Below are 69700 nucleotides of genomic sequence, written 5' to 3'. Positions count from 1 at the left end.
CATGTATGAGGACGAGTACTATGGTGTCTTCCCAATTCTTACCAATTGTCCATCCCCAATGATGTATGTGTAAGCAGTAAATGTTGAATTTTTAGCGGGATTTATCGAAGTCAAATCCTTAACAATTTATAGTGGTTTTAGCTCATTATATATAAATTAAATGCACACACACACCACAAATGTGCACAAATATAGGTGTATACATAGATGCACATACCCATGTGCACACACGACCATATGACCTCAAGTCATAGTAATTGAAATGAAACGTTCCCGCCACATCATAAACACTATTATTTTGGCATTATATTAATATATAACTGATACATCTCACCATCTTGTAGATTGTGACTTTACACACCAAAAAAGGTTCATCACAACAAACACATCATAACTAAATGTTGTGACTAGCTAGTAGTTTGCTAAATCTTACAATATAATATATCATTTTGCCTATAAAAAAATCAATAAAGGATGCCGAAGAAGTTCATCAAATACAACTAAAGTGACTTTTGCCTACTATCCAAACCTAGGGCCCATTCAATGTAAAGTGGCCATATGGTTATGTAGCCAAAAAGTTTATCTAAGCCAACATGAATTCCATACACAGCCAAAAAGCCTAAAATTTTAGTCAAGCCCCACAAAACATTATATTCGAACATTGCATCTCCCAAAATTGAAAAGTAAATGAGTAAAGATAGTGCCAACATTGGCATTGCAGGCACACAATAATGCAATGATCAGACAAGCATTGTAGTAAAAATGAAGTTCAATTGAAACATTGCAGTGCATGCTAGAAACACATGCCCAAATCTTAGTAACGATTCAACATTCTTTGTGGAACCAGATGTCTTTGAGTGTTGCTAGGTGCACCCAGCATTATTGCTGGTGCACCCAACAATTAATGGGAAAAGTCATTTATGCCCTTTAGTAATTTTTTTTAAAAAAATAGCAGTTTCTCGCCTCTCTCTCTCTCCCGCGTCGCGTTTCAACTTCTTCTTCTTCCTCGGAGTTCTGCTTCTTCTTCTTCAATCTTCTTCATTCATCTGCTTCTTCAATCTTCTTCATTCTCTGCTTCTTCAATCTTCTTCTTGTGCGCCGCCGCGATTCCATCTTCTTCACTGCTCTTGGCGTTTCTGCTTCTTGGCATCTTCTTCGCGTTTCTTCTTCGCGTTTCTGCGTAGGACGGTGGTGTGGTTCTTCTTCGCGTTTCTGCTTCATCTTGGACACTTAGCTTCTTCCTCGAGGTACGTTTCTCCTTCGCGTTGCTTCTTCTTCCTCCATTGTTGCCGTCGATGGCGGAAACCGCCATTGGGAAGTTGCTGGGCTGTTTACGGATCACCTGATCCATAAACTGTTTTTTTAGTATTTACAGATCACCTGATCCGTAAGCCTCTTCCGGATCAACTTGATTCGGAAAAGGCTTACGAATCTGGTGATCCGTAAATACTAAAAAATAATTTACGGATCACTTGATCCGTAAAAGTACCAGTTTCATTTTAATTACTTTTAAATGAACTTGAATTATTTTGTTTTTGGTTGTTTCAATATTGTTGAACTTTTTGGTAGACATACATATTAGTTAGGATGCTCCCCCTTATATGATGAATAAAATAAAACACACATCAGTGGTTACATTTATGGGTCTATTTAGATAAACTTTTCTAAATATATTGATTAGCATTTTTTTTATCAGCAAAGTAGGATATATATATATATATATATATATATATATATATATATATATATATATATTAATAAAAGAGTACCAGAGGTACTATAATTACAACGTGTTAGAAAAATCCTAGTGGATCCACATGTGATGCTACTTTCGAACTGATGTGATCCACCCTACAAAAAAAAATACATCATCAATACCCATTGGCGTTGAATGATTAGCATGAATTACTTCATTTAAAAAACTCCAAGAGATAGGTAGTGCTTGTATGAAATTATCCAAATATTCCAAACCAAATATTGCTAGTAAAACTAGTCTCATTATTACAAAGATAAAAATCGCAACTAGAGTAAGCACGGGCACAAAGATGCCACCCCCACCAACACCTTCCACAGTCCTAAATGCTGATTCCTAGGAATCCAATCATATATTTTTGGTAAGTGTTATACTCTTAGGTAGCATTTGGTAAACATATTAGAACAAAAGTTACAAAATGGAACATAACCAATGGTGAATTATAAAAATAGAACAAAACACAATATTGTGTTGAGAAATGGTATATTTTGATTCTATTTCGTTTATCCACACACATCAAACACTATCTTAGCATTAATTCCTAATTTTTGTTTATCCACACACTTCAAACACATCAATTCTGGTTTGATTCTATTTCGTTTATCCACACACATCATTCCTTCATGAATCATTATCCGGTGGTCACACTACTAACTTCAATTTCAACGTTCATAACATATTTAGGACTAGCATTATTAGCTTTTTATAGAACTGGTCAACAAAAACATATTGGTCAATGTGGATTATTTCTAGATAGAATGCTATAAGGACAATCAATTAGTGTATATAGAAAACATTTAGAGAGAAAGTTTTATGAGGGTTAGGAGAACAATTAATCCAAATCCTATAATGATTGCAACTTTTACTAGTTGTTCTTAGATGGAATTGTCACAAGTAGTATAACAAGGAATGGTCCTAGTTGTGATAGCCAACAAGGGAGGGAATTGACATTGATATCATAATGAAGTGAACATGTTATGACAATTGAATTAGTTTAAAGTAGTGGGTTACTTCTATTAGAGTCATCCAAATTTGTACATTTTAGTAAGAATTTAAGTCTTCTTCTGCACTTGTTCAAGTTAGCTATTTTATTTCTTCACTCAATCCTCTAATGGGTTCTATTCTAGCTTTGGTCAATCATAAAAATAGAACAAAACACATCAAACACTATCTTAGCATTAATTCCTAATAGAACAAAACACATCAATCATAAAAATAGCTTTGGTCAATCATAAAACAACACCTTGCTGAATCAAGGTCAATACCACTAAGCATTTGAGATGTTGTTGACCACAAACACAAATTTGTTGACCATTGTTTGTCAGATTCATAAAGCTCAGCAAGTTAGAGTAATTGAATTGAGTTAACCAAATGCTTGAAATTTGAGAAAATGAAATGAGTGATTGATTTTGCAGTACTCATTTACAGATCATGGTTAGGACCAGAGGATTAGGTCGTGCCTTAGGTCAGGTCACTCGCAGAGGTGTGGGCAGAGGAGATCATGATGATTCCGATGATGCTCCACAGCGTCGACGACCTACTGCATCCACACGAAGGCAGCGAGTCGCTGTGACTGCGGATCATGTTGATGAGCCAGTCATCCCTGACCCAGACGTTCAGGATGACCCGATGGAGGCACCAGCTGCTATGGAGGACATTCCTGTGGACATTCCTGCGGACGCAGGCGCAGAGGTAGCTGAGGATCAGCCTCAGGGATTTCCGGGTGGTCCGAGCGACCCATCTGTGCTTACAGCGTATGCGGATCACGTTGCTTGCAGCGTATGGACGGGAGAGATATTTATACTATTTATTTTTAGTTACTTGTAAATTATACTATTAGTTTTCCTTTAAATGATAATTTTAACGAATTTTGCGTTCCTTTTATACTTCAATTCAGGAGCGTCCTGAATTGAAGTTATCCTCGCATGGGAGGAAGGTCCATAGTTTAGGCAGGCCTGTCCTTGCCATTGAGGGACTCATCGCTAGTACAGGACTAAGTCCTCTGATCGCGTGTTCGGTAGACACCGGCGATCGGGGACTTTTGTCCGCGTTTGTGGATCGGTGGCACCGGGAGACATCTAGTTTCCATCTCCCAATGGGTGAGCTCACCATCACAGTGGACGACATCTCCTCTCTTCTCCATCTTCCCATTATAGGCGACTTTCACGCATTTGAGCTCTTGCACGTGGATGATGCGGTTCAGATGCTGGTGGACTTGCTGATGGTGTCTCCAGAGTCTGCTAGGGCTGAGACAATCCAGTGTCGTGGACCGTACGTACGCCTGCAATGGGTATGTGATGTATATCAGTGCCGATGCCAGGCAGGTCATTGGACAGCTGCGGCTCGTGCATATCTTCTTCACCTGCTGGGTTGCACTCTGTTTGCTAACAAGAGTGCAACCAATGTCCATGTTGTCTACTTGGAGGCCCTTCAGGACCTCAGTATGACAGATAGGTACGCTTGGGGAGTGGCTGCTTTGGTTCATATGTACGACCAGCTAAACGATGCATCCCTGAGCCACAGTCGACAGCTTGGCGGTTACATCACACTGCTGCAGGTAACAAATATGTTTTTCATTCATTCAGGCTAAACAATGTTCAACTTTAAATTTTGTTACACTTTCATTATTAATGTTTATAATTTGAATGTTACATCTATAGTGCTGGATTTATGAGCACTTTCCCTCAGTTGCGGAGTCCACCGCTGATCAGGACTACGACGAGGCTTCTCCGCGTGCGTGCAGGTGGATTGCGACGAAGAAGACCGTGAAGAGCATTCGCACGCCGTTGTATAAGGAGCGCCTGGACCGACTTCGGATTCCGGATGTCTGTTGGATCCCATATGGGGAGCATCGGGAGGTCCGGGACTTCCACGTCAGATCATGCTACTCCGGTCTCTTGTGCTGGGGGCCTGTTGCTGTGTATTACCGACCAGAGAGGGTCGTGCGGCAGTTTGGTTACACGCAGACCTGTGAAGAGCATTCGCACGCCGTTGTATAAGGAGCGCCTGGACCGACTTCGGATTCCGGATGTCTGTTGGATCCCATATGGGGAGCATCGGGAGGTCCGGGACTTCCACGTCAGATCATGCTACTCCGGTCTCTTGTGCTGGGGGCCTGTTGCTGTGTATTACCGACCAGAGAGGGTCGTGCGGCAGTTTGGTTACACGCAGACCATTCCTGCTCCTCCTGTCGATTCATGGGTCTCGTATGATGATATATACGACAGGTGGATGCACTACGAGGATCATATCGTACCTGCAGGTGAGGTGTGCGTGGTGCCAGGGGCGTGTTCCAGTGACTACATCGACTGGTTCTTCCGCATCTCCCATCCTTTCATGACACCAGGCCACGCAGTGGATCCTCTACCTCATGGTCACGCCCCGCAACCCCAAGTCGTCCCTCAGGCCCCGCAGACGGATATCCCTCGCGTGCCGGAGCTAGGAGCATCTTCGACATCTACGGAGGAGCCCAGACATGTAGTGGTAAGTAATACCAATAATTTACGTCATTTACCTCAATATTTGCATAATAATTTGTGTAATTAGTTTGTTTTGTATGTAACAGGAAGTTTGTGATGATATTGTTGAGCGGTTGGAGCGCCATCTGAGTCTAGGGGTGGTCACGCCTGGCTCATCGACACATGAGGTGATCGAAGAATGCCTCAGATTGGCCAGGAGTGTCACACAGGACCATCTAGTATACGTTAGGTGTAGACACAGGCGGCGCACTGATCAGGCTTAGTTTATATACATATTTTACATTGATATTCCTTGTATATACAAATATTGTACATGAACTCATTTCATGAGTATTGTTGGTTTTATTTATTTTCATTACTAATGTTAGTTTTATTTATTTTCATTGTTTGTGTATTCCATTTGTGTCTATATACCCGCGTGCTATAACTTTAAATATAATTGAAATAAAGAAGTTGAAAAGGGTGTAAAAAAAATAATAAATTGAAAAAATGGACATCATTCGTTATCTAAGATCGTATATAACGTACTAATATTTTTAAATTCTCTTATAATTACAATTTTCCCACTTATACTAATGATCATGTAAAAAAATGTATTGTAAAGTAGTTAGTATTTTAATTTTTTATATAATACTAATTATTTTTTTTATATTCTTTATAAATATTAATAATGATATGATTAATTCTTTATAATATTATATTTTATGTATTTATTGATTTTTATTAATATGTATAAAATAACCTTAAACAATAATTATAATGGGACTGAGTAAGTATTTTAATATCATCTTCTAAAAAAATTTATTCTAAAAATATATATTAAAAAATTAATTATTTATAATAAATCAATATTTATAAATATAGTATATTTAATAAAATTAAAAATAGATTTAATTATATTATAAATAAATATGTTGTATTTAAAAGTATATTATAATTTTTTTTCCTCTTTCGGATCAACTTGATCCGGAAGAGACTTACGGATCAACTTACGGATCAAGCTGATCCGGAAGTGGAAAACTAAGCAAGGACAATTTTGGCATTTATCAAGAATGCTGGGTGCACCAGCAATAATGTTGGGTGCACCTAGCAACACTCGATGTCTTTTCAAAAGGATTGCCCAAAGCCCATACTTGGCCCAATTGAAATCCATATTAGATGGCAGTGATACAACCACTTTCTTGTATAGGAATGCAACGTATTGTGTTGTCTAACACAAACTCCATAAATCCTTTTTCATCTCCCTGTACTAACTTATTGTCACAAGCTATGTTCATCACAATCGGGGGGCTGGAACTACCATCTACAATCTATAACTAAAAATGGTCCGTGAATAAGAAATTTGATTAATCTTTCACTTGTGCTATGGTTCATGGGGGTTTAATTCTGAATTATATGGTACATGGGGGATGAATTCATCCATTTGTATTGCATCTTCGAAGTCTTGTTTGTGGTCATTTATCATCAATAGATCTACTTCACTTATTAAAAAAATTAAGCAAATAGTGGAAACACAAATAGGGGAATGAATATTAGGGATGGAGAGACCAAGTAGGAAGAGTTAATTAAAAAGAGTTACAACTTATGATGATGAGATCACCATTCTTCGTTATCTCTTGCGAAGGCAAAAACACCTCTTCCTGCCCATTGAAATGGTGGACAACCTTGTGATTCTTCCTTGAACACAAAACAAACAATATACTGTTAGAATTGAACGATCTACTAACCACTGGACAACCTATCATACCTTAGGTTTTTATGTTTACAAAAATATAAATTGTTGATAAACTAATGAGTTATTGTGAAGTGAACAAGACCTACTTCGTAAAAGAGTTTACTTATTATTATATCAACATCTATAACTCTAGTAAGTGTGTGTCCACTCTTAAGTGGAAAATAGATTTGTTAAGATACATTTAGCGTCCAACGTGCTGTTAAACCAATCGTGTTCACTTATTGTGAAAACCAGTGTTTACACACTGAGCTATTCTTACTTACGTCCACTAGACTTAAAATCACTTATACATTTATTTATATCCTCACACGTGATCTCCAACAAGGTACTAAAGTACAAAGTTGGCCACAAATGGAAGTGCACAATCTCACTTTTTGAATTTCAGTTTTACCTCTCTTTATTTGAATTTCTAACATTTGAAATTTAAGGAAATGATAGAATAAAGGAGAATAGAAGGTATTTGCAAAATATTCCTTAAGGTCATTTTTGTCGTAGAAGAGAAGCACATACAATTGTTTGTACCTTTATTCCTATCCTCACCATTCAGAGCGTGCCACGTGTTTTCGTCTCCAATTGTGAGACAATGGTCATATCAAGGCTTTGCATTGACTCCACAACAAATCCTTTAGAGAAGTCTATAAAAGGCATCTCTTGCTTAAGAAATAGAGTTGAAAAAAATAATCTAGTGAAAAACGAGCACAAGTTCTTTGAAGCGAAACTCTACAAATTTAGTGGACAATATACTCAACACTTAAACTTCTTTACCCCATGCTAATCAAAGCTATTTGTATTTGAGCTTAATTGTTTATCCAATTTTTGAGTGTTGTTGAATCATTGTATTCATTCAAACTTTTGTTTGTGAAAGCCAAGAGTGATTCAGTGTTAAACAATACTTTTGGTGGTCTTAGATTCAGAGGGAGTCTAAGGGTGTGCTAGGAGTGACAAAGAGAATACTTGTATAATCAAGAATGACATGACAAAATACTTGTTTGTAATCAAAGTGTTAATTAGTAGAACCTTTTAAAGTTGTGTAAAGGAGGACTAGACGTAACTTTATTTGAGTGAATCATTATAAACCAAGTATTTTTACGTCTCTCTTAAACAGTTCTATTGAGTATTCTTTTAAGCTTATCTTGATACAATTTCTCACCAAGTGTTTACCCGAAAAACCTTTGTGAAAATCGTGTTTTATCATTACTGGACAATCAAACCTTGTTTTTCATCAAAACTTGTTTTTTTTTTATAAAAAAAAAATTAGTGGATGACACTATTGCATCTATCTTTTTAGACCGGTGATAAAAGTTTTTATTTGTGAAAAGTTATTATCTTTGATTAACACATTATTCAACCTCGCTTCTAGCAAGATTGTTGATATTTCAGTTGGTATTAGAGCTTGGTCTCATGGGTTGAGTATATAACCATATTGTCAGCCACACATTCCAACTGAATCGTGCACTCTCCAATTATGGGTCTCTGGCCTCCACCAATGCTCAACAAGTGCCGACATGAAGTGATTATTATAAAGGAAATAAAAGGATTTATGTAACACCAAGAAAACCAGCTTGCTCCAATAAATCCCTAATTTGAACCGAAACCACTATAGGTTCAAATTGTTGTTCATCATGTTGTTGCCCTTGATGACCTTGGCCTTGTTGGCATTGGGCTTGCTTTACTCCTAACACGAACTAGTTTGTTGCTCCAAACTGATTGTGACACATGGGCCTTCTAGAAGAGACTCATCATGCGGATCAGAATGCACTTGTAACTTCCACCATAATCAAAATTATATTCAATCCTAAAATTTCATCCAAAGAAATTCGTAATTAATATTTTATTGAATAAATTGCTTACTATACAAAACAAATTTACAAATATATTTTATTTTCTAAAAAGAATAAAATGGAAAAAACAATTTTCTATTAATTTTTTTGTACAACTATATTTTTTTCTACAACATTAAATTTCTATTAATTTATTGCAATGAAAATTTTTTTTTACAACATACAACTAAATTGCCATTGTTATATCAAATATTTTGAAATAAATTTTTTTATCTACAACCTAAAAAGAAATTGTGTCATACTATAACATTCAACAAAAATATTTCCTACACCATTATTTTTCTAGAAACTAAAAAATAATAAAAATTTCCTATTATATTTTCCTACTAAAATATCAACTAAAAAATTAGTATCACAAAATAACAATATAACAAATCAACAACACTTACGAAAAAAATAAAAAAAATAAAAACATGGCAAGTCAACAAAATAATACTTACTATATGTTATAACAAATTACTGTATACTTTAAATCCCAAAATTTCATCCAAGGAAATTGGTAATTCATATTTTATGACAAAAATTGACAACAATAATTTTAAAAAAAAATTTCCCTACAACAAATTAGTATATACTTAAAATCCTAAATACCAACAAAAAATAAGACTTACAAAAACATTAAACAGTAAAAGAAAGAGATGACTCACCTAAATACCAACCAAACAAGTCTCCAAGCCCCAAAAACACACAGCAACAACCCTCAAACATCGTAAAACACACACAACAACCTCTAACCACAAAATACACACACAAACACAACTCCGACAGAAAAAACACAAACACAAACCCTTCCTCCTTCAACACCATTTTATACACAAAACACAACACTAGTTGACATCACATCCGCTGGTGACAACCTACAAAGTGTGTCACTTGTACTGTTCCCTTCTTGGGAACATGCAATCAAACTGCATCGTTGCACTACAACTACACCATTGACCACATTGGAGTTTGAATGACCGGTGCCACCAATTCTTCACCCTATATGTGTCCCACTATACCCATTGGGAACCCGCAATGTTCGTTGGAAAATGAACTTCCATTGGAAACAATAGATAAGATGGCAAGATTTTTTTTATCAAACTACACACCCTTTCTCCTATTAAATCCCAAAATACACCTCTTTTCGTTTTAATGCCTAAATTGCACCACTTTGCTGGGACAGTGAGAAGTCGGGATTTGGCAACCAGACTTCTGAACGAGTTATTTTTTTTAATTTAATTTTTTTAAAAAAATTAAAATTATTTTAGTTAACATTTTAATTTTTTTTTTTAAATTATTGACTTGTTTTTTTTAATATTATTTTTGCATTGATAAAAAAAATTAAAACTTTCAATATTATTATTTTATTAAATATAATTTTTTTGTTTATGTCATTTAATTTTTTTAAAAATGATAATATTTCTTGTTTAACAATTTATTTATAGAAGAACATTACATCATAAATAAAATACATAAAGAATAATATGTCTAAGGGAAAGATGAAGATAAAGGTAAGTTGGAACAATTATTTTTGTTATGACCTTGTTGTCGGCAGATTCCACATTTTTTTTCTAGTTTCCCATTTATTTTCTTCTTCTTCCATCATAGTAGGAATGTAAGTTGAAAATGACCCTTTGCACTCCTCCTTTTCCTTGGATCAAGACCCTATTGATCTCTTTCATATTCTTCTCGCATTAATTTGTGTGACAATAAACCAAAGGAGTTGTCGTAGATGTGCCAAATGTTCTATGAAGTGAATAAGGATGACACATAGTTCATGGGATCAACATTGACATATTTACTGGCAGCCATGATGTAATTGTTTAGCCTGATATTCACCACAATCACAATTTTGAGATTGTAACATGACCCTAAACATCCCAAATGGTCTGGGTGTTTGAAGTGGGGCTTGGGTCTCTATTACAATAAATGTGTGGTTGTGTCTGTCGAATTCGTTAACAATGTGCGTATTTGATTCTTGTTGATCATGGTTTGTTGCCATCTAATAGCAAAGAGTTTTGCGGACTTGAAGTACGTCTCCTCAACCAACGATAACACCGGCAAATGTCTTGTGCTTTTGAACATGGAATTCAAGCCATCTAACTGCACTTGGCTTATTCGCACAGATATCCCCAAGATGCCGCTAGTGCATCTTCTCCGTGTATGCGTACCTTGTAAATATTCAATCAATTTAATACGTTATGAAATTTGATTCAAAGTAAAGTTTAACGAAGAAATAAAATAGTATAGATTCTCACCAGTCTGCATGAGTGGTTTCTTCAAATGTTTACGGTTTGAATTACCTCGAAGTAAATTTTGTGCAATGTGGCGTAGGTAGAAGAAATGAGATGTGTCTTGAACCCATGAGTTACTTGGGTTGTAGGCACTTATAACGAGGGGTACCTATCTGAAATGGGAGAAATGTTACTTTTGGAAGTAACATGCCTTCTCAAATTCTTTGATGAGACATAATAACTTTACGGGTTCAATGGTATTAGTTCTTGAGGTTGATTTATCTGCTACATTGCAGGGCTTGGACATAGAAGTTGGTTAATGTGGTGAGGGATTAAGTGATGCATTTCACGTTGCTGCATTGCAAGGTTTGTAAACAAACCCCAATTTTGTGTTGGGAAATCAACGCTCTGATACCACTGTTGGTTAATCAACGCTCTCATAAATAAAATTACCTACCCCCACAAAGGATCGTGAGAACACAAAAAAAATTACACTGTAGAAAAAATAATAACAAACGCGAGAATTTAATGTGGTTCGGCACCTCTTGCCTATGTCCACGAAACCGACTCAAAGTATTTTACTATCACAAAAATGATTACAAGATTGTAACCTACCCCATATAGTGTATCACTCTACAAACCCGAGTACCCCACTCAATGGTTACAAGAAATGATAACACTCTCACACAAAGACACTTTTCTCTCAAGAAAGTGACTTTGTTTCACAATCTCTCTTCTCACACACTCTCTCATCATGTGTTGTGTCTCCACTAAATCTCTTCTCTATTTATAGTGAAGATTATCACCAACTATAATAAATAAGTTCTCTTGGAAGTTGAAACAAAAAACTTCCAATGCATTCATTCAACTAAGGTTCATATAGTAAAATGCAATCTTCCACTTTGCATTTAAGCCACCTAAACCTTAGTAATAAAAATTCAATTCTCAATATGCATGAACCTCATCTTTCACACTTTTTACTACATTAGCTTGGGAGTTGACGCCATCTTTGTTCATATCTCTTAATTTTTTCAAGTCCTCCTTCATTTGTTTACACCTCACTTGCACATGATCATTCTCACCACAATAGTAACATTGAATGTTACTCATATCTCGTTGTGGATGCGATTGCGATTTTGATCTTCCTCTTAGACCATCATGTCTCCTTGAATGATTCCTCCCTCGCTCAGATTCCATCACAGCTATTGCATTGTGTTCATCATCAACATTTTCAATTCTCATCATTTTCTCTAAGAGCGACAGTCACCTCATCCAAATTCAAAGTTGATCTTCCCACAAGCAACGTTTGAACCAAAGCTTTGGAAGACTTTGGTAGTGAGACCAACAACAAGAGCGCTTGCTCCTCATTAGAGAATTTATCATCCACATTCAACAGTTAACTTACTAGCCGATTGAACTTGTTGATGTGGTCATGGAGATCTCCTCCCATCTCCATTTTGAGTTGATACAACTCCATCTTCAAACAAAGGTGATTGGTTAGCGACTTTGACGCATTGATATTCTCAAGCTTCTCCCACAAGGCCTTTGGTCTTGTCTCCTTCAACATGTTGTGTTTTATCTTGGGAGCAAGGGCTAACCGAATCATGCTCACAACCCTTCTTTTGATCTTAGTCCACTTGATTTCATTTATAGAAGTCGGTCTTTCATCTTCTAACGCCTAATCAAGACCTTGCTGCACCAAAAGGTCTTGAATAGTACTATGCCAAATCATAAAATTTATTTTTCCATCAAACAACAATATCTCAAACCTTTGTGTGTTCTTGGCCATAGCTCTGATACCACTGTTGGGAAATCAACTCTCTGATACCACTGTTGGGTAATCAACACTCTCACAAATAAAATTACCCACTCCCACAAAGGATCATGAGGATACAACAAAGATTACACCGTAGGAAAAATAATAATAAACACGAGAATTTAACGTGGTTCGACACTTCTTGCCTACGTCCATGGAACCGACTCAAAGTATTTCACTATCACAAAAATGATTACAAGATTGTAACTCACCCCAAATAATGTATCACTCTACAAACCCGAGTACCCTGCTCAATGGTTACAAGAAATGATAACACTCTCACACAAAGACACTTTTCTCTCAAGAAAGTGACTTTGTTTCACAATCTCTCTTCTCACACACTCTTTTCTCATGTGTTGTGTCTCCACTAAATCTCTTCTCTATTTATAGTGAAGATTGTCACCAACTATAATAAATAAGTTCTCTTGGAAGTTGAAATAAAAACAACTTCCAATGCATCCATTCAACTTAGGTTCATCTAATAAAATGCAATCTTCCACTTTACATTTAAGCCACCTAAACATTAGTGATAAAAATTCAATTCTCAGTATGCATGAACTTTATCTTTTAACTTGGAACTCTACATTTTACTGAGGGACTAGATCTTGATCTTGCAAGGTCATGTCATAAATGCTCTTTCTTTTTCCCTTTCCATTTCTACTGATTGAGGCTTGCAGATGAAGAAAATACTTTTGGGCATCTTGTCGTAACAACATGTTTTGAAATGCTCTTCCAATTTCCCTTGCCCATATTCTGCAAGCACTTCAAGAAATAACTTGTCATCAAAACCAAAATATTTGAAACATTTGCAAATATCTAATAACCAAAACAAAAAGAAAAATAACATGAAATATAGAAAAATAAAACATACGTTGAGAGAGACATAATAAGTACCTGTGTTCTTCTTTGGTCCATCTCTTGCACTGATCAGACAATGCTGATGAAGTGTAGTTCTGTGGTAGGGAGTGATTGATTTGGGATTCTGCAGGCAACTCAACCTCCACTGCAACATCGAAGCAACCAGATTCACAACATTGTTAGGAAACTTTGTCTATGGGTGATCATGATGAGTGTTATTCTTGCTATTAACATTCTGTTATGCTTGCTGACGATGAAAATACTTTTGGGCATGACTAGCAACTTGGGTTGAGGTTCTTGTCTTAACAACATTTCCTGGAATGCTCTTCCAACTTCCCTTGCCATATTTTGCAACCCCTTCAAGAAATAAGCTGTTATAAAAAGGAGAATATGTGAATCATGAATACTTGAAACACTTGCAAATATCTAATAACCAAATCAACATGAAATAAAGAAAAAATAACATGAAATAGAGAAAAGTAAAAAATTTCAAATTAAAAATGAAATAGTTTGAGAGACACAGAATAATTAGTACCTGTGTTCTTCTTTGCTCCATCTCTTACCACCATAACAGTGCCATGAAACTCGTTGTTGTTTCCTTCTATCATTCTTTCTTTCGTTTCAAGTTTCAACTTGACAAACACAAAACAAAACCCTTTCTTTCTTTGTTTCAGAGGCAATCTTTTATGGTCTTTATTTATCTTTCTTTGGTTGATTTTCAAAAAGGCGGGTTTGGCATTAGGCGCGTGTTCCTCTTCCCTCCTTTCTCTAACGGCTACTTTAAAACCAAGTATAAACTGGCGGCGCCAACTTTATTAATTAATATTCATGTTTTTATAAAGATAAACAATTATTTATTTATTATAAGAAACTCAAGAATTCGTTTTTTAATATATTAATCATGATTAGCAACTAATACATTATAATGAAATTAAATAATACATTTTAATATATATTATAAGGATGTTTTGGAATGGCGCTAAACTGCAATATATATATATAGAGAGAGAGGTAGGTGAACATGTATTTATACTACTTCAACTTTCATCCGCCACTTGATGTGGGTCAATTTGATTTTTTTTATTTATAATCTTTTGGTCCTTGAATTATATAAATAAATAAATGTCATGAATAAAAAATATATAAATAAACAAATGCTCTCAATTACTTTCAGCTATCCTAGTGGTGGTGGTTCTTTTTTAAACAAAGCTAATTTTTTATTCTTAATGAATAAATAAATAAAAAACAATTTATATTTCAAATAAATAAAAGATCAAAACATGTACAAACACACACAGAAGAAGATAAGGTATTCTCCTTTTGTAAAGTGTGAAACTTGCTGTTACATGCTTCTCTTTTGTTGTGGTTGATGTGAAGATAGTCCAATATTGAAGCATAAATAACACAGTAATCAATGTTGAAAGAATTCTTAAAATCTTTGGTAGTATTGACCAATTTATAATTATGTCAAATAACCAATTTGACAGTCTGCACAAATATTGATCGATTTTCATTAATGTTAACCAATATTATTGACAAATGACCAATTGTGTGAAAAAATAATCGATTTCTATATATTATTAGACGCATAATATGTTTTTTTGTAATGACTAATTCGAATACGTACAAAAACTTTTTAAGAGATTCAAACCTATTTCATTCGGAACAACATATTAGTTGATGTATATATTATTTAGTAAATAGTCATTCTTACAGTGGAATCCAATTACTCCTACTAACCTATTTGTCAAATAGCATGTGCTAATCCAAATGTTACACATCGTGTAAATAAGGGTTCAAGCTAGTGCTAAATTTTGGGTGAGCTTATAACATGGTTACTAGTCCCAATATATTTACAAGTGCTTATCAAATACCACTACGCTATTATTATCATTACTACTACTTTATAATATAAGAAGAAATAGTTACTTATTTTTACTTGAATTTTAAAGGTTAAATTAATCAATAAGTGTCCGAATTATTTGAAACTTTTTAGTTATGTATTCAAACTGAAAAAAAATAGTAATTAAGACTTTGATATATTTTTTAATCTAGTTCATAAGGTTCTTAAAAGTTTTTTTTTTTTTTTACTTTAGGTTCTTAAAAGTTAAACTACAACAAATTTTCATTTTTTGATTATTTCAAGTAATCATAATCTAATTTTAGGAATCCAATCATAAGTAAATTGTAAGATTAAAAGTTAAAATTACAAGAAATTATTTTTATGATTATCTTTATTTGAAAATTTTAATAAATTACTTTTTAAGATAGATTTTAATAGATTTTAAATGACTTTTAAATAGAATATATAAATATCACTCATCAAACAATCTCACTTTAATTCTAGAGATTTTCTAAGATTCTTTCTTGGTTACCATATTTTTTCTCCACAGATTCTTTTTTCCTACAAAACTGCCGCCACTTTTTATTTTTCAATCTATTTCTTGTTTGAAAAAGATTTGTTTAGTTTTGTAATTAAAAATAAGTTTAATTACTCATTTAATTTATATAAATCTTTTAATCCTTATAGTTTTAAAGTATTTTTTTTAGTTCCTATAGTTTGAAAATAATTTTTTTAGTCCTTTTATTTTATAATTTAATTTACTTTTAGTTATTATCATCAAAATATAAATAATATTATCAATTACAATTAACTATAAAAATATTAACAAGTAATTCATAACTAATTTATCACAAGATAATTTATAATAAAATATAATTGATAATTTATAATTAATTTGTAATTAATTATTTTTATACTTTTTTCTAATAAGAACTAAAAAGTAATTAAAATACATGGACTAAAAATATCACTTTCAAATTATAAAAGAACTAAAAGAAAATTAAAATACAAACTATAAGAACTAATTTTTTTTTTAAATTATAAAGAATTAAAATCTAAATTATAAAAATAAAAAAATCACTTTAAAACTATAAAAACTAAAAAATAAAAATATTAGTAATTTAATCTTAAAAATAAAAATACAACCAAAAAAAAAAAAACCGTAAGTTCTACACATCCCTATTCCCTATCACGTGCACGATAGAGCTAACGATAGAGCTCAATTCTCTCTTAACCTATTTCTCACTCTGTATTTTCAAACTTTGCCGAGCTCCATATTTCTCACTCACACAGAGAAAGTAAGATGAGTCTCCTTCGAATTCAACCCTCTTTGTCTTTGCACAACCAAACCCTCTCTCTCTCTTTCTCATCTTCCCTTTCCTATTCCTCTTCAGTCCTCTTCAAGCACTCTACTATCACCCACGGTCACACGCAGAGCCTGTGCTTCTACCACCCTCGCCTCTCGGTGGTCACGACGTGTTCCATCTCCAAGATACACAGCTACGGCACCGTCGACTACGAGCGCCGCCCCATCGTGGGCTGGAACGACGTCTACCGCAGGATATCGCTCAATCCAAACCCCCAAGTGGGGTCCGCAGAGGTGCTCAACCAGTGGGAGAACGAAGGGAGACACCTCACCAAATGGGAGCTTTCAAGAGTCGTTAAGGAGTTGAGGAAGTACAAGAGATTTCGAAGAGCCCTTGAGGTCAAAATTCTATCTTGAAAACTTTCTTTCATTTGGGTCTCTTTCTTTGTGCGTGTTTTTACTTTTTTACTGATGAAATATTGATATATATTGTCTATTTGGATAATCTTTTCTCTTTAAGTACTTTTAGGAGAAGAAAATAAGAAGTAAAAATGAATTAACTGCTCCCAGAAGTTAATTTAGTTCATGCATAGGTGAAAAATGACCTTTTGGGTCTCTTTCTTTGTGTGTGTTTTTACTTTTTACTGATGAAATGTTGATAAACTCTTCTCTGTAAGTACTTTTAGGAGGAGAAAATAAGAAGGAAGGATGAATTAACTTCTCTCATAAGCTAATTTAGCTCATGCATAGAGTAAAATTCTATCTTCAAGATTATCCTTTCATTTGTGTGTTCTTACTTTTTACTGAAGAAACATTGATATATGCTTTCTGTTTGGATAAATTTCTCTATATAATATGTACTTCTAGTTTAGCTTTGCATTTTTCATTCTTCCACAAAAGCCAATTTAGTTAATTTATCCCCGACCCATATAAGAAGGAAAAATGAATTAACTTCTCCCGTAAGCTAATTTAGCTTATTAATCACTTTTTGGAGAAGCTAAATGAAGAGAGCTTCTACAAATGAATTTATGGTAAGCTAATTTGAGCATAAGGGAGAAGCTAACTTATTTTTCTTTTCCTAAAAGTGCTTGCAGAGAAGTTTATCCAAACAGGTTATAGTTTTTCTTTTGATAAAACTAATTATTTGGTCCCTGGTTTTAAATTGTGGTCGTGGTTTTGTTGCGATTATTGATTTTGTGAGAAATTGCGGTTGTGGAAACTTAAAAAACCTTAATGTTTTCCAATGTGGTGAAAATTGGGTTTGTGGGCCGTATTTTAAGCCTTGATTTGGTCCCATAGTTGACATTTAGGAATGAATAAGAATTAGTCCTGTATGAGAAAAACTTAGGGTCTGTTTGGTAGGGTGGAAGGAAAACAAGGTAGAAATTTGAATTTTTGTTTGTAGAGTTTGTTTTTCTTCTTTTTTTTTTTTTTCCCTTTTTCTCTCCAACCAAACAAATAGAAGAAAATACATCATTATCTTTTTTTTTTTCTTTCTTTCCTTCCGACTAAACATACCATTAGGTTTTAATACCTATAAGGACATATGGGGACTAAACCTTAAGAAACATAATAACCTTTGAAACTAATTAAGGAATAATGGCACCTATGAGGACCAAATGGTTAGTTTTTGAATGGTGTTATGTGACTGTAGAGTGTGTTTTTTGTGAAAGGATTCACGTGTTGGCTGTTTGGGGTGAAGTATGATGTTTAAAACCTTTTCTTTTTGGCACCGCCCGGGGGGGTTCTCAATTTGTGTTGTTTTGGTGTCTACAAATACAAAATAGTTATTTAAAGGGTGAAATTATTAGGTGAACTTATCATTGAATTAACATTTTCGGTGACTGATTTGTATAGTTATGCACTTTCAAGGACTAAAGCAACACAAGTGGCCACCAAATTATATAGTAACAACACACTCATAGGGCATATTCAGTACGAGGTAAAAAGAGTTAATCTTGGCCATACAACTATACATAGATGGTAAAGATTGTTTTAGTTAGTATATATAATCAATTGCTGAGTGGTGGGAGGGTTGGAATGTTGGCTGTTTGTGTTTGTTTCATTAGGCTTTAGGAATGGTTAATATTCAAGGATTTTTCCCTTTTTTGTGTTAAGAATTTTGATTTTCTTTGGACCCTGCTAGTTTAGAATTTAGATGGCATTCTTTTATTACGAATCCTGATCCTTGAGGGTGATTAACAGCTTGATTCATTTCTGGTTTTTCATTGTGACATGACATGAGTATATTCTAATTCTACACATTTGTGTGTAAATAGGCAGCATTCTTCATGTTCAGTAGTTAATAACCAGCTTTAAATAGCATCTGAGTTGAAATATATAGCATTGCTATTTGTTCATGATAGTGGATTTCATTATACAGCATTGCCATTTGATTTAAGTTTTGCATGTGATTCAAGTTGGAATATAAAATACCACACAATTCTATGACTTCCTAAAGACACACTAATTCAGATCCATAACCTCCTAAAGACATAAATGCTATACAAACATTAATAATGCAGGCCTAGTGAGTCTGGGTATGTTTCTTATTCCTTCTCACATAAACTTTCCAAGGATATCGGAGCATTAGCAGGAGCTGAAAAACCTGTGAATTGAGGTTTCCTTCTTCCACAACAGTTCACAAAAGAAAAAAGGTTTCCTGAAGAAGCTTTTGCCTACCATCTATCATTTGTAATTTTATCTTATTGGATGCAAGGAAACATCCAATATCTTTGCCACAAATTTAGCAAATCCCCTCGCCCCCCCTGCTCAACCTTTTTCTTGCTCTCTTTCCCATATTTGTAAGTTCTAATTGCTGTAATATAATATTCTTAGCTAGAATTCTATTTTGTCAATGGCGCGGAGGAACTGTATATGTTTTTACATCATTGGACTATCATTCACTCTGAGGAAACAAGGATTGCTTTGCCCCCTTTGGCATTGTTAGAAAATTGTAGCATGTTTCAAAAGATAGTCCAGGGTAAGAAGTAGGGGTGAGCTGTATGAGAGTACAACAAGACCTGATAGATTCTGTAGAAGCTATATCAGAATTGTTCTTTCTTTATTATTTATTTAGGGCACTTGGTTTTATGGGATAAATGAACATATACAATAACATAATCTGTAACAACATTTTTAGTTGTTAATTCTAGATTTGCAAACACTGTAAGTAAAATTTGCATAATCTGGAAAACCATTTTTTAGGCCACTATATTTAATGGCATGCTTCCTACGGAATTATGAATTATGAAATCAATTACCATTTCTGATTATGTTTACTTATTTGCTTCAAATGTCTTAATATCAGCCATGTACAATTTTCTGAAAGCAATGAGAAAATGTTGCAGGTATATGATTGGATGAACAATAGACCAGAGCGGTTTAGAGTTTCTGAGAGTGATGCAGCAATTCAGTTAGATTTAATAGCAAAAGTTCGTGGACTTTCTAGTGCAGAAGCATTCTTTCTGAGTCTGGAAGATAAGTTAAAAGATAAGAAGACTTATGGTGCCCTGTTGAATGTATATGTGCATTCTAGATCGAAGGAAAAGGCAGAATCTTTATTTGATACAATGAGGAGTAAAGGGTATGTAATACATGCACTACCATTTAATGTAATGATGACTCTGTACATGAACCTTAATGAATATGCTAAAGTTGATATCTTGGCTTCTGAAATGATGGAAAAAAACATACAGCTAGATATCTATACATATAATATCTGGTTATCTTCGTGTGGATCTCAAGGATCAGTAGAAAAGATGGAACAAGTGTTTGAACAAATGGAAAAGGATCCTTCCATTATCCCTAACTGGTCTACATTCAGCACAATGGCTTCAATGTACATTAGGATGGATCAGAATGAAAAAGCAGAAGAGTGCTTAAGAAAGGTTGAGGGTAGAATTAAAGGTCGAGATAGAATACCTTTTCATTATCTTCTGAGTTTATATGGAAGTGTTGGAAAGAAAGACGAAGTGTGTCGTGTGTGGAATACATACAAATCAATTTTTCCAAGTATACCAAACTTGGGATACCATGCTATTATTTCTTCTCTGGTTAAATTGGATGATATTGAGGTTGCAGAAAAACTCTATGAGGAATGGATTTCAGTAAAGTCAAGTTATGATCCTAGAATTGGAAACCTTCTCATAGGCTGGTATGTTAAGAAAGGCGACACAGATAAAGCTTTGAGTTTCTTTGAGCAGATGTTGAATGATGGTTGCATTCCAAATTCAAATACATGGGAGATTCTTTCTGAGGGCCACATTGCAGATAAGAGGATTTCTGAAGCCATGTCCTGCTTGAAAGAAGCTTTTATGGCTGCTGGTGGTTCAAAGAGTTGGAGACCAAAGCCCTCATACTTGTCTGCATTCCTTGAGCTTTGTCAAGAGCAAGATGACATGGAAAGTGCTGAGGTTTTAATTGGACTTCTGAGGCAGTCAAAATTTAATAAAAGTAAAGTTTATGCATCTCTCATTGGCTCATCTGATGAATTGCCAAAGATTGATACAGCTGATAGAACTGATGATGCTGTTGACAGTGAAAACATGGATAATGACTTGTTGAACCAACTCGGTAGTAGCTCTTGATACTTCATTTCTTTTTCTTTCTACTAGTGGAAAATGATTTGCTAGAACATACAGGGGAATTTTCGTCAAATATGATCTCATTAGAGTTTCTTGGATTCTATGTCTCATCATAAGAGTTAGAAAGTGGTAGCTGCTTTCGGAATATTTATGCTACAATGGTATGTGATTTTTTTCTTTTCATACGAATTGATGTTGATATATGTGATCTGTGGTCATCCTTGAAAGTGGTAGCTGCTTTGGAATATTTATGTCACAATGGTATGTGATATTTTGCTTTTCATACGAATTGATGTTGATATACGTGATCTGTGGTCATCCTTGTGTACGATTTGTATGACTTGTCTTTTTAAATGTGAGTGTGTTTTGTGTTTAAACTATAGTATTTTAGGTTCAATATAATGAGGACATGAATGATGGATTGGGTTTTGGACCATTTACTCTATTTGCTGGCCGTTACTTCTTGCATGCCCCAATACTTGTGTGTGGACAAAATTGTCCGTAATGACTATCTTATTTGATTCCGCAATACATGTTCCAGAAAGGCGTATGTTAACAACATACAATTCCAGAATGACCATTTCGGAGCATGTGTTACATGCTTTCGAAAAAGGTCTTCCATAATTGTGTTTATTTGATTTTGGAATAGTTGTTCCAGAAATAGGTGTGTTAACAACACACAGTTTCAGAATGACCAGTTTGGAACACGTGTTACATAATTTCGGGGAAGATTTTCCATAATTGTTTTTATTTGATTTCAGAATACCTGTTCTGGAAAGGGGTGTGTTAACAATATACAATTTCATAATCACTATTCCAGAACACGTGTTACATACTTTCGGAAAAGATCTTCCATAAATATTTATTTGATTCCCGAATACATGTTCTAGAATGGGTGTGTTAACAACATACAATTCAGGAATGACCATTTCAGAACGTGTTACATATTTTCGGAATAGATCTTTCATAACTGTGTTTATTTGGTTCTAGAATACCTGTTCTAGAAATGGGTGTTAACAACATATAATTTCAGAATGATCATTCTAGAACATGTGTTACATACTTCCACAAAGAAGGTCTTCCACAACTATGTTTATTGGCTTCCATTATTTCTCTTTTCAAATGCTAACAATTTATGGCTTACTGGTCCTTTTTGAGCAGGTATTTAAAAAAAAAAAAAAAACTCAAGCAATTCAAATTTTAAAAAGAAAACTTAATTTGGAAAATGTAATGGACAAATGTCTATTAGCTGTGTTATGGAAAAAAGATTTCCAAAAGTATACTAGGAGTTTTATGGAAAACGTTTTCCAGAAGCTCATTATGGAAAAAGGTTTTTGACGGTTTATGGAAGAGATGTTCTAGAAAGTAATACTATGCTGAAATTCTTATCCTAGATAGCTTTCTTAAAACTCACTTTCTTGAATAGAATCGCAGGGAAGATAGTATAAAACTTACAAAGTGGCTATTTCAGAAACAATGTTGAGCCATTCTAGAACTGGATAATAATTCTTTACGAAAAAACCTTTCCATAATTGTGACACAAATCTTTTTCCAAAACCTTTAGCCACAATTTCTTTCTTTCCTTGAACACAAAACGAACCAAGTAGAAGATCGAAAACAACCACTTACCTACTTGGAAGGAGTTTCACACACAATGCACGAAGCTACATAAACGGCGACGCAACACAACATTGGTTTGAAAACATCAGTTGTATGCGGAATATTGATGGAGCTAGAAAAGATTCACGTGACACAACCTTGGTTTGAAATGATATTCTGTTGTGTGAAGGATGACAGAGCTATTCTGGATAAAGGTTCAAGAAAGGAAAGGTAAAAATAACAAAAGGGTAATGTTGGGATATTGACAAAATTGGGGCGTACAGGGAGCAACCATGGGCGTACAGAAAGTAAAGGCCTTGCTTTAGTCATAACGTTGCATAAAATCATTCATTTTAGTGGGTTTTCACTTCATTTTCTACTATCATTTTGTACAAAAAGGATAAGTGTAAATGCCATTATATAAAGTTAGGAATTAAAGTAATTTTTTTTTATCAATTTAAGAACTAAAGTAATGGAAGCTTCTAATTCGAAGGATTAGGACGAAAGTTTGCATGCACATTTTTACGTTCATGGAGGGGAATATATACACAAATACATTATGGATTAATTTGGAGAAAAAAATAGAATAAATTTCACTAACTTGAGGTTTTGTTTACTTACACAGAGTTTTTATGTTTTTATCAACTTTACAATAATTTTTCTTAATTTTTAAAAAATATTATACCGTATTTTCTTATAAGGAAGGTTATTGTAAATGTTATAAAAAAATAAGAAGTATTTGTAGAATTTTACGAAACCTCGAGAGTAATTGGTGTAATTTATTCATTTGTTTATAATTTTTTTATTAGCATAACATTTCTACATAGTATTTATCAGTTTTGTTGATAATTATTCTTTTTTAGAAAATATGACTAATCATCTTTAGTGTAGTCTCTTCGTTCAATTATATTTTTTTTTCATTCACAAGGTTCAAATCTAATATTTTACTTAAGGGAACTGAGTCTAAGATCACTCGAACTAACGATTTATTGTATTTGCTTACAATTTATAAGAGAAGGAAACAAAATTAATTTTAAAAAGTTAAAAAAACCAAATTTTTAGAAGTTCCCTTAACTTTTTTATGAGTTGAAGTGCATATGTTAATTTTATTTTGTGCCAAATATTTGATTCATTTTTGTTTTTGAGTTAGTTTTTCTTTTCTACAAGTGTTGTTAAATTTATGTACCCCAATAAGTTATAAATAGGCTTAATACATTTTATCTCCTTATTTTCATGCGTTTTTTTTCTTCTAAATTTTGTGATAGCATTTTTACTTTCTGTCATTTTATCTCTTACTTTTAAAATTACACTAATTTTACCTCTTTATTAGTTGAATGTCTATTGTCTAATTAGAATCTTTAATCTTTTCTTGTCGATATACTAGCCTCCCTTAATTTATACACACCCCTCTGTTTCCCAATTTTTCAATGTTTTTCCTAAATTACCCTTATAACATTTTCCCAAATATTTCTCAAACTAGAATCGCTCACCTCCCCCTTCCTCTTCCAAGACTTGTCCCCTTCCTTAGTGACTCCGCAAGTTACCACCCTTCCTCTGTGATTATGGCATTCACCCTCTTCCTCCTTCGTTGACAATGTCAGGCAAGCTTGGAGTTAAAATTTTACTATTTCTGAATATGCATGCATTCGGTGAATAGAAGAAATTAAAGATTATGGAAGATGTATTTTACCGTTTGTGGTGAATGAAATATAGCACAAACAGGGCAATTGGACCAGTGAAAGATAACAAATTCCTTTTTTTTTTGTTGAAAAATTAACAACACGGAAATACATTCCCCTTTTTGTATATTGTTACTATACAAAACGGAAACGCCCCTCTCTAAAAACAAAAAAATACAAAACTAAATGTTTCTTCATTTTGTATATTACTATAATACAAAATGAAAATATATATTTTATTTATATTTTTTTACAAAATAGAAATACATTTTTATTTTTTAGAGAAAGCACATCCCATTACAAATTGAAAACACATTTTCGTTTTGTAAAAATGCTCAATGAAAGTGCGTTTCCATCAGGGAGAGTTTAGTAAAAAAAAAAAAGAAATAGGGTAATGCCAACAAAAAAAAAATGTGATGCCAATAACAAAGACCCTAATGCAAAATTTAAACCCAATCCTAACATATCTTTTATTAGACTCTTGAACAAAGATAAAGTATTAGATAATTTGGGACGATCATGGTGATGATCCCAAATAAGATTAACATAACACAAAATTGAGTGTTATTAATTATTTTCATTTTTTTTTAATACCTGTTATATAGAAATTAACTGAGCATAGACACGTAATAATTTCTTACAAAACAAACAGTCAATCTGCAAAGTTGCTACACCCATAACCTAAGCGAGGTTATGTTGCTTAGCTTGTTCTCAAGAGAGGCAAATTCCAAATTCTCCTGTTTTTTGGAGCTAGGCAAAGTATTGAAGAAGAAGAAAATATTAAGGTTAAAGTGAGTCTTTGAGAGTAAAGCGAAGTAGACTAAGAACACGGCGAATATTTTGTAAGTAGTTTAACAATTATAACGAAAGTTTTTGCTGTAAACGAGAGGCTGGGTGGCTGGGCTAAGACGTTTGGAAACATGAAAAAAGATGAGTAATAAATAGACTACCATTTCACCATATAATCTACTGAGTTCCGAGTAACTAATTATTTTTTATCTATTATTCTCTATAAACTATAAATCTCTAGCTAGTGGATAATAGCAAAATTTTAATATCCTTATCTACAAAAGTATAATTAATTAGAAATAATCTAATACATAAATATTATTAATAATTTTATTTTCTTATTATTTTATCTATTAAAGTGAAGAAAATTAAGGTGTTATGTGGTAGACTGAATGAAAGAAAAGCTACAAAGTAAACTATTCCAGAATTTTCTTTTAAAAGGTGTCTTGGGCCACTTCTAAAGAAGTTGTAAAGAAACTGCTTCACAAATTTCATTTCAAAAGACAACACGACTGATAAATAGAAAGAAATAAAACTGATAAATTGTGTCTTGATACCAAAAACATCAAGGTCCACAAAAAAAATAAAAAGATACAAAAAACATAGCAAACTTAATTTGGAGAGGACACAGAGGGGTGCCATGTAGCATAAAACACTACCATGGTTATCAAGCCAATAACTAGCATTAAGCCGGTGGCTCCTCCAAACACAAACAAAAGGCCTGCCATTTGAGCTGAACCAGCCCATGAAACACTATATCCAAACTTAGCGACTATTAACGCTAAAATGTAATTGAGTAAAGAAAGTGCCTGCATCGAGTACGCAGGTATAATGACAAGGTAAGCATTGGTGTATAAATAAAGTTCAGGAAAAATATTGTTGTGCATGCTTTCCCTACACTCAGTAGTGATTACTTTATGCCAATGCTTGTTGTCCATGCTGTGATAGAACATGCATTCAATATTTTTAAACTAGAAATACAGTAATTAAAAAAAGAAAAAGAATATATTGATAAATAATTAAAAGAAAGAAGAGTATTAATGACAAAGATAATTTTGAAAAAAATTATAAATTTAAAACAAATTTATTATTATCAACTAAATTAATCAGTTTTCTTAATCTTAATGAATTTGGTAATTTGATTCTTATAAATAGAAACATAAAGAATATCTTAAAAAAATAATGGAGCTTTTTAAGCATCCCAATCTCTGAAACCTGTATCTTAAATATTTTTTTAATATATTTTTTTAATTAGTTAAAATTTATTAAAAATTATAAAATCACCATCAATATACACTTATTAAGTATGAAGTGACACCATAATATTTTATAATTTTCAATAAATTTTGATCAATAGTCCAGAGTATTTAAAAGAATATATTGCTAACATTTCTCTTTTAAAAAATTTAATAGTTTATTTTGCAACACAAAGAAATCTAGTCATTTTTATTACAGGAAACTTGCGTAAAAGTATTTACTTGTCAAGAAATTATATATATAAAAAAAAAAGAATCACCATTATTTCTAACCGCTACAATACTTTTTTTGTGATTAGAAAATGCAACAATGTGGAGTTAAGCAACATATATTTCATTATTATGATAGTGCTACATTTAATTTACACCTGTTGGAAATATAATTTTAAAATTTTAATTAAGTTTAATTGTTATACATTGTCATTATAAAACTTTTAAAGTAATTATAATAAGACTCAAACTTTTTAAAAATGTGACATTTTGTAATTAGTTGATAATGTAAAAAATCTTTACACTATTAGTATATACTAATTATATCCATTTTAATTTGCATTTTGTCCTAATATGTGAGACATCTGTCAAATAATCTACCCAAGAGATTTCTTGGTCACAAAGTCATTGCATTAACTTCTCTATATCAAATTTGTTATTACGATAAGCCTTTTGGATAGAGAGAAAATGACTTAGTTATTAAATATGTACCTGATTTTCTTCCTCTTGCATTTCATCAAACACCTCAAAAGCACGTTTTAGGTCAATGTCAATTGCTTGCCAATCCTATACATAAAAGCAATTAAGCTTAGGTACTTCATAAATAAAGGTGCAATTCAATTATAGTAAGGGAAAAAATGCAAGTCATTATTAAGTCAAACTGAAAAATGATTTCAACAGCTGTAACCTTAATTTGTGAAATATTTTGAGCTGTGAAGGAATATCTTAAAATGACAAATAAATGTTGATCACATTTCTAGAGTTCTGTTCAAGTAGGATGACACATTCTAGTCCACAACATTGTGGTACTATAGGCAATTAGTATTGATCATAAAAATGGACAAAAGGAAAAGGTAGACAGACAATTATTTGCCCTAGCTATATGGTTCATTTCGTTAGATATTATGCCGAGATGTGTCAAAAACACAAGTGAGGTATTTGAAAACATACTTTGTATGAGAGTAGAAATTGTGTCTAGGTCTGTAGTGTTAGGCATCTTATGTTTCGTTGTGATGGAACTACATTTTGTGCCATCGAAAATTCTGCCTTTTGTCCCAGTTTGTGATATGATTTTAAATATCATCTACACTAGAAAATGGTTGTGCTTTTCTTGGTCACAAGGTCACTGCATTATCTTCTCTATATATATCAAATCCAATTTGTTAGGGTTTATCTTTGATACTTAACTACTTTTTTTTGGTTGGAAAATCAATATGTGTGTGTGAATATAAAAAGCACAAGTTGTGCCAGACAAATAAAAAAAATGCCATTATACTGGCAATGAAAGCCACAAAAATGACAACCCCCCAGCTCAACCCACTCGATGAAGCCAAACAAGCAACTACCACAAGAAAAAACTATATATAGTAGAATCATAAAATATACATAGTGCATGCATATAGAAAGGTACCACCGAACCAATTGTGCTAAGAGCACCAGACGAGTGGATAACTAGCAAACTAGGAAGACTTAGGCTTGTCAATCGTCCAAGTAGAAGATACAATTCTTTGGAAAGTTAATCCACTCAGACAATGAGTAATTGAAGCCAGTGGTTCTTGCTTTCACCCACATCCAAGACTTGATTCGTATCTTTTCCATCACACCATCATACAATAACATGCCTTGTTGAAAACAATGTCATTCAATTGCTTGTAGTCCAAAGGGACCAAAACATGGCAACCCACACCATATTCCACATTTGCGAACCCAATTCCCTCAGCACTAGTGAAGAGTGTTGCCAAAAGTGGTCTAGCCATGAGTGCGTAACACCATTTGCACATGCGATCCACAACATAACATGTGAAGAGAAGATGACTACTAGACTCCTTGATGCAGCGGACTTGATGGAAAAAGAAACAAGGGGTTTCAACTACTCCTTGATTCATAAGAATATCAAGAATAACTCGTTGATTTATAAAAATGGAGAAAGGTTGAGATAAGAGTTCAACGAACTCAGTTGATTCGTTAAAGAATATCAAGGATATTGAGAAACTAAGAAAATCTCAATTTTAATTCGATAATAATAATCTTCCTTTTTTGAGTAAATATGTTGTCTCTCTATATAAGAAAAAATAAAACTCCCTAGAATTTAAATAAAAGGAAACAAGAAAATATTATATATTCATAATATTACTATTAATTTGTTCCTAAATTAATGCTACAAATATGATAAAGATATATATGATATTTTTCTTAAAAAGAGAAAAATAATTCCTAATTTCTCTACTAAAATCATAATTAATTCCGGAAGGACATATTCTTTAAGTGATTTTTTTTTTTTTTTTTATTCTGAACTCTATATGAATCTCTTGGAACGTTGGATTTGGATAATAGAGCTGTGACATCATCTTTCACACGTTGATAATTTTTTAGCCCATGGTTGCACCACATTTCTACATCACTCTTCCGCCCTTCCACAAAACGGACATGAATAAACATCTTCAGCAATCTGAACCCCCTCCTTCGAAGGTTCCCATGCGTAGGTAGCCTATCCAGTGACGAACGCATAGAAAGTGCAGGGAGCTTTAAGCTGCCATATGCATTTGTGAAACTGACTAACCTCAACTCCACTATCTTGTGCAAGCAATGAGTAGGCCGAGTCTACCGAGAATAACCCCGAGCTGTCCAGTTTTCACACTCTCAAATACCCTCCATTTACCTGCAAAGGAGCCATGCCAATGTCAACCATAAATTAGCAAAATGCACAAGTTCACACTCAAATCAACTTCTTTGCCACGACAAGTCCCAAAAGCATAACTCCCCATCCCAATAGCCCATATCACAAACTATACGCACCTTTCTTACAACATTTTTGTAAATTCTACCATATTTTGACTTTAGACTTTCATCACCACACCAAATATTCTCCCAAAAGTTAATGCAACTCCCATCCACGGACGGTTGCTCATCAAATAGGTATTGAGGAGCTATTGGCTAATGTGTTAAAGTGAAACAATAATCAAGTAAGTTGAAGAAGCAGGTGAGAAGACAGAGAAGTATGAAAGACCGTGAAAAAAGAAGAGAAAATTAGAATTGAATAGGAAGAGAATAGAAATAAAAGAAAAATATTTGGATTTCTTTAGCTATTAACTATTAAATCTTTTTTTTATAAACAAAGTTATGAGATTGGTGAAGAGTTATTGCTCATTAATTGTTACTTACGGTACTAATAAAAAGATTAACAATTATTTATAATATTTTAATTAAAATTTATTTTTAAATATAATTTTACAATAATTTTTTAAGGTATATTAGTACTAAAAAAAATTTTGAGACCTTTTTTTGGGGGTGCTTAAAGCTCTTGCTTGGGTTGCTTGGGCCTTAAGCCAGCCCTGCTTTCATCCCCTACCTTCCATTTCATGTTTGAATTGAACCAATCCACTACTCCATTAATGCCACATACTTTACCAAGATGCTTCCACCAAATGGATTGTTTTTGTAGTAATCTTTGGGATCCAAGCTCTTTCCATCCACCATATTTTGCATTAATAACATGTAGCCAAAGACCCCTAACCCCACTCATCATCCTCAATCTCCATTTTGCTAAAAGTGCATGATTAAACAGAACAATATCCTTAATCTGAGACCTCCCCTCTCCTAAGGCCTACACACAACTTCCCACTTCACCCATGGAATTTTACTCTAATAATCTAACCCATCCCAAAGAAAATTCCTCTCCAACCTCCCAAGCATCCTTACCACCCAAGGAGGCATTTTGTGGGAAGGATAGCATGTACAATGGTAATGAAGTGAGAACAGATTTAATAAGACACAAATTTTGATGAAATAATAGATGATCTTTTTATGAATTTTTATCTTTGGTATTTTCATGCAAATGTAAACATCTTTTTAGATGATGTCAAAAATTTATTATAAAAAAATTTCACTAATGCAATTGCCAAAATCTTGGAGAACTTTCTAATATTGATTATTATTTTTTAGGCTTAAATATATTTATGTCTTTAATAAATGATCAATTTTTGTTTTGAGTCCCTAATAAATTTTTCCGTTACATTAGATCTTGATATATCAAAACTTTTGCTTTAAAGTGACACTTTGCGAAGAGATCTTCCTCATACATCTTTCGTTATTATTAATGTTCCATTTGACAATAAAATAGTAATGGTAATGATAAATCGGGAAACATTATGTTTGGATGAAGAGAGCACAATGACTTGTTACTAATTAGTTCTATATTTATCTTGTTAGTTGAGAAGTAAATTAAGGAGCAATTTAATAAAAGTAAGGGAAAAAATTTGCTTGTCTTTATTAAATTTCATGCCAATTAGTAGTGATCATAAAAATGGACAAAAGGAAGAGATAAAAAGTAAATGATTTGTCCTAGCTATATAGTTCATTTCGTTACATATTATGTTGAGATATGTAAAACAAAATGAAATATTTGATGGACATACTCAGTATGTGGGTAGAAATTCTGTCTAAGAATGTAGTGTTAGACATCATATGTTTTGTTGTGATGGTGCTACATTTTACGCCATTGAAAACATAATTGTGCATTTTGTCCTAATGTGTGAGACAATTTTTCAAATAATCTACACTAGACAAAGGTTGTGTCTTTCTTGGTCATATAATATCTCTATATCAAATTTGTAATTACAATGTTCCATTTGACAGTAAAATAATAATGGAATTGATAAGACATCGGAAAAATTAAGTTTTGGATGAAGAGAGAACCTTGCTATTATTAATTAGTTGGTTTAAATATATTTTTGGTTCTTATATGTATTTTCAATTTTAGTCTATGTAAGTTTTTTTGTTTATTTTTAGTTTTGATAAGTTTGCGTATTTTTAATTTTTATCCTAGTAATTTGTTTAGTTCATTTTTAGTTCCTACAAGTTTGCAATTTTTTTAAAATTTGATCCTTTTAAGTTTGTGTTTTTCTAATTTTGGAATTTTGTAAGCATGAACTTACAAGGACTAAAAAAGATAAATTAAAATATTAAAGGGGCTAAAATTGAAAATGTAAAAACTTACAAGAACTGGAAATGAATAAAATATATTACAGGAATAAAAATTGAAAAATATAAATTTACAAGAACTAAAACTGAACAAACAAATTTTATAGAGATCAAAATTAAAAAAACTGAAACTTATAAAAACAAAAAACATATTAAACCTAATTAGTTCTTCTGTCCATCTAATGTTAACATTGTTAATGGAATAAAAGTACTGATGACTAAAAACTGCTACAAAATGTAAATTTTTTTCTTCTTCATCTTCCTCATTCTCTTCTTCTCCCTTCTCCTTCCTCCTTTCTCTCTTTAATCCTCCTCTGGTCCTTCTTTCTTTTATCGTGCATCCCCTCAAGATCATTTCCTTGCAACACCCACGAAGTTATCCTTGGTAGTGGTGATGGAGGCACGATGGATCTGGTTGGTGGTGTTTTGGGGGGGGGGGGGGGGGGGGTGTTCGGGTCATGGTTGGTGGTTTTGGGTTTGGTGAATGTGGCATGATGGCTTAAAGGTTACAGATCTAAGTTGTTTTGGGCTGATCTAGGCAGTAATGGTGTTTTTAGGGGTGTTTAGGTCAAAGTTGGTGGTGTTGGGCTTTATGAAGGTGGCATGTGGCTTGAAGGCTGCGAATTTGAGCTGTTTTAGAAGGATCTAAGCGACTAAGGTTGATGGTGGTGGTGTAGCCGGTGTGGTGGTTTGGATGGTGCTTGTGATCACTAGCGTTTGAATAGCTACGATGATCGTTGGGTGCGTGCTGATGTTTTGGGAGGAGATGGTGGGGCACTAAATGATGGTGGTGGTGCTGTCTGAATTAGGTGCAGGTCAAAAGGATGTGGTGGTTGAGTGTGTGGTGGTTGTGACATCCTCTACCCCGACATACATATAGTGAAAGCAAACACAAAATAACAGAGTAATTTAAAAAAATTTACTTCACAACTCAATATAAAACTTTTCAACGGAGTAAAGGGTTCATACTCACCAATTAACCAAGTTAAAACTCATTGGTAAGAATATAAAAACATGTTGCGGCTCTAAACAAAGACTGTACTGGTATTATAATTGAAATTCCAATGAGAAACATAGAAGTAAATCATGTTCAACTACATATCTTAAACTAGCATATGATAAAAACAACATAAAATCCTAAGCCCCAATGTCACATCCTATCCGAGCACGGTGTCCTAGCATATTGTAGCATGAGGTTCTCCATAACCATCCACCTAACCATTTGCTCCTACAAACACAAGGTTCGAGATCATCACAGGATCCAAACACAAACAACATAAGGGGAGTGAGTTATCACATTCCCAACTAATAGAAAGAAACGAGACAACATGTAGATATACATATCATATAAATGAAATACAACTTACTTAAACACAACTCATGTCATTCCACCACTAACCGTATAACATCACGTCTCAACACAACACGTCTCACACATTTTCACATCATTCACGTATTCAAGGATCAAAACACAATATCACTCAACCAGTCAACAATAATCAATACAAAAGCATTATGTGATAAATATACTAAGACTCAATCCTAGATGCAATGTGGTACCTTGTTAGTGAAAAACCTCGTTAAATGCTCATGAGTACATGACAAGACAAACCACACACTAGTAACTCAAGTCACTCTCACTAGGTGAAACCATAGGGAGACTAGTCAGGGTCACGCCGTTTTGCGAGAATGCTCCAACCATGTGAGATCGACATAGGCTTAAAGGAGCACTAAAACCGGGTGAATTTAGCTCCAAGGCCTAGACTTTGAGAATTCCATTGAGGCCTCTCCCTTTTGATTCAGGTTCAACCTAAAAAAATATTTTAACACACAGACTTTACTTATGAACTATGCAATACACACAACTACTCAATTGTTTTCAAAATCATTTTAACTCGTCGCGCCTCAAAGTGATTAGACTCGTTGGGTTCCCACAGTGGAGCCCATCATAAAACTCGTCACGCAATAACTCATTGCCCTTAAAGGGTCTTACAGTTGTGTGATTGTACAATTCATAGTTCAAAACTCAATGTGTACAACATCTCAATACACATGTATTTTACAATTTAACACATACTCAATTTATCACATACACCTAATCTCAATCACAATGTTATAATCCCAAAGCAACATGTTAAAGGGTTTTACAGTTGTGTGATTGTACAGTTCATAACTCACAACTGTACAACATCTCAATACACATGTATCTTACAATGCAACACATACTCAATTTATCATACACCCAATCTTAATCACAATGTTATAATCCCAACACAACATGTTATCACATCTCATGAATCTTATACACATCACACAATATTAGTATTTACATGGACAAAACATGTATATATTAAATCAAACTATATTATTTTCAATTAAAAAGAGTTAATAAATAATTAAACTAAAAATATATTAAAAATATTTATCGTTGAATCTCCTAATTTATTTTAACAATTCATATACATATATATATGTGTGTGTGTGTGTGTTATAATCATCAACACGTAATAAGCTTATAAGACAAACATGACAGAACATTTCCAACAATCTAATTCTCATGCTAATCTGGTTGTCCTATTCTTTATGTAGCTTTATGATTATCCAATTGATTCAAGAGAAAAGTGCAACACTGCACATTCGTGTGGTATCATGGAGTATTATATAAAACTCTTTTCGATCACCATCAATAAGCAAAATACGGAGGTTGTCAATAGTCAATTGAACAATAATATATTAAAATAAAATAGATATCTTGTGACACAAATAGAATGAAAGCGCACTCAATTCACAATAATAAAGCAATCAAACATACAATTTATAGGTACGAGAAACAAGAGAAAAACACATTGTAATCATTGATAAATTTTTAAAGCATGAAACAAAGGAATAAAACACATCAATTTCACAATAATTTTACATCGAGACATCAATTGGTCCATCAAAGACTCAATTCATGATTAAAAGTATGAGAACAAAATTGAATTTCATAAAATAACCCATAACTGATCCTCTAGGGATTCCTATACATGTTCATTCTAATATCCAAGCGTGAATAACTCATCTCTTACCTCTAAGCAGGCTCACATGTGTAGTATGGCAATGATAGCAATGTCTCTAGCACTTCCCTAAGATTTCTTGAGCTTTTCCTTTGGCTGCTCTGCTAGGATTTGCAAGCATTAGAGAAAAGAAGAGATCGAAACATCAATTTCACTGTCCCTGTGCGAGGGGTATATATCTCTCTACAAACATTATTTCACAAATCTCAATGGTGGAAATGTGTGAAAATGAGTTTCGGAGGTGGTGTCCCAATTTCAAGATGATCTAACGGTTAACGAATCTAGTATCATAAGTTTATTGAGACAAGTTTGGATGTATGCAGGAAAAACAAAGTTTTGGGAGAGGAAGAATGAATAATGAATCTGGGAGGAAGAAAGAGTAGAGAACATACATAGGTTTATAAACATTACTCTAACGTTAAAAGGACTGTTTATATACGCGAGTACTCTGATCCTATTATTTACTCTATTTTTTCTTATTTTATTAGTTTATAAAAATGAACTCTATTTTATTCTTTTATTAAATAAATAATCCATTAAAACATTCATTTATTTTCTAAAACATCATTTTACTCTATTTATTTTCTAATATTATAAAATCCTTATTTTGATTAACAAAAATCCTTTTATCTCATTTATTTAATTTCTAAAAACTCTATTAAGTTATAGTCCACATGACTAATCATTAAAACTCAATTTCAAACCAATATCTCACCTCAAAATATTTACTTAACTCAATTAATTATAAAAACTCAAAATACATACTTAATAAATATCAATATATATTTATTTACCAAAAACTAGGGTGTTATAGTGGTTGTGGGTGGTGGTGATGGGTGATGGTGGTGCGGAAGGAGAAGAAGAGGAGAAAGAAGAAAGTTACACTTTGTGGTGATTTTTAGTCGTTTATATTTTTTAATCATTAACAGAGTCAACACTAGCTAGATGAACAAAAAGATCATTTTGAACCAATTTAAAAATATAAAAAATTAAAATGAACATTTTAAAAGATAAAGGATCGTACTAAACCAAAAAAATAAGATAAAAGATTAAATAAGTCATTTGGTTTTTTTTGTAAAATTATGTTTCAGAATTAATTCTACAAATGCTATCCAAACATGCACTTAAGTTTATTTTACTACTTTTACTAGAGAAAATGCAAATAAGACAATTGAGTCATGAACTTCTTTTAGAAAGAAAGGACAACAAAGGAAAAAATGGAACCATAAGGCTAAATGACAATTTTGATTTCCATCTTTTGTCAATTAGTGATTTTGGTCCCTTGAAATTTTATTGTAATATTTGATCTCCTAATTTTTAAACTTTGCGATTTTGATTCATTCGTTAATTTTCATGTCTTAACCGTTATGTTATTGATGTTGACTATCAATTTAGATGGCTTGACATGTTTAAGATGAGTTTATTAAAATATAAATGTGATTATTGTTTAATCTTAATTAAATTAAGTGAAAATTAATTAAAAAAACAAAACAAAGAAGAAATCATCTAGATTCCATACCCTTTCTTCGCCAACCCTTATTCTCCCTTTCTGTTTTGGTCCTCTCGGATCTTGGATGTGTGCTTCTAAAATTGAGTGTATGCTTCTAAAACTGAGAATTGGTCTGGTTGATAGCGCGGGTGTGTGATATATCAGTATCAACCATTAATCAGATGTTAATGAAGACAATTGCTGAACATATTGGTGGAGGAACATTGTAATTACATTGACAAGAACATCCCCGCCACATGAACTTTTATTTTCTGTTGTCTTCTAAATTCAATCAGAATCTAAAGAAGCATGAGGAAAATATAATAAGAAATTAAACAATAAACGTAGTGTGTGTAAATTAAGTATCATTTTGGTAATTAAAGAAACCACCCCAAGAAAGCAACTCTAAGTCTCCAATCAAACGATAGTCACTTTAATGTACCAGACAAGACGATCTATATCCAATAATTTCAAGGATTAAAGTGATATATATCCTTTTTTGTAATTTCAAAAACTAAATTCGTTGGGGCTCATAATTTCGGAGTCTGGCATATACCAAACTTGGGATACCATGCTAGTATTTCTTCTCTGGTTAAATTGGATTATATTGAGGGAATGAGGGTGCAGAAAAACTTTATGAGGAATGGATTTCAGTAAAGTCAAGTCATGATCCTAGAATAGGAAACCTCATCACAGATCAAGCTTTGAGTTTCTTTGAGCAGATGAAGGAGGGTGGTGGCATTCCAAATTCAAATACATGAAATGGTTTGCTGGAACATACAGGAGAATTTTTGTAGAATATGATCTCATTAGAGTTTCTTGGCTTGTATGTCTCATCATAACAGTTAGAAAGTGGTAGCTGGTTTTGGAATCTAAATGCTTCAATGGTATGTGATGTTTTGTTTATCATACGAATTGATGTTGGCATATGTGATCTTGAGGTCATCCTTGTCTATGATTTGTATGACTTTTGTCTAAATCTGTCACTTTTTTTCACTTCATTTTCTACTATCATTTTGTATCAAAAAAGGATAAATGTAAATGGCATTTTATAGTGAGGGACTAAAATATTTTTTATTTATAAAGTTAACGAATAAAGTGATAGATGATTATGATTCTAACTTCTAAGGATTAGGATGTTACACATTTAAGTGTTCATACGCATGAGAATATACACAAACATATATATTATAGCGCAGTTTGGATAAATTTCCATACAATTACTTAAGAGAAGGAAACAAAATGAATATAAAAAGTAGAATAAAACAAATTTTTATCATATTGAAGAAAAAACTTATTTTTTTTTATCTTTTGAAGAAAAAATTTCTCATTGTTGCTCATATAGAAATTAGAAGATGACAACAAAATATCATGTATTTTATCTAATGATCAACGTACACATGAGAAACAAGAAAATGAAATTTAAATTGGGTGAGACTTCAAAAATTAAATACTTTCATAAACTATTGTAGATGTGGGTTAGTTCTCTTAAAAATAGATGTGGGTTAGTAAAAAAATAATTGGGCTAGGTGTTAAGAAATTTCTTTTCTTGGGCTCAAAAAGAGCCCAATAGTGTAGAGAGTGTAACATTTTTTTAGGTCATTGCTTCCTGCACTTTTTTTGGATTTTTTTTCCCTTATGGACTGACCATTATGAAAGCCAAAAGGTGTAATCAATCTGGAATTAAGGGTGTTCATGGGTATGGGTCACTCACGAACCCGAATTGATCCAAACTGATCCAAGCAGTTTGGCTTGGGACATTTATGTATTTGGGTCAAAACCGAACCGAACCAATCAAACCATTGGTCTGATCACCCATTGGTGTGTAAAATTAGGATTTTTAGCATTGAAAAATGTATTAATCCTTAGAACTGGATAGAGCAGGGCTAGATAACTGCATTGCTAGACATAGAGTGCAGGGTTTTAGTTTTTGATATGTTGTGATTGTAGTGTTGTTCGGTTAGGCTAAGTTCGACGAGACATCCGAGAATGAGGTTCAATTAGAATTAGTTCATTCACACGAGGAATCGGTGTTTGGTATTTTAGTCCTCAGCATAGAACACAGAAATAATCTTAATTAGAGAAAAATCTTTTAATTACATCAAACGTTTAGTAGAAGGACCCAACGTTTTAATCATTTGTTTTCTCTCCTGTTTTGATAAGCGTATTTGTAGTTATTTTAGATTTACAACATATACATCTTTGGTTTAATTTTGTTTATCTGGCTTTATATCAATTTTTGCTTGCTAAATGAAACTTCACCAAATGAAACAAGTTCCCTGAGTTCGACACTCGATTTCTTACCATTTTACTATTACTTTAACGACTCAGTACATTTTCCGATAAAGTTCGGGACTGTCCTAGAGTTCGAATAGAAGCTACACAGGGATTGTCATCATGTACATTGGTGAAGTGTTGAGATTCAACCCTTAGGGTCACCCCACTATTTTGCATTATACTTTTCTCGTCTTGTGCTTTTGTATAAAAGGAATACTTGTTCATGTTGTATCCTTGTCAAGTTATAACATTTCTTTTAGGCCCATCTGCTAGCTTTCTTAACGTTTCAAAAGCATTTTCATCAGCAAAGTTGTATCTTTAAACCAATCAAGGAAAGTCTTGTTATTCTTTTTCAAGACCCAGTTCTTCGACATTTTTGGATTACTTTCTTTCACTAAACCTTCATGCTAATGTATGGCAAAACTTCATTACTGTTATTCAACACATACAAGTGAGCTTGTAACAAATCTTCTACACTTGGAGTGATAACATGCAGTCCTCTTGAACTCTTACCGCCCACTCTATCGTCATGCCGAGACTCGGGAAGCCCAACAAGTTTAGCCTTTTCAATGTACTTTGAACAAAATTCAATGGCTTCTTCTGCAATGTACCTTTCAACAATAAATGCTTCCAGACGATGTAGATTCTTCGTATACCCTTTTAAGATCTTCATGTATCGCTCAATCGGGTACATTCACCGCAAAAAAACAAGACCACAACATTTGATTTCTCTGACCAGATGAACAATTAAGTGAACCATGATGTCAAAGAAAGCAGTAGGAAAATACATCTCCAACTGGCACAGTATAATAGCAGCCTCATTTTCCAGCTCATCTAACTTCATAGGATCAACGACTTTGCTACATATGGCATTGAAGAAAAAGCACAGGCGAGTTATGCCTAACCTGACTTTGTTAGGCAAAATGTCTCGTATGGCCACAGCTAACAATTGTTGCATCAAGACGTGACAATCGTGAGACTTTAACCCTACCAACTTAAGATCCTTCAACTGCACAAGGCTCTTAATATTTGAAGAGTATCCTTGTGGGACTTTGACCCGGCGTAGACACTGACAAAAATTAATCTTCTCCTTTTTGGACAAAGTATGACAAGTTGGAGGCAAGTATATTTTTTTACCATCAGACCTTGGATGCAACTGCGATCGTATACCCATCTCAGCTAGATCTTGATGGGTATTCAAACCATCTTTCATCTTGCCTTGAATGTTTAGGAGCGTCCCAACGACACTATCACATACATTTTTCTCCACATGCATAACATCAATACAATGTCTAATATCTAGATCGGACCAGTACGGAAGATCAAAGAAAATCGACCTCTTCTTCCATATACAAGTCTTACTTTTTTCCTTCTTTTGGGTCTTTCCAAATATAGTATTCAGGTGTTGAACCCGCAGGAAGACCTATTCACCAGTCAATGGTATCGGTGCAGTTTTGTGCTCTTGACTTCCATTAAATGATTTATTCAATCGCCTGTAAGGGTGATGAGGTTTTAGAAAACGTCGATGCTTAGTGTAGACTATTTTTCTACCATTTTTTAGTTGTATGTAGCTTGTGTCTTCTTCACAGATGGGGCATGCATGATGACCCTTAACACTGTAACCGCTCAAATTCCCATATGCTGGAAAGTCATTAATGGTACAAAAAAGCATTGCACGCATTTGAAAAGTCTCATTCTGAAACCCATCAAACACTAAAACCCCCTCGTCCCACAACTTTGTCAGGTCTTCAATCAACGGACTTAGATAAACATCAATGTCATTTCCTGACTATCTTGGGCCCGATATCATCATAGACAACATCGTGTATTTTTGCTTCATGCACAACCAAGGAAGCAAATTGTAAATTACTAGTAGAATTGGCCATGAACTGTGTTGAGTGCTTAAATTGCCATATGGATTCATTCCATCACTAGCTAGTCCAAGCCTAAGATTTCTTGCCTCTTTACTAAAATCCAAAAACAAATGATCTATCTTCTTCTAGTACGAGCAATCAGCCGGATGATAGACCATTCCATCGTAGTTGCTCCCATTTGCATGCCATGTAAGGTCTTTAGCAACGTCTGCATTAGCAAAAAGACGCTTAAACCTTGGAACGATCGGTAGATACCACAACACCTTCGCTAGGGGGCCAGCCATTGTTTGAGTTTTCATCACTACTACACTCTTCATCATCCTTGACTTTGTACCGCGATACCCCACACCTAGGACATTTGGACATTTCTTCAAATTCATGTTTGTACAATATGCAATCATTCGGGCAAGCATGAATCTTCTGATACTCCATACTCATCGGACATAGTATCTTTTTCGCCTGATAGTAACTTTTAGACAACGTGTTTTCCTCTGGAAGCATATCATGCACTACTTGAAGCAGTAAACTAAAGCTTTTGTCACTCCACCCATATTTGTCCTTCACATTAACTAGACTTAACACCTCTGACAATAGGGTCAAGGAATTCTTGCACCCCAGATACAAAGGTTTTTTTTAATCACTTTGCAATGTATCATACACAGGGGCATGTGTTTGCTGAAAAGACTCTTGTCCAAGGTCACGAATCATATCCTCCAAGTGATCTCTCATTTCTACATCAAACTGTTCAGATTGGGACTCACTCTGCATGTCTGTCAATTCACTATGCCATATCCACATGGTGTAATTCTTCTTAATCCCATCACACAATAGATGCTCTAGTATGTCATCCAGTATTTGTCGTCTTCCGTTCAAACAATTGATGCAAGGACAATATTATTTTCCATCCTCATCCGATCGACTTCTTTTGGAGGCAAATTGCAAGAACTCTTCGACGCCTTCCTCATATGCAGGGTTCATGCGACTTTTATTCATCCAACTTTGATCCATCTAAATAATAACTCCGTGATACTCCCAAAGTTATTCGATGCATGAAAATCTCACTTTTTTATTATAGGTGTGGCCCTATCCCATTTAGGAAGACCTTTTTTTATGGTAGCTTCATACGTCAAGGTTAATTCTATTTTGTTAAATTTGACAAAATTTCGGCAGTATTTCGCATTGGTCTCCAAGTACACGGCATGAAATCGGTGAAATTAATTTCCCAATAATCAAGTATGCACTCAGAGAACAACTAGAAATGCATTGTACCAAAATGTCATCAAATTAAACAAAATAATATTAACCTTAATGCATGAATTCACCATAAAAATATCAATCTCCCCAAACTGTCCAAACAGACAATTCAAGATTGAATACAATGATTAATGCAAACTATCCGCAAGAATCATTGCATTCAGTCTCAAACGGGAATCTAAGGTTCACTCATTATGAACAAAAGTTGTATCTAAAACAAAGTAAATTAATGGCATACAACAACATACAAAAACAATCATAACAAAATTATGCATCAAAAGTTTATGAAAAACTTTCGTACCTATGATGATGATCAGTATAGTGTTCAAGAACGAATGTTGTGATCATGATGCAAACAACAAGATAAATAGTGCCTACAATTTAAATATTTCATTTGTAAATGACATATAACACAAACTTCAATATATCAACTAAAATTACATCATATATATAAAACTATGCCTTTTGAAATACTCCCAATTGTACACCAAGAGCAGCAGAGAAAGCCAAGTGCTTTGGTTCAGCTCCTTTGAAAAATAAGTAGGTAAATCATCATGTAACACCAATGGATTTAGGTAATGTATTTATGAGCAATTTGCTTAAGGTAATGCATTTCTCATGATTTTTAGTCCTTAAGGTTTTGGGGTTAGGATACACTTGTAGCTTTAAGTTGTTGTTATCATACATTTAGACTATCAATTTTTCTAAGATGATGTGATCATGATACATTTAGACTATCAATTGGGGTATCTGTCTAGGTTTTTATCTTTTGGAAGAATATGCTAATGACTTGACAAAACTACAAAAAAGACATGTGTCCCTGTCATTAACTTTAGCTATCATCCAGTATAGACATTATCTTATATTATAAACAGTTATCCTACACTTGGTGTAGCTACATCATCTTAGACTTGGACTTCTCTTTATTTGTTACCTAATTATAGACATCTATGACTAGCCTACTCTCTTGGTACATAATACAAGTTGTTATAAAAAAAATGGTTGATGGGGAGCATAATTGTTTTCTAATGGTAGTCATTATATGCCCTTTCAATGCCAATACTAAAAGCAAAGTAATGACACTGGGTTTATACTTTTTACAGAGGGTTAGAGTGCAGTTTGCTGAAAGAGATCAAGTGGTCCAACCAAATAATCCTATTTCATCACCCTAATTGTGTTTCATACGATTCTACAACCATACAGTTGCAGATTTTGGCATTAGCATAAAGGGACCACGTTTTATGTCAAAGCCAAAACCAATTAAAGTACATTATGTTATGGGTAAGAGATTGATACTAGAGATGCTTGAAGTATGAATGAAATGGGCGACCAACAATTGGGGAAGTGGAGGTGGAGCTTGACCATGCTTTGCTGTTGAGGAACAATTGGGGAAATGGAGGTGGAGGTGGAGCTAAGTTTAATTGAGATATCTCTAGCTTTTGTAGTGATCCTTGCTTTTAGCATTTTGATTGTATCTATAGTTATGGTTGTAATTAACTTGAACTAGTATAAATGAGAAAGCAGTGAAAGAATTCTTGCTTGAGCTTCTTACCTTTATAATGTTCCTCTTGATGTCTATGTCCAATCATAGAAAAATAACTGACAACTTTTAACATAAAAAGAAAGCTTTGGGACATTATACAAATCATATTAATACTTAGTGGTGCAAGTGATTGTTTAGTGGTTCAGCTTGTCCATTAGCTAATGGTTCAGCTTGTCCATTAGTTGCTGATGCATGAGAACGGGGGGGGGGGGGGGGGGGGGGGCTGAAGTCTGCAACCACTTTAGGAGGATTATGCAAACCATAGAATTGGTTTAAGAGTTTGTGGAGTTGAAATGTGGAGAATAAATAAAACTAACTCAATTGCTATTAGAGATGAAGGAAAGAAGAATGAGTTGAGTAGAAGCAGCTGAACAAAAGGGAAACACATATTCTTTGAGCTTACTGGTTGGAAAAAAGAAGGCCACTTGATGTCGATCTGTGCATGTTCTCCAAAGATTTGTATCAAATATTTTTAGTTGGAGGCTCTCAATGAAATTGAATAACACCCTTTCAGACAACTGACAGAAAACTTGAATGGATTTCCTAATTGAACAATTAAGGTTTAGAAATGTCCAATGGGCACCGCTATGTGACAAAACTCCATATTACTTCTAAAATACAGAACAATTAATCTGTAAATAAACTAGTGACTATTTAAGGAAAGAATGAAACCTACAACATATTTCAGAGATTGAAAATGGAGCTGCGGGAAATTGGGATAATGTAAGGAGACTAGGTCGGTAAAAATGGTTGGTAGTGATACTCTCAGTTTCAAAATATGGCAGGAAGAAGCCATTGAAAAATGCATTTAACTTAATACTTCCAGTTGAGATAACATCAATAATTAATTAATGCAGCAAAAAAAAAAAGCAACAATTATAATTATCAATGGAAAAGACTTGCAAAACAACAGATTGTCGACTTAATTTATATTACTATAGGATACAAAGGCCAACTAATAGTATGTAGGAACGATCCATGACTACAAAAGATATAATTAGTTAACCCCAACTTGTAATGTGTAAAAATGTCATGAAAGTGAACATTTTTGTTTATTTAGTTTTAGTGATTCCAAACCAAATTTAGGCCTAGTAAATCTCCTATGCTTCAAATAGCTGCTAAAACTTCTATGCATCATGTACTTATTGATGTTATACATGCTTAGTTCTGCACAAGAAAGAATTTGCTGAAATTTGATCTGTCTGCAATGAATGTCTAAGCAATTTTACAAAAATATTTGAAGGAAGATGCTTATATTTATTTTCTTTTCCTTCGTGTTAAATTTTCAAGAACTAAGTAGCAAACTCCAGAAGACCTCAAGAGGTTGGTCTATGATCTCATCAAGGAGGAAGAGAGGGAATTTAATAATTGTTCAGACATGGTGATAAGAAGGGTTCTTAGGAGGCTAGAATTGTGGAAAAAAGTGGAGTCCAACACTATTGATATGATGATAGAAGAGGACTTCTCTAGAGATCAATACAGGTGGAAGAAAAATGTTGAGCACACAAGTGAGCTACCTGTGGAACTTGAACTTGTAATCTATTGCTTTCTAGTGGAGGATTTTTCAGAGGAAATAGTGTGTTAATGTGGGCAAATTTTGATGTAGCTAAAGAATTTAGTATGAGTTATTTATTATCTTTTTTTCTTTTAATTAGAAGAGTACATGTTGAAATTGTGCTTCCTCAATTTTCAAGTAATTAATTAATTAAATTAAGTGGCCTAGGTTTGATTAGGTGATTTCTTCTTAACTGCTAGATGATTTGTTTTCCATCCAAATTAGGTTTATCTCAGTTGTTGGACAATCAAAGCTATATGATTTTCAAATAATGCAGCAGCACCAACAATCAATGCATTGCAGTTCAGACACCTAAACTAGTATGAACGATTCAAAAATTCAAGAAATGGGATACCTGAAAATTGGCCAAGAAACCAGAAAAAGCAAGGCAGACAATATATGGACCAACTTTCTTCTCAGACCTTGCCCAATCAATTTTCACTAACCCAATCAGTCACATCATAGCTAAGCACCAACACACAAATCAAAAGTGTACTAGTTAATTTTAGTTCACCAACTAAAATCAATTTATTTTATCTTATAAATATTTACAAACAAATTTATGTGAACTTTGTACACGTATTTGGTTTTGGAAACTGTGTATGTGCATGCAAGCATCAAATAAACTAATGGCATGTTTGCTTTCTTCTATACTGCCATAGACCAATTAAAATCAGTAACAACAAAATCGATTAATGCAGGCCCAATCAGCAAGAACAAAATCAATTAATGTAGGTCCAATCAACAACAACAAAATCGATTAATGCAGGTCCAATCATTGTGCTACCAATTATGTGTGACAGTGTGAGGGTAAGAGAATTGTTATCTTAATTTAGTGTTGGAAAAAATTTTCTATGATATAATCTAAAACTTTTTGTCACTTGCAGTTCCTCAGCTGGATGCAAAATAAACTTGGTGGAAAACAACACAACAGACTCCAATTGGTGATTTGATTCATTACCTTGGAGCTGACCAACCCACCTTCACCTTCAGTTTCTCTAAAGGTGATTTGATTCATTACAAAGTATGTACATTTCTTGATCCTCGACTACATACCTTATCCTATAAGCCTAACTACAAATTTCATTGGCACTTACAGGTTCTAGTCAGATCATTACTCAATATTATTCTTAGTTACAAGATAGCAATGCCTACTTCAAATCCAAGTTAGGTTGTTATAAACAAGAAGGAAAAAGAAATATCAACATCCACTTAATAAATGAAATAACACTATGCACAAACCAAATTACTTAACATCCCAAAACTTGTGTAGGTGAGTGTTGGATCGAGTGACTTCAGAATAATTAAGAAGGGGGGTTGAATTAATTATGAACGTGTCTTGACTAATTAAAAAAATTTCCTTCTTAATATTACTAGATTCAATTAGGCTTTACTACTAAGTTATGAGAAAGTAAAGAACAGAAACAATAACTTAGACAACAGTAAAGCATAAATAAAAAGTGCACGGTGGAAATTAAAGAGTGTAGGGAAGAAGGAAACAAACACAAGTTTTTATACTGGGTCGACAACAACCCGTGCCTACATCCAGTCCCTAAGCAACCACCGGTTCTTGAGATTTCCTTTAACCTTGTAAAATCCTTTACAAGCAAAGAGCCACAAAGGATGTACCCTCCCTTGTTCTCTTTGAAACACCAAGTGGATGTACGCTCCACTTGAACTAATCCACAAGAGATGTACCCTCTCTTATTCTCAGTATTACAACCCAAGTAGATGTATGCTCTACTTGTACCACAAAGGATGTATGCTCCAATGTGTTAAGACAAAAAATTCTTAGGCGGTTAGTCCCTTGAATCTTTGTAAGGGGAAACAAAAGATATCTCAGACGGTTAGTCCTTTGAAATCTTTTGTTCAGAGGGAAGAGGAAGAATCAAAAGAATTCTCAGGCGGTTAGTCCTTTGAATTCTTTTGGCAAGAGGGAGAAGGAAGAATCAAAAGAATTCTCTGACGGTTAGTTCTTTGAATTCTTTTGGCAAGAGGGAGAAGGAAAGAAGAAGAAGAATAACACAAGTTTTTTGCCAATGAACTTTTCTTGAATAAAGAAAGTATTGAACAAAAAATCTTAGAAGAATGCTTTGAATGAATGAAAGAAATCTCTATTTTAGAATGAAAGGAATCTGTTTTTGGATGAAAAGAATCTCTTCTTGAAATTCATGCCATGGTCACATATTTATAGTCATTTTATGAATCAAATTAAAGTTTGTGATTCTTGACAATTTCTTTAAAACTAGTCACTTTAAAAGTTGTGACTCTTTTGAAAACTAGTCACTTTAAAAGTTGTGACTCTTTTTGGAAACTAGTCACTTTAAAAGTTGTGACTCTTAGAAAATCTTCAGAAACTAGTCACTTTAAGAATTGTGACTTTTGGTAATTTATTTTTCAAAATAAGTCACTGGTAATCGATTACCATCAAGGTGTAATCGATTACACATCAACAGATGTGACTTTTCATGTTTAAATTTGAAAATCAACGTTTAGAAACACCAGTAATCGATTACAAATGTTGTGTAATCGATTACACAAGTTTGAAAATGTTTTATCACAAGTTGTGACTCTTGAAATTTGAAATCCAACATTTAAAAATCATTGGTAATCGATTACATGCCCATGGTAATCGATTACTACTTTGTAAAACAGTTATAAAACTGTTTGGGCTTCTGGTAATCGATTACTGCCTTCTGGTAATCGACTACCAGAGAGTAAAAACTCTGGTAAAATATTTTTCTTTGAAAAATTATTTTGGACAAATTGTGCTATCCAATCTTTTCTTTTGAAAAAAATCTTTTTATACTTATCTTGATGTTTTTCTTAAAGTTCTTGCATATCTTGAATCTTCACTTGAATCTTGATTCTTGATTGAATGACTCTTTGATTCTTGAAACTTTTTTTACTCTTGATTCTTGACTTGAGTCTTTGGCATCATCAAAATAAACTTGAAAAGATTTGCTTCCACAGTGAGTACCTTATGAAGAGGCCAGCTAGCTTGTGATAGCTAATAACCCAGAATTGAAGAAATTTATGTATATATAATTCAAGAAATTTTGTGTGAGTAATGTATGTTGTATGAATAAAGCTTCAAATAAGGTAATGAGATTGAAAATCAAGCTTCATATGGTTCTAGTCACATCATTGCTCAATATTATTCTTAATTACAAGATAGCAATGCCTACTTCAAATTCAAGTTATGTTGCTATAAACAGGAACAAAAAAGTAAAATGAACATCCACTTAATAAATGAAATAACACTATGCACAAACCAAATAACTTAACATGCCAAAACTTGTGTAGGTGAATACCTTATGAAGAGGCCAGCTAGCTTGTGACAGCTAATAAGCTTGATTGAATTGAAGAAATTTCTGCATATATAATTCAAGAAATTTTGTGTCAGCAGTGTATGTTGTGTGAATAAAGCTTCAAATAAGGTAATAAGGTTCACAACCAAGCTTCATATGGTTCTAGTCACATCATTGCTCAATATTATTCTTAGTTACAATCAAGCTTCATATGGTTCTGCCATCAGCACCTAGGCACTTATAGCCTTTGTGAGAAAGGGAATAACCCCAAGAAGACACATTCCTGAGATTTGAATTGGAACTTGTGCTTGTTGTATGGTCTAAGAAAAGGGAAACATGAGCAACTAAACACCCTAAGAAATGAATAATGAGGAAGTTTGTTGAACAGTTTCTGATAGGGAGCCCTATTGTCAATAGTTGAAGATGGCAACCTGTTGATCAAGTAAATGCTGGAAACAGAGGCATGATCTCAGTAGTGTAGTGGCAGTTTGGCCTAAGAAAGAAGAGTGACACCAAGCTCCACTATGTTCTTGTGCTTGCGTTCAACTACACCATTTGGATGGTGAGTATAAGGACAAATGAGCCTATGCTGAATACCATTTTGGGTTAAGAACTTAGTAAAGGGTCTGAACTCCCTTCCCCAATCAGATTGCACAGCCTTAATGGTAGACTTAAACTGATTAAAAACCATTGTTTTAAAAAGTTTAAAGGTCTCTAAGGTGTCAGAATTATTTTTGAGTAAATAGAACCAAGTAAACCTGGTATGAACATCCACAAAAGCCACATAATATCTGAAACCCGAGGGGGATGCAAAGGGTGAAAGACCCCACAAATCTTTGAAAACAACCTCAAAGGGTGCATGACACTGGTTCATTCCATCAAGTGCTCATAAAGAAAAAGATCAAAGCCTGTGAGGTTTTGAATTCCCTATTTCCACCTTGAAGGCAAGGTGGAATTTCAAGGGGGAAGTATTGTCAGGATGTATAATGTGGAGGGCTGAATAAGGACAGCTATTGGAGTTTGGTTAGATAAATAAGGAAATCAGATTAGGGAGGGTATTCAACAAATCAGATTAGGGAGTGGGAGGAAAGATCCTTATTCAATTATCCACTTTGTGTTCAATTTTCAATAGTTAAATTCTACTCTTTTTTATTCTTTCCACCTAGGTTCCATCTTATTTTCTGAGTTCCTATCAGGTAGTGATGTGTTATGCCTATACTTTGCCCTGTTACTAATACTATAGCAAATCAAACATGCAGGGTAGTCATGATAATAAGAAATACTCTCATTGTCCAAGACCCCAAGAAGTAAGCCTACATGAATTCACATTCATTTAAATTGGGTCTCCTTTGAGCTATGTTACAGACCTGGAGTATTAGTAAGACAGCTTTTCCTATTCATACACTTACATATAAGAAAAGAAAGATGCCTAAAATTGATTATAAATTTAAATACAAAATATTGGCATGCTTGCTAGACTAGAACATCGAAGATTTCAGCAAATAAAAAATTAGCCTCCATATCCTCTTACTTCCTAATCGAACTGGCTTAGTTTACAATTCTCAATACCCTCCAAATCATGCTGACTACAGATAAACTCTTTCCTTTCCTTGTTCCCCTAATTATAAATATTGCTTTAAGTAAAGATATGGTCCTAATCTCTTAGATAAACTATCATATCCTAAGCCTAGGAGTACCACAAAGAGAAACTTTAAGGCAATCCTTACTTCTCATATAGTTTTTATTTCATTTTTAGTGAATTCAATTTATAGTAACAACTAACAAGGTTTCAGGCTAAGCAATCCAAAACAAAATGGGATAAAATGGATTGATATAAATAAAAACAATTGATTTATGATTGGATTAATTGTTGTTACATTGAAACTGGGATCTTTTTGTAATCTTCAGTATCTAACTATACATCCCATGTGGTGGCATCAAAGTCTCTGCAACTGGCAGAAACAAGCATCTTCTTCTAACACTTAGTAGCAGTCACAGAACAAATTTCCAGCCTTTCTTTTAAATACAACAAAAAACATTTAAAAAAGGATATCTATATATGTATTTTCAAGTGTATTCAAACCATTCATCTCTCACAGTTAGGTTGGCATACAAAACAGAATTCACCAATATTTCATTCAAAACCAGTATTTAAAGAAATAATAAGAGACAACGAAAGGAGAATAAAGATCGAATGCTATCCCTTCGAAGTAAAATCTAAGAATTGTTACAGCTATCAAAAGTTGAAGAGAAAACTTACAAAATCAAAAGTGCCAAAGAGAGAAACCTACGAAACAACGAACTAACCAACCCACGAACCCACCAACTCACAAACTCACGAACTCACGAACCCACCAACTCAGGAACTCGCAAACCCACCAACTCATAAACTCACGAACCCACCAATCAAGAGCCAAGACAATGTCTAAAACCTACAAAACAACGAACTCACCAGCCCGAAGTTAACATTCTATAGGGATAAAGGTTAAAGCAACATGAAGGTTTGCCCACGTACCTAAATTGTGGCAGTCATGAACGGGAACTCATGGAGCCTGTGCGAACCCGAACACGAACCTCAATGGCAACTTGAGTGAGGAGGACAGACAAATCTTTTGAGCCTGAGCGATGAGAAAGAAAGGGAGAAGGGTTTTAGTAACTGATCACGTGGGGGGAAATGAATTTTGGGGTTTTAAGTTATGAATAAGACAACATCGATTTCTTAAACAAAACTGATGTTAACTTTACAATGTTAACATCGGTTTTTTCAAAAATTGATGTTAACTTTCTATAGTTAATATCGATTTTTCAATAATCGATATTAAGATATTAATGTTAACATCAGTTTTTCAATAACTGATGTTAAGATATTAATGTTAACATCAGTTTTTTTAAAACCGATGTTAAGCATGCGATGTTAAATCAATAAATTGTAGTAGTGGAAGCATGGATGGGAGTGGAGCCCTCTCTCAAACACTTGAAGATTTTTGAATCAATCTATTATGTTCAGTTGTTAAAAGATCCAAATTGGATGACAAAGTTGAAATGAGAATTTTCTTAGGATATGCTACACACTCTAAAATTTATGAAGTGTATAATTTAAAGTTAAAACAGATTAAATAATGTTAACTAATTTCTTGATAGGTGTGATTCAATATTTTTTCCTTAGATTTCACTCAAAAGAGAGTACTCATTTAATGTGTGACCATGTCTCTAACATAATTGAAATTTGTATTGCACCCAAAAAGGATATATACGGAAAACGAAAAAAAAAATACTGATTTTATTATTTACTATGTAGCATGTGCTCTCTTTTTTTGAAGGGGAAAAAAAGAGTAGGTTCCTTGATTTTTAAACACATTAATAGACCATTTAATCTAACCTTTTCGAAACGAAATCTATAAAAGTCTAATCTAAGTTGGATGCCTTCCAAAACAATAAATATTATCACAGAAATAACACTATTATTCAAACTTTTGATTTATTTGGATCACATGAACCAATCTTTAACAAAAAAACACCACCTCTACGCTGTTTTTCTTTTAATGTTTGTGCAAGCAAGTATATAGAACAAAAGCAATGTATAGTAATGCTGTGGACCAACATAGCAAATCCATGTCATGTCACCCACTTGTACCAGAATCAAAACACATGTTAGGGTCTCCAAACAGTGGGACCTTTACACTAGGGTCTCAAATTCCCCCACATGTGATCACATGAAGGGTATGGAATGCCATCTCCACGGTCACAAATAAATCAACTACAAAATCACTACTTAATTTCGAGAAAGGGACATTAATCCACAGTAAACGCACCAGCCTTCCCTCTTTTACAAGTCAAGTTTTGAAATTAAAGAGGAAATCAAAATCATTACCCAACTCAAACCCCAAAACTTTTATAGCCGAAAAAGGATACACACCACCACTGATGTGCCAACTTGCAAGTCGTCATTATGTAAATTACTAGGGTATTTCTGCATCAAGAAAAGTACTCTCTCTCTCTCTCTCTCTCTCTCTCTCTCTCTCTCTCTCTCTATATATATATATATATATATATATATATAATATATGCTTTAACCCTATTATTTAATTATACAATTTTGGCGTATGTGTAATATCGATGTGACATTTTATTATACGGTTACATCAATATTTTTGTAAAATATTAATTGTTAAGTTAACCGATAGGTTTAAAATAGTGAGAGATCAAATTTGTAAAAATAATAAAAGGATGAAATTTGCAAGATTAAGAAAGCAGACAAACCAAAAAATGCAATCAAGTGTCATGTTATTAAATTTGACAACTCAAGTCAATCGATCTTTTTTTAATACATGTGCGTGTATATTTTTCTATCATATGCAACAAATACTTAGGTTAAGAGGACAAAATTTTTAAAAAAAATTATAAAAAAATAAATCATCTATTATATTAAAAAGTATAAAATCATTTGATAACTCCTTTAACCTATGGTCTTGGTGCATAGGATAAAGAAGTGGCATATAAATATCCCACATCATGACAATTTCAAACATTGTTGTTCCATCAAAGCTTTGGCAAAATTTCCATGGCAGAGGAGGAGAGTCCAAGTGTGATGCCAAAAGTGATCACCTTCCTCTCCTCTCTTCTTGAAAGGGTGGCTGAGTCAAATGATCACAACCAACAGCACCAGAAGATCTCAGTGTTCCATGGCTTGACAAGGCCAAACATCTCAATTCATAGCTACCTTGAGAGAATCTTCAAGTACGCCAACTGCAGCCCCTCGTGCTTCGTCGTCGCCTACGTCTACCTCGACCGATTCACTCAGAGACAACCCTCCCTTCCCATCAACACCTTCAACGTGCACCGTTTGCTGATCACTAGTGTCATGGTAGCTGCCAAGTTCATGGATGACATGTAAGTGGCCTTAGGCCTTAGTTAGTACACTTAACAAATTTTCAAATTCTGTGTTTTCTTGATTGTGAAACTTTGATGTATATATAATAATTAAGTTAATCATTGATGAAATCATGGGTTATTTAGAGGCTTGGAAAGTTAGAATAGGTTTTTTTTTTATTTTCTAAGGTAGCTAGCAATACTATGAGAGTTTGTTTGATTTTTCATCCTAACTTTTTTATTTTATAAACTGTTTTCCAAATTAATTTCATTCTTTTTTTTTTTTACAGAATTTCATGCTGCTTAGTAATCAATTTTTCATTCAAAATTTAATAAGTTTTGAAAATTCTTTAAAAAAAACAACAATTGGTAGATGTTTTTTTCTGTCTTGTAATGCTAACTCAAGAGTGTGGATCATCTAGATAGGTATTGCATGTAGTAAGGCATGAACATGGCGTAGGTGTCTAATTTTTTTTAAAAAAATAAAAATATATTTTTTGAAAATAGAAATCAAATACACCTAACTATCTTAATATCCTTAACAGACGTTCAATTTCTGTTATTTCTGAATTCTGAAACTTTAATATGATTAAATTAACCAGTGATGAATTATGGGTGTTACTCTTTACTTTGAACTCTTTTCTTTTCCTCTGCTTTTTCTTATGAATTCTATGGAGTATGTCGCAGTTAGTTAGACAAAAGTCAAATGATGGTTCAGTTGTTCTGCATTTCCCCTGTCTGGAGATCTATGATTATCTCCATCAATTATTCTTGTTCTGAATTTTGAAGTATTCCAGTACCAGAAGAAAATTTAAATATCTTAAAACCCCATATTGTGAATTATTGTTGGGCTGTTTCTTTTTTTCTCCTTTTGGGGTGTTTCTTAATCTTTTATAATTGTCTCTGACGTAATGTTCCGTGTTTATGACAACAATATTTTTAAAAAAAATATACTCCAAATTCTTGCTTGTGAAAAACACTATGGTTAGGCTGGCTTTCCATTGAGAAGAGACAATCTACCCATGTGATCCCATGAGTTTACTGCACATATCCAGCAAATATCTTTTATTAATATTTAATATATTATACATTGAAAAATAGAGCGAGCTAGTTAATGGAAATGTAACAAAAGATAATAATCAATATTGATAGTATGATTATTATATAAATAGTTGACTGTAACAAAAAAAAAAGTCTAATTGTAACAAAAATATATATATAAATAGTTGACATCAGTTTTATTTAAACCTAATCATCATCATTCATTTAGTTTTATAACCATGTGGTTAAGATTAAACCTTCTCAAAATAATATACACTCACTACACTTATTTTATATATATATATATAGTTTTCGAACATTTAGTTATAAAGAAAAACAAATGTCAAATACTTATTATGTTTGACTAAGTAATTTTTTATAAGAAAAACACTTTACATGATATTAACCTAACGTTCTCTTTTTGTGCATGTGGTTTGATATTTTTCAGGTACTACAACAATGCTTACTATGCAAAAGTTGGGGGAATCACCAAAATAGAGATGAATTTTCTTGAGTTGGATTTCCTGTTTGGTTTGGGTTTCCATTTAAATGTAACCCCAGGCACCTTCCAAGCCTACTGTGTCAATCTCCAAAGAGAAATGTTGTTGATCCAACAACCTCTAAATTTTGCAGATTCCACCCTAAATTTAGGAAAATCACTAAAGGCCCACTTGTGCTTCAATGAGGATGAATCTTCTCATCAAAAGCAACAACAGCTAGCGGTTTGATTCCTTGCATTTTCTCAATGCATGTAGTATGGTTGACTAGTTGTAAATGTAGTGATTCTATTACAGACTGGCCGGTAAACTACTTTTCCTTGTGCAATCCGCTTCCTCCTTTTTTATTCTAATTCTTTCTACTTTTTTCTTTTGTTACTTTCTTAAGTTTGGTATATTATTTGGTAGTGTAGACAAACTTGTCTCAATACAGTCTCACAAGTAAAAGTCTGGTATTTTTTTTAAAATTTAATTTTTTGTAATACAGAGGCCTAAGTACTAGTTGATAAGATGGATAAGGTAGGCTACATTGAAGGAAAACCATCCTCCTTGGTATTGGATCAAGCAATCATATAAACAACTTGTTTCCAGTTAAACTAAGGTTCTTAATTTATTTATTTATTTTGTCTTTAACCAAATATCACCAAATTGGGACGGATCTGCGTTGTCACATTTAAGAGTATAGTTGCTCTCAGAAACTTTTTTATTATTATTAACTTACATACATGTAATTACAAACTGTCCCCATAATTTAAAATGCAATAAAAAAAAAGACTATTTAATAAGTATAGACTCCACAAATTTATATATAAGTATAGCTATCACAACTTAAAATTTCTAAATTTGTCACTATCACTCAAGGCATAACCCTCAAGTTGGAAGGGTGGTTAAGTAAAATCTTTTTCAGATTTGCGACTTTAAAAACTTGTTATTTAATTCCTTTTTTTATATATAAATTGACATGTGTCATTCTTATCCACGTTTACATTCTAGCAACATTCTATTTTTATTTAAAGAGTAAGGAATAGACCAATGCGCTTCCTTTTAGACAAAATTTGTATCAAAATAATGAGATCATCTGCAATTTCACCAAAACTATATACACTCAATTTCTACCGTAAAATCACTTGTGGTTATTTAGCCAAAAAATAACACAAATGAAAATGAAAGGTGCATGAGATTATGAACTGCACCCACACTGGAGTTATTGTAGAACTCTAGAGGATCTTGAATTCTTGATCCATAATGAATTGTGACCGGCCATTTGGCATTGGGGTATAGGAGAAGAGAATGTACTTTTTTCTTATGTGGTTGATGATTTGGAAGAGACTACACTTTGTGCTACTTGGCAGTTGTGCTATTTCTTAGAATGTGAATAAGGAACATGTGCAATAATTGGACAACCATAAACAAGTTGGTTCAAGAGAGAGAGAAGCGGGTGTGTATCGGTGTATGAGTGTCCTAAATAAGTTCAATTGTAATAGCACCACCCCAAAAAACTTTGACACATAGTTTTGTTTCCCTTAGGACATAGGGTTACAAGAATTTGGATCGCAAATTTCTAATCGGTTAAAAAAGCCATCTTTGGTCAACATAGACATCCCTGTCTCATTCATGTGCCTCATCTTTTAAGTGACAAGTGAGCAACATTCAAATCAAAAAGAACATGACATGATACTGATTTAGCACTAACAGTCGTGCTAACCTCAATGTACATTGACAGATGCAGAATTTTAAATGTAAAAAAATAAAAAATGCAAGGTCAATATATATATATATATATATTTTGTTCTCCTCGAACTCTATAAGTCTTTAGTCGGTCTCAATAGTTCATCACCGGACTCGGAGGGATATCATATCCGGCAATAGACTAAACTCATAACTTAAAAAAGAATAACAATGTTTTAAATAAGGAAAGAGAGAAGAATATCAATGAAAAGGTAACGGATAATTTCTAAATCTAGGATATATAATCTAACATTATCATTCATTAAAATATAAGAGAAATTAAAGAGGATCAAAGTCCATGGATTCACTTTGTATTCACAATCCATATACTTATCCACGTGTTCATCTTTATACTTTTGACTTGAGGGTCGAAGTGTTTTTACAAGTATTTCATCTCTGTTGGTAGAAGAACTCACAGAAGATCCTAAAAAGGTTTTATCAAATCACATATTTTATATTAAGAAGGTAGTTTGTAATTAAACATACTAATGCATTTACGATAATAAAAAAACATGTAAAGACGATTACCTTCATAAAATCAGTTCTATTAAATTATAAAACAAATGAACACTAAGTCATTAATGTTGTATTTGATTACTCGTTAGAAAATAAACAATTGCATGTGTTGTGAAAAAGGTTTGTGTTGAGGCAAATGTCCACGAGGCTCTATTTTAATGAAAAACTAAACACACTACCCATTCAATCTTCGATTAAAAGAATATTTTTGGGGAGTTTTATATCTACACCTTTAGAAGAACACTAAAGGTGGGAGGTTTTTAAGTCTAGTATGTGGAAATGAGACAAATTTCTCACCGCTCCATTGTGTATCTTGATCCTTTGAATTGTTCCAAAACCAATGACTGTGGAGGAAGTACTATTTCTCATGACCACCGACATGCATTGACAAGAAACTTGTAAACCAAATCCCAATTTTACATATGTGGTAGGAGTTGCCTGAATCAATAATCCAGCCATCACTAAATAATTGATTGTGTATACAACATCAATACGGAAATCTTATTTAGTATGATTTTCTTTTAACGAAAATTCTCAAAAGACAATTACAATACAATCTTTTCTTTATCAACGCTGTCGTGTATGTTTATGCGAGAACCTCATGGAAATTTCTAATTGGTCAACGTGACAAAGGATTAGTACTAAATAAAAACATTTATCTAAGAGTACGTTTTTATAGAGAATTTTAACAGAGAAAAATAATTTATCAGAGGATTTAAATTTTTCTAATCTAAAATTCATAGTTTAGATATTTTTTTTATGAAGAATTTAAATTTTTAGAATTTTAAGCAACTAAAAATGTGGAATTTCAATTTTCTTCTAAAAGGTGAGAAAATGAAATTCTCTTCTTAAAGAATCTTCTAAATTGTTGGTGTATTTCCTTTATAACCTTCATCTCTCTTCCACCTGAATGTTTCTGAAATCTCGTTCTCAAATTCGCGACTCTTCCCTCATGCAGATAATCCTCTTCTTCAAGAAACATCTTCTGAGCTCGTGGAACATCGATCAGGTGTGGTGTGGGCATAGGGGAACACTTAGAATTGCACCCGTCAGTCAGGGGAACAGTCGTTGCTATCCATCACGCGACAAAGGTGCTCGTCGGCGCGGAGGAACTAAGTCATGCTTTACGTGACTGAATGTTATAGTCGGGTGTAGTCCATCAGTATTCTTCTTTTTGGAAGCACACCAAGTATATATTCTATTCTCTTTACATTCATTTTCTTTCACCTCACAATTTTAATTTTTTTATCCAAATACAAAATTTTGAAAATAAAATAATTTCAATTAAAGTATTTAAAATTCTTAAAATTTAAAATTTTTCATAATTTTAAATCCCTCTTCCAAACAAAGAAGAAAATTTTGTTATACAAATTATTACAAAATTTGAGGGAAGTAAATTTCAATGCGAATCACCTTTGCTTCTTCTCTCTCCTCTCGTGCGTGGTTATGCAACAATGTCGTTGGTAAGATTTGTGAAATTCTATAACAAACGATGGATACTTGATAGCATTTTTCTACTCCAAAAGAAAATCTTGTTTAGTATGAAATTTTCCACTGCAAAATTTGCCAAAGTCATTTACAAGAAAAAAAAAAATTCTCTCTTCCAGGCGTATGGTTATGAGAAAACAAGAACAAAACTCGTTACTTACGTCAACAAATAAAATATCTAGAAAATAAACGCATCAAACATAAGAATAATGTAAACGATTTCAAAACAATTTATGTTGAATTGTTTACGAAAATAAAGGAAATTTTAATTTGAATTAATACAAAATACTGTGTGGTAGTTAGTATATTTTATTTAAAACTTGATTGAAAAGTATGTGTGAATTGTTATAAATATCTCTAATACTTGAGTTTGATTCTTATAAATAAAAAAAATTGATTTAAATTGAACGACATCTTTCACAAAAAAAATGTATTAATATTTATGTATAGATTTCTGTAATTTTATTTTTAAAATAAAACATTAACGGGGTTGGCATTTGGATTTTTTTATATCTTTTGTTCCTTTTTATTGTATAAAACAGAGTAAATTTAATAATTGAAAGGTTGCCGCCATATTTTACAGAAACATGAGGATGATTATTGATAAGAAGTTGGTCTGTTGGTTGACATTAGATAGAGTAGTTTTTTGTTTTATAAATTCCTCTAGATTGAAAATTCAACATCATAAACATGCCTAGCTAGAACAACATCTTTTAAAATGAACTTGTCGAGGCATAACATCTTCATTTTCCAAAGTAGTATTTAATAAAAACATTAAGTATAGATGTTAGTTTGTATATTTTTATTATAGTTAATATTTTAAATAGAATATTTTACAAAATAAAGTTTTTTATTCTTTTTTAGTTATGAATTCGAATGTACTTTTTATTTCTTAAAGTGATGTCAACTTTATATGTATAAACACATTCTTTTTATCACAAATATAAACGTGTTAGTTCTTTATTGGATAACACCAACTTTAATCTACATTGACTTGATGTAAGTATGTATGTTAAATAAAAATTTATTTTCTTTTATTAGATATCACCAACTTGGATCTACATTGACTAGCTGTAAATTTTATAAACTAAATAAAATTTATTCACTTCTCCTTAGGGAATGGAGGAATGGCAACGAGGCATTCGTTTCCAAATCATATAGTATTCTTAATTTTTTTTACTTATTTTGTATTTGAGAAGTTACACGAAATTTCACATTAGGAAACATCATAACTTATTTCTGTACTTGCGGAATATTAACCACGTATTACATCCAACACTCTTAAGAAAATTTTCTCCATTTTTCTTTGTTGAGTTGAGCCTATCACTCCTTAAATTCACTTTTAGTTTCTTTTCCTAATATATTTCATGTTTATGCTATACCCTGCTCTTTCTTTTTCTTAACACCTAGACTCCTCTCTCTTTCTCTTCTTGGTTTTTGTTTTATTTTAAACAACTCTTGATTATTCAAGCATTGAAGGGTTATCCCCCAACTTATTCTAGCTAAGATAGCTATCATTCTTTACATTTTGTCTCTTATTCACCCTTATCACCTTCCTCAACTAACCTTTTCATTAATTATTCTTATTTTTATTCTTAGTTGTGGTTCGCATTGTGAAGCTTGGCCAAGTGGAACATACCACATAATATTATTAATATCCCCCTCCAAGCTTGAGAATTTGGGCAGCAAGAGGTAGAGAGATCACTTACAAAGATAGGAAATCATGGGAAAACTATAGTCCTTGATCTTTGGAAAAGTCCTTATTCCCCATTCTTAACACTTTTTAAATTGTTACATGCAAATTATTCCTTTTATTTTCTTATTGGCTTGGTATGAGGTGATATGCCTTTTGCGGTGCACTTGTAGAAAGACCGCACTTTAGTGCTAATGATTATACAAGAAGTAATGCAAGTGTATATTATCTTTCATTCTTGGGGAATTTCACATTTTTGTTTTCATGTTTCGCCTCTATAGTCAAGCATTGACCATCTCCTTGAGGTGAATGATACTAAAAATGTTAGGCACGAATATCTACCACTAGTTCATGTTGCACATTAATGTAATGTTGAGATCAATCACCCAAACCCAATGGTGAGGGCAACCAAATCTAATCACCCAATTTTCCTAGATTTTACCATTTGACACCTAGCTCACCATGTCAAAAGCTAGTAGTATTGCTAAGAACATTTTAAATTCCAAATACCTTGTTTTCTTTAGTTATACAAAATACGTTATCAGCATACATGCACAACATACGCGGAATAAATAGAAATCTGAGCAACATGTTACTTTACCCAGTATTTACAATGTCATGCATGAATCAATCCACAAAACATTGATTTACAAGAACCTGTGACAGCATCTAATAACTAAATAAAACAAGATACCAAAAAATAAGAGGTAAACTTCCATATGTATATACAGAGAGTTACCAAACAAAGGCTTGAGGAGAGCTTACACCCTGCACCGTGAGAGAGAACAAACTGGAAACTAAAACTTAAGTTAGTACATAACCCTCACCAAGTGAAGAATAATTAAAATGAAACCTACATAACCCTCACCGAGTGAAGAATATGCAAATGAAACCTGGTCACGATGAGAATGGAAAGGCAAGTTGGCACTTAACTACTTGTAAGATTAACAATTTGAATAGCCTAAGAACCTGAGAATATTAATGCAACAATAATCTGAAATCCAAGTTACATGCATGAGAAAATTATATATGAAAAAGCATATTCATAAATCCTAACAAGCTTTGTAGTCTAAAACGCGAGTCCACCAAGAAGACATAATCGATACCCCATTCCATAGGCAATAGCTTCCAGTGCCTTGAGCCTAATAAAAATAGTAATGTATTTGAAACTCAATGAACATTGTATGGTAATAAGAGACACCCACTTAAACATGAAATCAAGATCAAATCCACACAAGCATAAATTTCAGCAACCTTTGCCTTTGGGTTAGGGTTAGGCTATATTAAGCAGATTGGGTGGTAAAACCAGGTACATAATGAACCAACTTTAATAATTAAATTCCAATTCAGAAACATTCAGTAACAGACTATACTCAACCCTTTTCTGCTAATCTGTTAATCAGTTGATTGTTGCATTTCCCCAAGATATTGCAAAGGCAATTGATCTTCTAAGGTCCATGTCAGTGGAGGTCAACCAATTGAGTACAAATTATTGAATTGCAATATGGAAATCTATGAAGTTAACTAGCTAAGGAAAGATATCAATGCATCTTTAGCATTGTCTTGTAGTCCCCCTCAGCACAAAAACCTCAATAGTATCAAATCATTCCAGCAACAAATTTTACCAGTGCATTATGCTTTTTACTATCTTAGGAAGACACCAAGCCAAATAAATCCCATGAAACTAACTATTTGACTTTATTAATTGCTGAAGTAGTGCTCTTATTACTACTATCTCAACAAAGGGCTAATGAGTTCACCTTTGTTCTGATCATATCACTGTAAAACAAAAAAGTAATTCATCCAAAGTAACTAAACATCTCTTTAGAGATTCAAAATAAAGAATCAACTTATTGATAAATTCAGGAGGTAAAACTCCATGAAGCCTTAATCAAACAAGTAGCATCTCTAGTCTGATCTCTGTCCAAATGAAAATGAAGATAGAGCAGTGGGGAAATCTTTCACATTATCCGTCCAAGTATGATATGAATTACACATCACTGCTCAATACTTTTTCCATCTCTAATTAACTTGAGTCCATACAGCATAAATTCAAGTACTGATAATACATCCCATCCAGAAATGTAATCACCACCATAACTTGATAAATACATCCCATCTCTAATTGAGATAAGCTAGTTTTTGTAACAAATTCTCATAAAAGCTATAAATAGCAATCCTTTGTCTCCAAATTGTAGACATAATGCTTCAACGGTCATCCTACAGCAGCCACTTTATCATATCAGATCTGTTCACAAACAAATGCACTGGTGACCAGAGTGCAACCTTCGCCAGCGCTTGTGAAAAAAATAAGAGATACTATTTCGAGGATAGAGAAATCTCTCAGCAAAATATACACTTATATTAGATGCACCGTGATGTACTCCACAAAATGCAATCCCAAGAAGTTATCAGATGACTTACCTCAATAATAAGATCCTGAACCACCACCACCCATATAACTGCTACCACCACCCACACCCCTTCCAGAATACACTGATGAATATGAGCTGCCACCAACCTACAGCACAGGAAAACAATAAATAAGAATAAACCAAAAATATATGCATGCATAATACTACTTCCTATAGCGACTAAGAAAGACCAGGATCATTACATCACTTCCACGAGAAATGTAATCACCACCATAACTTGATGAATACATGCCACCAACATCACCACTACCAAAAGAACCTGACATGGAATACATCAAAATGTAAGAAACAAAGATTCTGATGCTGACAATAATAAACCAGACTATTAGCAAAAAAAAACCACCTCCTCCATAACTCATGCCCTGCCGACTGCTATACATCCCATGTGAATCTTGACTAGAAATAGAACTTCTGCTGCCACCACCATATCCCACACTAGATCTTCCAAGTCTACCAATCAAAAGCATGGAATGATTTGCTGACAATAATTGGCTTAGGGAAGAAAAAATACATAACACCTTAAATACTAGACAAAACTAACCTATCACCATAAGCATCTCCATACTGCGAAGCACTATCACCATAGTCATAGTCTAGACGAGCTCTTGATTGGCGAGCACCAGTATCAGCATATCGTGGAGGAAGATCATCCTGATTAATAATGAAAAGAGAATAATTTCATTTACTAATTAGAGAACAAAATCAAGTTTCAAAAAACAGAACGATTATAATAAATACACAAATAATACTAACTATAGCAGCATAAGGACGTTTTGAGCCAGACAGAGCATCATAATCTCGAGGACGTCCTTCACGGTAACTTAGATGGGGTGGAGGAGGTGGAGGAGGAGCCCTTTCAAATCTTTGGCCATACCCATCATCCACATAGCCTCTCCTTGGTGCAGCACGAGATGTGCTTCTAGGGAGCTCGGTGTAGCCAGGACCACGGGCAGGATAATCCCTGTAAGATGGTCGCCTTACAGAAGCCACCCTTGAGCCATAATCTACAGCAACTCTACTTCTGGGAGGTGGTATATCCTCACGCCGACCATAATCTCTCTTCATGCTACTTTTTGGATATGCAGGAGCTAACAAGATAATACAATAGTTTATAATGTTATAAAAAAAAGAATGAAAATAGTAACAACCAATGAGTCTATTTGGTAAAATAATTGTATACTACATACCAACTGGTCTCCTATCATAAGATCTAGATGGAGGAGGCACTGGCCTACTTCTTGCTGGTATGGACATCATAGGACGTCTATCTCTCACACTAACTGATCTGACAGGAGGAGTACGGCTTCCAACTCCTCTTACACTACGAGAAGGAAAAGAATGAGGTGCAGGTCGGCCCCATGAAGGCCTCGTCATCATTCCAGATCCCCGACTAGAACGATAGTCCCCACGACTACTGTGTTTTCCGCGGCCTCTTTGGAGTGGTCTAGACAACCTTGCTCTAACTTTTGCCTGAAAGAAGCAAAACCATTATAAAATGCCCCATTTAACTGTTGGACATATACAATTTATTAATATCCAAGACAGACCTTCTTGTGTCCCTCACCCAACTCTGTTCCTGTAATACTATCAGCACATTTAACGGCAGCATCATGTGTGCCAAATGTAACAAACCCATAGTCCTTCCTACGAGCAGCTGGCATGTTTCTGGCAAGCTCAATCTTTTCAATCTCACCATATTTCCTGAGAAGATCCCGGACATAATCTTCATCCCATGAAGGAGGCAATGCATCAATAAACACAGTTTTAACCTGCAACTTAAACACACTTTATCAGTGAATTAGAGGTCTATTAGCATCTTAACACCAAAGACTGCGCTACAAGGATAGCTTGTCCGTCATAAAGTAAACTACTGAAGTGTCATTCTGACTAGCCTTAAAAGTATATTCAATAAAAAAAATTGCAGAATTTAGTAATTTAAGATCAACCATAAGTGGATTCTTTATCATAAATAATGAGTTTAGTTTTAAATTGAGGTTGCTATACCAAGCACATTGTGATTACCAACAAAACTGCAGAAAATTGTGGGAAAATGCTCCCAGCCAACAACTACAATTTAAAACTAAGTGATACAATATCCAAAATATAGGCAACAAAAATTTAACCACTGTTGGTGTAGGAAACCAGCAGGAATGTTTACAGCAACCCAAGCTTCAACAAGGCCAGAGAACCATACTATGCAGGTTCCAATTAGAAATCCCTTGTTAAACCAAGGAATTGGATTTAGAGAATACCTGTGCCATAATTTCATCACCCGGATCAATAAAGGAATCTGCAAAAGAAACTTTTGCAAGCTTATCAACTCCAAATACAACATCCCTCCTCTGCAGTCGCTTAAAGGCATCCATAGCTTCAGAACGAGAGGGAAATTCCAAAAACGCAAATCCACGGTTCTTTCCTTCATCATTAGTATCTTCTACCAAAGTTAAATCCTCAACATTGGTGACTCCATAATGTTTCAACTTCTCTTTTAACTGGCACCAGAATTTTCATTCATAATCAGAAACTCAACAGACTTGAATGTAGGGGAAAAAAAAAACTATCAAACACAACCAAGGTGTTTGAGGTCAGAAGGTGCAAAATTTAGACCCAGAGAAATTAAACTTACAGCCTCCTTTGTCCATGTCTTGCATATGTTTCCCAAATAGAGGGTATCACTGTCCTGACTAGGAGTGACACCACATTGTTTGCCATTAATCTGAAATTGGGGTGATGAAAAACATGTGATTTGATACAGCATCAATTTTAAGTCTACTCTAACATTGAGAAGATAAAAAAAATTACCACGGGATTTTTGAGCTCTGCTACAGCTCGTTTTGCTTGTTCCACAGTTTCAAAACGCAAGAATGCAAATCCCTTGTTCTTTTTAGTTTGAGGGTTCATCATCAACCTGACCTCTGTAACCACCCCAACTTCACCAAAAACCTTCCTCAGATCACTCTCAGTAGCATCCTTGTCCAAGCCCCCAACAAAAACTTCAAATTCTTTCCGCTTTCGCCTCTCCTTCACAACTTCTCGGTGTTCCTCTTCCTCAACATCAGCAAAGTCTGGATGCTCATGCTCATGCTCATGCTCCTCTTCACCCTCAAGTTCATCGTGAACATCTTCGACTTCTTCCTCACCTGTATCACCCTCTTCACCTACATTATCTTCAGCCACTTCTTCTTCTACTTCATTTCCCACCTCATGACCCTCATCTTGTTCAAGTTCCTTCTCATCATAATCAACTCCACCATACTCCTCAGGTTCATACTCAGGATCATTATCCTCCAAATCTAAGCGTTCATCTTTCTCATATTCATCTATGGACTCCTTAACCTCCTCTTCATCGTCTGTCAAAAAATAAAGATTCCAAATGATCCCCATCAAAACAGACCAAACTTTTCCCACATCATAGTGTTCATTAAATTAAGGTAGTCCACACCCCATAATCAATCTCACCATTCCTAGTTGAAACTATTCCCATGACAGCACACTAACACAAATGAACTGAAACAGAACTTTAACCAAAAAATCTCGAAAAACAAATGCAAGTTTATCATCTAAAGAACTTGAATGGGTCGCATGCCAATCAGTAGCCCCCCAACTCAATTTCCAACATCTATCAGAGACAAAGGATAGACTACTATCATTTAAACATGCATGAAGAAATACATTGTGCAATAGCTTTCCTGCTATTAGCTACTACATTTCCTTCAAACCAAAACATAATAGCAAACACATGGAGAGGAGAGATCTATCAAACATCATACATTCACTAACATTTTCCAAAAATAAAATATCAGATTAATATATCCTAAGTGAACTAAAACTGCAAAATTTCACAAGAAAAGAACCCAAAAATAATTATGATCGAGGTTTTAATAAAAGGCCAGCCACCGAGATTTTGGCCACAACTACAAGGCTTTTGGGGTGGCTACATTTGCCCCAATATATCAAGGATTGAAACAAAACTGCAACCACAAGCGGCCGATGCAGCCACATTGTCCAAATTTTCGGTGACTGCATTAGTCCCAATATCAAGGACTGGGTTAAAACTGCAACCGCATCAGCTGCGTTTGTCCCAATTTCCCGTAATATCAATAATGACCGTGGCGAAACTGCAACCGCAAGTGACCACCCTGGCCGCATTTGTTCCAATTTCCCGCAATGTATAGGATCACAATGAAACCAAAACCACAATTGCCATTTAAAACCTTGATTACAACCAAATGTAAACACAACCAAAACCCTGAAATTCAACACATACACCCCAATCCAATCTAAAAGAAACCCTTAAAAAATCTTATTCGCTAAAAAGAAAAGAAACTTACTTTTCGCCACGCTCAACCCATTAGCCGCATGGGACGCTTCTTCCACAGCCTCAGGAGCCATTTGGTTCATGTCAATAGCCTTGTCCTCAACAACCACTACAGATTCTTTCTCTTCAACCACAAGCCGTTTCTCTTCAACAGCAGGGTTCTCTTCTTCCACCACCACTGTGTGCTGTTCCTCCTCAGCAACAACAACAACAACGGGTTGTTGTTTCTCTTCGACCTTCACGGTCTCTTCCGCAGGTTCGTGTTGCTGTTGGTTCTGTGAAGCCTTCAGGGTTCCCCTGCCGCCTCTGCCGCCCCTCTTCGAGAAGCTCGACGCAGACCCTCGCTTCGCCGTTTTCGGTGGCATTCTCGAAACGAAACCCTAGATTGAAGGGAACGATGAATTGAACCGCGGGTTTTGCGAGATTGAGGGTTCTTACAACGAGGAAATCGAGATTGGAAGTGAAAGAGAAGAAACACTGAGTGAACAGAGAAAAGAGTAATTGGGGGTCGAAAAGGGATGAGAAAACCCTAGAGAACGAGAATCGAAACAAAACAAAACCCCACGAAAGAGCGAGATCGATGAGAAATGCAGCAGCCTCCGAGAATGAAAGATCCCGAATAATCCTTCTGATCAATAAAAATTTGACACTTGTTTATTAATTTTTCAGTATAATACGAATACATACTTATTTGTGTCCTTGAATTTGTTGGCCTAAAAATTAAGTCCATAAAAAATTTAAATTTTGTCTTGAATGTATAATAAATTTTTCTACCATTCTCATTGTTAACTCCAACTGTGCTTGTATGACACATGATAAAATGACAACCAAGAATTATTATGTTTCATTGATATCATGTATCACTTATATGAGTATATGACAATCACGTGTTAAAAAATTGATTTTTAAATTTGATTTATAAATTTAATAATTTTGTCATTTTAATTTTTAAGCTTAATAATTTTTTTACATTTTAATTTGTAAACTTAATATGTACTATCATTTTGGTTCATGAAAGTATTTTTAAATTTTCAATTAAGTCTCATGTCATGAAATTATTAATATATATATTATCTTTTTTTTTCACCTATATTCTTTGTACAATTCTGACATCTAAATTATATATGATTACATTACAATAATAAGTGTTAAATATAGAATATTACTAACAAGATTATATAAGGTTCAAAACTATAACATTCCATTTTTTGTAAAATAAATTTTAAAAAAAAATATTTAAAAATAAACATAGTTTTAGAAAAATAATGAGATTTTTGTAATTAAATAAATAAGAAAAATAGTTTTATTAATTAAAATAATTATTTAAGGTAAATAAAAAATATATATGCTCTTATAAAATAAAAATGATGTTTTATTTATTCATTTGTTAGTGAGTAAAATATAGTTTCTTTTTATAAAATAAAAAAATAGAATAAACAATAGACTCAGTACCTTACCTATAAATAGAGATATATTAGGTCAGTTCCCCCTTTCATCTCTCCCAAATTCCTTTCTTTTTCCGCATACACTCAAACTCATCCCAGTAAAACTACGATCGCGTAATTTTTAACCGTTGAATCATTGTGAAATTTGAACACTAGATTCATAACTCATTTTCAAACATCCCCAACATTGGGATTTACGAAATAATATATGAGTGAGAGAAATATTCCTCGCATTGTAGTTTTCTTTTTCTCGCATACACCTAAACTTGTTTCAGTAAAACTATGATCTCGGACTCTTTAACCATTGGATCGTCGTGAAATTTTAACACCAGGTTCATAAATCAATTACGCACACCTCCATTGTTGGGATTTGTGAAATAATTTTCGTGGAGAGTGAAATGTTCCTCGCACGGAGACAATGAAACAGAGGCTTCAATCTCTTCTCCTTCTATCTAACGCTTGAAAATCCTAGCACAGCAACCAGAGAAAAATTTTGAGGAATCTTAGACAACCACTAAAGATGCAGCTATCCCTATCGGACTAGACACGTGAGCCCGCTTAGAGGTAAGGGATGAGTTTATCGCAATTGGGGTTAGAATAAACATGTGTAGGGATTCTTAAAGGACCAAATTTGGGTTTATTTTGGGATATTTATTGTATTGAAATTCTTCCTATATGATTATGTGAAATTATTTGAGGGGTTTTACTCTCCATGTTGTGAGAAACATTTTCATATAATTTATTTGTATTTTGGACAAGAATTATTGGATTAACATGATAAATTGTTATATTGGGATCATGAAATTATGATTGAAATTGAGTAAGTGATAAATTGAATATGTAATGAATTGTGAGATACGTGTGTATTGAGATATTGTGAGCTATGAATTGTGCAATCACACAACTATAAGACCCTTTAAGGGTGACAAGTTTTTGCGCGACGAGTATTATGATGGGATCCACTGTGGGAACCCGACGAGTTGAATCATTTTGAGGTGTGATAAGTTAAAATAATTTTGAAAACAATTGAGTAATTGTATGTATTGCGTAGTTCATAAGTAAAGTCTATGTGTGCGCCATGTATATATTAATATTGTGCAATGTGTATATGATTCATGAGGTGTGATAACATGTTGCTTTGGAATTATACCATTGTGATTGAGATTGAGTGTATGTGATAAATTGAGTATGTATTGAATTGTAATATACGTGTGTATTGAGATGTTGTGTGCATTGACTTGTGAGCTATGAATCATACAATCACACGACTATAAGACCCTTTAAGAGCGACAAGTTAATGCGCGATGAGTAGATGAGTATTGTGATAGAAACCACTCTGGGGACCCAACAAGTTTAATTACAAGT

The 69700-nt window shown here is 33.6% G+C and overlaps 4 protein-coding genes and 1 non-coding gene across 7 annotated transcripts; 4 read left to right on the top strand and 1 right to left on the bottom strand.

The window, feature by feature from the left end:
- The first annotated feature begins 3184 nt into the window (after nucleotides 1–3184).
- Nucleotides 3185–4254, top strand: LOC102668926 (protein MAIN-LIKE 1-like). Its single transcript, XM_041017490.1, has 3 exons — nucleotides 3185–3532; nucleotides 3651–4207; nucleotides 4251–4254. The coding sequence occupies exons 1-3, from the start codon at nucleotides 3185–3187 to the stop codon at nucleotides 4252–4254; spliced, it is 909 nt and encodes a 302-aa protein (XP_040873424.1).
- A 1919-nt stretch (nucleotides 4255–6173) lies between these two features.
- MIR4369 (microRNA MIR4369) lies at nucleotides 6174–6252 on the top strand. Its single transcript, NR_048692.1, has one exon. It is a non-coding gene; the product is annotated as a microRNA MIR4369 (primary transcript).
- Nucleotides 6253–16723: 10471 nt separating this feature from the next.
- Nucleotides 16724–21850, top strand: LOC100777139 (pentatricopeptide repeat-containing protein At1g02150). The gene is made up of 2 exons (XM_003530067.5): nucleotides 16724–17246; nucleotides 20198–21850. The coding sequence occupies exons 1-2, from the start codon at nucleotides 16845–16847 to the stop codon at nucleotides 21434–21436; spliced, it is 1641 nt and encodes a 546-aa protein (XP_003530115.1). The 5' UTR covers nucleotides 16724–16844; the 3' UTR covers nucleotides 21437–21850.
- A 30940-nt stretch (nucleotides 21851–52790) lies between these two features.
- Nucleotides 52791–55040, top strand: LOC100794854 (cyclin-U4-1). Its single transcript, XM_003528968.5, has 2 exons — nucleotides 52791–53195; nucleotides 54664–55040. The coding sequence occupies exons 1-2, from the start codon at nucleotides 52867–52869 to the stop codon at nucleotides 54941–54943; spliced, it is 609 nt and encodes a 202-aa protein (XP_003529016.1). The 5' UTR covers nucleotides 52791–52866; the 3' UTR covers nucleotides 54944–55040.
- Nucleotides 55041–61975: 6935 nt separating this feature from the next.
- Nucleotides 61976–67544, bottom strand: LOC100777658 (nucleolin). Of its 3 annotated transcripts, none has more exons than XM_006583447.4 (12): nucleotides 66904–67544; nucleotides 65375–65922; nucleotides 65199–65288; nucleotides 64825–65064; nucleotides 64120–64341; nucleotides 63760–64042; nucleotides 63326–63660; nucleotides 63114–63223; nucleotides 62916–63022; nucleotides 62755–62831; nucleotides 62562–62658; nucleotides 61976–62385 (listed from the first exon to the last, which is right to left on the bottom strand). In XM_006583447.4, exons 1-11 carry the CDS (start codon nucleotides 67253–67255, stop codon nucleotides 62563–62565), a joined length of 2460 nt encoding a protein of 819 aa, XP_006583510.1. In that variant the 5' UTR covers nucleotides 67256–67544; the 3' UTR covers nucleotides 61976–62385; nucleotide 62562. The 3 variants fall into 3 exon arrangements, with proteins under 3 accessions (XP_006583510.1, XP_006583511.1, XP_040873005.1); XM_006583448.4 differs by having other exon boundaries at nucleotides 61976–62357; XM_041017071.1 differs by having other exon boundaries at nucleotides 62755–63022.
- Nucleotides 67545–69700: the final 2156 nt, after the last annotated feature.

Source organism: Glycine max, chromosome 7, assembly GCF_000004515.6.
Source record: "Glycine max cultivar Williams 82 chromosome 7, Glycine_max_v4.0, whole genome shotgun sequence".
Taxonomy (NCBI): Eukaryota; Viridiplantae; Streptophyta; class Magnoliopsida; order Fabales; family Fabaceae; genus Glycine; species Glycine max.
The sequence above is the reverse complement of the archived record's forward strand: the minus strand, read 5'-3'. Positions and strand labels throughout refer to the sequence as shown.

What these genes read in the sequence shown, in the direction of transcription:
- LOC102668926 (XM_041017490.1), top strand. Translation starts at nt 3,185, where the DNA reads ATGGTTAGGACCAGAGGATTAGGTCGTGCCTTAGGTCAGGTCACTCGC. An exon ending in CGGATCACGTTGCTTGCAGC is followed by an intron (nt 3,533 to 3,650) that starts GTATGGACGGGA and finishes ACTTCAATTCAG; the next exon opens with GAGCGTCCTGAATTGAAGTT.
- LOC100777139 (XM_003530067.5), top strand. Translation starts at nt 16,845, where the DNA reads ATGAGTCTCCTTCGAATTCAACCCTCTTTGTCTTTGCACAACCAAACC. An exon ending in GATTTCGAAGAGCCCTTGAG is followed by an intron (nt 17,247 to 20,197) that starts GTCAAAATTCTA and finishes AAAATGTTGCAG; the next exon opens with GTATATGATTGGATGAACAA.
- LOC100794854 (XM_003528968.5), top strand. Translation starts at nt 52,867, where the DNA reads ATGGCAGAGGAGGAGAGTCCAAGTGTGATGCCAAAAGTGATCACCTTC. An exon ending in GCCAAGTTCATGGATGACAT is followed by an intron (nt 53,196 to 54,663) that starts GTAAGTGGCCTT and finishes GATATTTTTCAG; the next exon opens with GTACTACAACAATGCTTACT.
- LOC100777658 (XM_041017071.1), bottom strand. Translation starts at nt 67,255, where the DNA reads ATGCCACCGAAAACGGCGAAGCGAGGGTCTGCGTCGAGCTTCTCGAAG. An exon ending in AGACATGGACAAAGGAGGCT is followed by an intron (nt 65,065 to 65,198) that starts GTAAGTTTAATT and finishes TTCTGGTGCCAG; the next exon opens with TTAAAAGAGAAGTTGAAACA. An exon ending in ACATTTCTCGTGGAAGTGAT is followed by an intron (nt 62,659 to 62,754) that starts GTAATGATCCTG and finishes CCTGTGCTGTAG; the next exon opens with GTTGGTGGCAGCTCATATTC.